Source organism: Ipomoea triloba, chromosome 9, assembly GCF_003576645.1.
Source record: "Ipomoea triloba cultivar NCNSP0323 chromosome 9, ASM357664v1".
Lineage (NCBI taxonomy): Eukaryota > Viridiplantae > Streptophyta > Magnoliopsida > Solanales > Convolvulaceae > Ipomoea > Ipomoea triloba.
In genome coordinates this window covers 26137204-26209292 of record NC_044924.1, presented here as the reverse complement: position 1 = coordinate 26209292, position 72089 = coordinate 26137204, and the positions used below count along the sequence as shown (strand labels likewise).

General features: G+C 33.0%; 2 protein-coding genes across 2 annotated transcripts; both read left to right on the top strand.

Annotated features, from left to right (window-relative positions):
* The first annotated feature begins 31876 nt into the window (after positions 1-31876).
* LOC116029834 (Werner Syndrome-like exonuclease) lies at positions 31877-32641 on the top strand. The gene has a single exon (XM_031271874.1). The coding sequence runs from the start codon at positions 31877-31879 to the stop codon at positions 32531-32533; it is 657 nt and encodes a 218-aa protein (XP_031127734.1). The 3' UTR covers positions 32534-32641.
* A 16547-nt stretch (positions 32642-49188) lies between these two features.
* On the top strand, positions 49189-56102 carry LOC116030537 (putative B3 domain-containing protein At5g66980). Its single transcript, XM_031272815.1, has 4 exons — positions 49189-50390; positions 51431-51526; positions 54842-55157; positions 55818-56102. The coding sequence occupies exons 2-4, from the start codon at positions 51494-51496 to the stop codon at positions 55844-55846; spliced, it is 378 nt and encodes a 125-aa protein (XP_031128675.1). The 5' UTR covers positions 49189-50390; positions 51431-51493; the 3' UTR covers positions 55847-56102.
* The last annotated feature ends 15987 nt before the right edge of the window (positions 56103-72089 follow it).

Below are 72089 nucleotides of genomic sequence, written 5' to 3'. Positions count from 1 at the left end.
TAGAAAATTAACAATCTTCTTTCATAAGATTTTCCTTTTCAGTTGTGGCATATCTTTCCTATTTTCCTACACAGCATAATTAAAATAATGTTATTTATTCAAATGAAACATCAAGAATAAACAAGATTATAATTATAAAATAAATATTTAAAAGTAATAAAATACATATGTACTAAGTAAACTTTTAATAGAGTTTAATAATTTTATTGCTTCATGGGTTAAAATTGTAACTTTTTGAAGAGTTAGGCTAGGGGTGTATATTATAGTGTAACAGTAAAAAAAATTAAGAACTAAAACAACTAATAAGAAACAACCGAGTAATAAATTTGTATTTTTTCCTCTCAGATTATTATTTCAGGCTCAGTTCTATTTCTTCCTTTGAGTGGTAATATTTATGATATAGATTGACACCATGCCTCTTAGCTTTGGAAAGACATTAACTTTGAGGCTATCATTATCCCAGCAAGTGAAACTCTTTCAAGATGATATGGAAGGTAATGTGAATTTTTATTTATTTATTTTTTGTTTTATTTTGTTAGCATATGAGGCTTGCAACCTTGCTATAATAGCAAGTTTGCAATGGCTTTTATTTCTTTTTCATTTTTATTTGTTATTTTATTATTATATCTAAAAACATAATAAGTGTGAATGAAGGTTATACCCTTCATTTATGTCCGTTTTTCCGTTAAGTTTTATGATATAATATGTTATAAAAGTTGTACTATATAATATTTTGGACAAACATACCCCTACCTTATAACTTCCGTTATATTTTCCACTATTGTTACTATGCACATGCATCCACCATATATTTTCTTATCTTTTTAATAATAACAACAACAACAACAACAACAACAACAACAACAATAATAATATACACAATAATATTGGGGTTATATGTTAATTATTTCCTAAAATATAAATATCAAATTTATTAAATATTTTAAATTATTATTATTAATTTTAATACTTTAAATATCTATAATATAAAAAATTTATAATTATAACATAAAGTATTAATATTGGACACCTATTTTTTGCGCATCGCGCATAAAAAATACTAGTCTATCTATATATATATTAAAACAGAAGTGCTAACTTTCCTGTTCATTTTAGTCCAAAAAATTTGAAATCGGTCAACATAATACGTAGTATTATATAATAATTCCTTATAAGAAATTCTAGCCTTCCTTATCATTCCTTATTTATGGTTAAAATTGACAAAATATTAAAAATATGATTCCATTCCTTATTATACATGGAAATTAATGAAATATTTTATTCAATTCCAATTCCTATATGGAAAGTAATAATTATTAAAAAAATTTATTGTTATTATACCATGCAATTCAATTATGGTTCAAAATATTTTAATCTTGCATATTTTTAATATATATATATATATATATATATATATGATGTATATTATAGTGTTCAAAAAAATATATTACTATATTATGTAAATGTACGTAATTGAATTCCACTCATGATAATATTCAAAAAAAATTTCAACAATCAAATTACTATATGATGTATATTATAGTATTCCAAAAAAATATTACTATATTATGTTAATATACGTAATTAAATTCCTCTCATGATAATATTTAAAAAAAAATCCAACAATCAAATTACTATATGATGTATATTATTGTATTCAAAAAAAATATTACTATACTATGTTAATTTACGTAATTAAATTCCTCTCATGATAATATACCATGCAATTCAATTATGGTTTAAAATATTTTAATCTTGCGTATTTTTTTTATTTTATATTCGTAAACAATCAAATTACTATATGATGTATATTATAGTATTCAAAAAAAATTACTATATTATGTTAATGGACGTAATTAAAATCCTCTCATGATAATATTCAAAAAAAAAATCCAACAATGCAATCAAATTACTATATGATGTATATTATAGTATTCAAAAAAAGATATTACTATATTATGTTAATGTACGTTATTAAATTCCTCTCATGATAATATTAAAAAAATAAAAATTCCAACAATCAAATTACTATATGATGTATATTATAGTATTAAAAGATATTACAATATTATGTTAATGTACGTAATTAAATTTCTCTCATGATAATATTCAAAAAAAAAAATAAATTTAAACAATTAAATTACTATATGATGTATATTATAGTATTCCAAAAATTTTTACTATATTATGTTAATGTAAGTAATTAAATTCATCTCATGATAATATTAAAAAAAATAAAAATTCTAACAATCAATTTTTTTTAATTTCTAAATTTAATTATTTTAATTATAATATATCAATATAAATTATAATTATAGAAATTATATTATAGAATTTGCATATATACATATTAATAAATATTATTTGTATATACACTATATTACACAATCATATGAGAAAGTGCGTCTGATTAGAGTTTAAAATCACATATACAGAATTTAAAATTTACATTTTTTAATTTCTAAGTATAATTTTCATAGTTTTTATTCATATTGTTAGAATTATAATATATATGAAATAAGATTAGGAAAAATTCAATTTAATTATGTAAATTTTTCTCTATAAATTTATATAAATATTTACATGAATAGAGATTATATTAATCATACAAAATTTTAATTTTTTATGCTACGATAATAGATACTTGACTAAATATATAAAAATCCAACTATATTATTATATTGTACATTTTAATATATTTGTATGTTTTAAATTGTTTTATTTAAGTTCATAATAAAAAAAATTTTCCGTGCACCGCACGGGTAAAATACTAGTTTATAATATAAAGGACAAGTGGGACTACTTTTGAAAGTGGAGAGTATTGTAGGGATGTAGAGAAAATAGTAGAGAATTTACAAATTTGATGATGTGGAAGTGGGATCCACTTTTGAAAGTGAAAGAATATTTAGTACAAACTTAATGTCTTTACCATTTACTTTGAAATGTTATAAATGAAACTAAATTTATTTTGTTTATTTGTTAAATTATCCACATAAAAATCTATTTAATAAAAAACTATTGTATTATTAACAAATTGTTGTTATTAAATACACACATGTCCTTATCAATCTTTATTCTCTATGTATTAATCGCAAACTTTAAATAGCTAATTTCATCAAACAATTGTCTATAAACAACTATATAATCCGATGATAAAAATCAGTAATGTAATACGTTAACAACTATTCAGTAACTACTAATTGCCAAATATGACATTTCACGTGTTATATACATGTCAAAGTACATGTATGTATTTTCATAAGATTTCGTATAATATAGCATATTAAAAATGGGCGAAAAAGTGTGTTTCCATATATATTAGTATTTTATGCGTGCGATGACAAGGATTGTAACATGTATTTTATAATTGTGTTAATTATAAAATGTATATAATTGAAAATAATTAAGTAAATTATTAAAATATTATATAATATTTTGATAATTGATTATATAAAATAATTATGGAAGCACTTATTTTATTGAGCCACATCAATGAATAATTTCATAATTACGCATGGGATCTAGAATAAAAATGCATGTTTTTGAAATTGTATACCTCTTTATATGAACATGTAAGAATTTAAAATTATAATATTATAGTTGATACGAAAAATATAATAAGTGAAAATAAATATGTTGTTTGTCAAAAAAAAAACAAAAAAAAAAAGCAAAATACATTTAGATGTTTTCTAATTTTAAAAATTGCGCCTAATTTCCATAAATATTAATTTTTATTTTACTAGAATTCATTCGTATAATACCTAGAAAGTATTCATTAGTTCTTTTTATTATACAGAAATTTTCCAATCAAAGAAAAAAAAAAAAGAATAGAACTTGTGTTGTTTTAGGGTGTTTTTGGTTCATGAGTTTACACATTGGGAATGTGATTCAAAATCATAGTTATTGTTTTTTGTTTTTTTTTTTTTTGTGTACTACTGACTCTGTTATAATGTAGTACAACGAGTCAACAACCCACTCCCATCATCCATGTGAGAGTGTTAATTGAGACACCGGGTGCCACTTGACCACAAGGTCTATGGCAAATCATAGTTATTGTTTGGTTGGTAACTTTTTAAAACACAACTATATATAAATTGTGATGATTATCCCTTCAATTAAAAATTTCATTCCCTAATTAAAAATGGGTATCATTCCATCTTATTGGTAATAATCTAATTTCTAAGTTTGGATTAGTACTTTTAGGGTCATACATAACTAAACATTGAGTTATTGATATTGGTAATAATTCCAATTTCACCCTATTACTAAATATGTAAATATTTTCACCAAAATTCATTACCATTATCAAGTATTTGATCCCCATTTCGATTCTAATTTTCATATGCGAATTAAACCAACCTTTAATATAATAGAGGTCTAATGCTATTCGGTTAAACCTTACGTACGGGCCTTAAACCTTACGTACGGGCCATAGTGTAATTAATTATCAAGATCCGTAAGAAAATTTGACTAATGAGATTATTGTACTTTTCCAACTATTCCATGAATTTATTAAAATGTTAGGCATGTATTTAAATGTAGAGTAAGTAGTACTGTATTAGTACTGTATGTGTGTATCCACTCTTTATAATTATAATTACTAATTTATCCACTTGATAAATTAGCTGTTTAAGAGTATGTTTGGTTGTCTTCAAAAAAAAAAAAAAAGTATGTTTGGTTAATGAGTTTACACACTAGAAATGGAAATCAAAATCATAGTTAGTGTTTGGTTGGTAATTTTTTAAAACACAATTATAAGATTTTTTTTAGTACTACTGACGCTGTTACAATGTTCTACTGATCGAACCCACCCCATTCCACATGGGGGTGCAACCGAGTGCCACTAGACCACAAGGTCATTGGCACAACTATAGGATTAAATCTCATTCCCAAATATTAAAAAAGCTATCATCCCATCTTATTGGTAATCTAATTTTTAAGTTTGGATTAATACTTTTAGATTTTTGTTTAGATTTTCTTTTGTTCATATTGATGCTTTGGATGTCATTATATTAGGACCCGGGCAGGGATGACAATTTCAATCCGTCCTGCGGATATTCACCCGAATCTACCCCCGTGTGAATTGGGATTTTTTGGGTGATAGTGGGTGGTGTGTCGGGATGGGTCTTAAAAAAAATAAACCCACAGTGGGTCGGGTTCTATGTACAAAACTTGCCTAGAACCCCACCCGACACACCATGTGTGTGTGTATATATATATATAGAATCCTAATCATAAGAGAATCAGTCCCTAGGTGAGAACGTGTGCCCAAATCGAAACCATTGATCTACAAGATCTGATGGATGGGAAATCAAGTAAAGAATGAGCATGGTCATTTTCACAAATATTACAAATTTTTAAAATAAGCGGGGTCTTTTTCATAAATATTATAAAGTTTTGTTTATTTTGAGCCGTTAGATTTACTAGATCAGTGGTTTGGATTTGTCCATAGGTTCTCACCTTACTAGGGACCTATATATATATAGTAAAATAAGTACTAGTTTTCTAAAACATCGTGCAACTTTTTACTATATTTATATCTAAACTACTAAGGGTGTGTTTGGTTGACAGGTTTAACTATTAATAATGGATATCAAAGTCATTGTTATTATTTAGTTGACAAGTTTTTAGAACACTACTATGGGTTTTGATTACCCCATTAATTGCAAAACTCATTCCCTAATAAAATAAGGGTTTCATTATATTCCTTCCTCCTCAGCCGCTTCCCCAACTATTAATAATCATTCACATTCCACCCTACTACCAAACATGCAAAATACTTTCACCAAAATTCATTACTGTTACCGAGTATTTGATACTCATTCCGATTCCGATTATCATGTGTGAACCAAACACACCCTAAGTTTATTTTAAAAATTTAGCATTTTAGTTATTATATTTAAATATTTCTATTATTTTTGTTTTAGTATACCTAATGAATTTTATTATGTGTAAGTAATTTAAATATTATATTTTGAAGAAAAAATAAGATGATAAGTGGTGGTGGGTACTCGTAGTGGGCACCCGCACCCGTGGAGTGGGGGTGGGTTTTGAAAAAATCCACCTAATGCGGGTTGGGGTGGGGGTTGTGGAAAAAATATAAGGTGGGCGGTGGGTGGGTGATGGATGTAGCCCTCCCCGACCTACCACTGACCCATTGTCATCCCAATGATCAATTTCTTTGATTTTTTATTTTTGTATTTTTATAATATTTATTCCATTATAGGGTCATACACAACTAAACTTTAATATTGATAATTATTTCAATTTCACCCTTCTACCAAACATTCAAAATACTTTACCAAAACCAATTACCATTATAAGTATTTGATTCCAATTCCGATTTTGATTCCCATGTGCAAACCAAACACACCCTAATTGTGATCCCAGTCAATAGATATATCATGACTTTGATTCAACTTGCAATGTAGACCCTTGCAAGATTGACCATGCTCCAAAAAAATTATCTCTTTAATTTATCTTTTCTTTTATTATTCTAAAAGTAAAACTAATGTATAAAAACATCATTAAAAAGGTATAATTAAGATTTTTTTTTCATTTTTTCTCTATTTCAAATAAATTTACAAATATATAAAGTAGGCACATAAATTTGCTTCATAAAAGTCACTACTGTAAATACATAATTAACTATTGTCGGTGCTTTATATATTTCCATTATTATTTTTTATATACTTAATTTTAATGTACTTCAATTATTATTTTTATGTACATGATTCCACTATGCAAGTAGACTCTGGTCCACGATATAATTTATTGTAGTTATATGTGGACTAGGGCCTAGCTTCCAAAGTTGACTTTAGTCTAAAAAATTTACCTCAACTTTTTTTTTTCTCATTTTCTTTATGTGCAAATAAAATTAATTTATAAAACGTATATTTTCCTGCTATAATTAGTATTGTTTATGTTTCTGTCAAAAATAATAATACACAGCTGAAGAAGAACAAAAATGAGGCACATTGTTGACTGATTAGGGGATACAATTGTAACTCCCTGTTAATTAAGAGTTACAATTACACTTATCCTATAACTCGATGACTAAAAGTATAATTTCCCCTTAATTGATTATGTATGCCAAGTTGCCAACTGTATCATTTATCAAACATTTGTTTTATCTTTTTCATTGTTATTTATCTAATTTATTAAGAAAAAAATTATTATTGCCAAATATGACAAATTATAATAAAACTTCTTTTAGTAATAAGTAATTAACTAATAAATATCAACCTATTTGAAATTTCAATTTAATCCAATCATGGAACAAAAGCCTGTCACATAAATATTGGGAATTATTTCACTTTTTAGTCAGTCGATTGTAGTAGCAATATTGCTTTTAATAGTCAATTTTTATTTATTTCTCTTTTAATTCTCAACCTTTAAAGAAATTCTCTTTTAATCATAAATATAAAAAATCTAAAACTAATAATTTTGAATGGGCTTGGGGCGCCTATAGTTGCCTTGGTTCCACCACTATATATCTACACACATCTAAATTAAGAATCCTACAACCACTTTAATTTTTTTTTAATTTTTATTATTGTGGTCTATCTCATAGTGTAAGAGGGAGAAAATGAAAAACCTAACTAAGGATCAAGGGGGAGGTCGATCTTCAAGCAACAAAAAGCTCAAACAAACTTATACTTTTGAAGTTCACAATTTTCATTTTTCTCTAACTATAGGGGATGACAAGGAAAAATAGGTAATTATAATTATATATGTATCATTGACAACATTCTTTTTTAATTTCTTTTTTTTTTTCATAAAAAAGAATTATTGTCATAAAGAAGCTTTATCGAGTTTTCATTTGATTTTGGTGGCTGAGGGTTATATCTATCATGGTAGAGAGTATGGTTTAACTTGGAATATGTGGTGTTTGGATAGGTGATGGATTTTTTTTATAGTTCTTTTAATGAGGTTTGTTTATAGTTATTTTTGTTTATGGATTTTTGTTTATAGATCTTATACATAATGGTTATCCTAGACTAGAGAAACTTTAATTTGTTAGGTTTTCACTTAATTTTTTGTTGTGAAGTGGTAGATCTAGAATGTTAGAGGTTAAGGTTAAAGTTTGAATGAGGATGTGGTGCTGACATATTTGGTTTTGAGTTGAAGATTTAGTGATGGTTAGGAAGGATTAGAGAAGCATTTTTGAGTTTTCACTCAATGTTTTTTGGTGGTACGATAGATCTAGGATGTTAGAGAATAGGGTAAAAGTTTTAGGATGTGGGTTTTGGATTATAGATCTGTTGGTTTTCATGGAGTACTAGTGATGCTTTGTTTGTTAGGAACAACTGTACTTTAGATTTTGATGATACTAAAGTTAGAAAACTTTAGTCTCCAATGTACTTTACTTTTTAGACTTAGAAACTCAATGTTCTCTTATCGAATAGTCCGAGTGGTAACTCTAATAGTTACATATTGGATGATCTGAAGACAAGCTTCAAAGAGTTCATGAGCAGAAGAGTTCAAGTCGAAGAGTAGAAGTCAAACAATTCGAGACCGGAAGGTTGCAAAGGCCAAACTGCCGAAGAGTGGAATGGCCTACCTTACTGAATAGAAAAGACTTACAAAAGATCGAATAGTAAGGTCTACTATTTGAATTTGGAAGGCTAAGTGCTTAAGGTTCGAAACATTAACTCGAATGGTAAGAGTTAACTGTTCAAAGGCACTGTTCGAGACATTCTCTGAGCAAATAATTCGAAACCTTAAAGCAAACAAGCTTTATGTGAAAATGTGACCAAAGCAAAAGTAATCCTAGGTATACATTCCAAGGTAGATTTTCCTTAAAAAGCCTAGACAAAAGGTGTAGAACAAAAAAGTAAAGTTCAACAAATAAAGGAGGTCCAACGGTTGGAAAATCTGACACAAAAAGTAACTTTTTAAATTGTCCACTGGTCATTACCCGATAGTTACGATGTTTGAAATGGGTTTCCCTCCAATGAATTCATTTCAAAAAACCTATAAATACCTTCAACCTCAACAGATGAAGGTGTTGGTCAATCAAGTAAAAATTTATAAGTGTTCAAAAGTTTTCTAAGTGTTTTATCAAGTGACCAGTGTGAGAGTGAAACTAAGTTACAAAGCTACATCCAGTTAAGACTTTGGCTGACGAAAAGTGAAGATTCAAGTCAAGATCCAAGAGCCAAGTCTACATGTTGGAGATTCAACAATCTTTTGTTGAAAATCTTTGTATCTATACTTAGTAGAGGTAGAAAGATACAAAGTAAACTTGTGTGGAGTTAAAAAAAACCTAGACACTTAAAAGTCGGCTTTGTGTTCAAGGCTTGAGGGGTCTTCTTGTTTTAAAGAATTTAGTACACACCTCCTTAGAGAAGAGTGGAGTAGGCTGGGTTTAACCGAACCACTATAAAATCTCTCTCTCGATTTCTCTCTCTATCTTTTATTTTACTCGCATTCATACTCTAACACAAACTAATATTTCAACAAGATTAAACTTACGTGCAAAGATAACTAAAAAGGGGTAATATTTAATTCCACTATGCAAACTCTATGAAAAGTTAATTGAAAAGAATTAACCCTTTAGATCAGTTAACTCAATAGTAAAATTTTTCAAAACCTATACAAATCTATTCACACCCCTCCCCCCCCAAACACTCTAGACTTGTAACCCATTCCACCGAGACCAACATTGTTGAATTTATGGTCTTTTTTTTTTCTTTTTTTTTTTTTTGTTCAAGTGGTAGATCTCTTAGTTTTGGTGTTGAAGTCATTGACCTAAGATAATGGGGATTAGAGTTGAAGTTGGAGGAAGTAATGTCGAGCGATGTTTATTTTGGGTTACAAATCTGAGTAGTAGCCATGGAGGACACAAAAGGTTACTTGAACCATGGAAGGGATCGAAAAGGGTTGTTAGTTTGGGATTAGATCAACATATTGGCGTGATGAGAATTTTATTTTTGAGAGAGGGTTGCATTGGGTGACCTATATTGATGTTGTTCGGAATGGCTTCTAACATTTTGGGCTATTGTTGTTGAAGAAAAGTTTGTATTTTGGCCTAGGGTTGGTTCTTTCTACATCGTATTTGTATTGTTGTTATTTATCCTATGAGATACTTTTATTGTGGGGTTGCATGTTATATCTTTTCTATTTGATTTTATTGAAAAAGTCTTGGTCGAGGGGAAGTCCATTTTTATTGCTAAGAAGGAAGAAATCATGGTGATCCAAAAGGAAGAAATAAAATTAAAATGGACAAACGTAGGCTAAATAGAGCATCATACCTTGTGATACATGATACCTTGAATGGCTTAGGTCGTTGGTGTTTGTGTTTTTATCCCATTGGATGTAGGTTTGAATCATGCTGGTTACACCCCTTTAATTTAGCATATTATTCCTTCTTTTAGGGCCACCATGCTTTCTTCCTTCTAAGCAATGTGTACCACCTATTCACTTTATGTCATTATTTTTTCATTTTGAAGTTGATTCCACCGATGTTTGTCAAGCACTTCGGAAAGTGGTTAGGTGAGATTGCAACCTTGAGGCGATTGTCAGGTCACCAATGGAGGGTTCACATACGTACAGAGAGAGATGACACATTTTTTAGCAACGGTTGGGAAACATTTTATAAAGACAATGGTCTTGTCATTGGTCAAGTTTTATTCTTTACATGTATTGGAGGCATGAACTTTGATGTTCAAATTTTTAACAAAGATGGACGGGAGAAGATGTGGGACCTTGATGTTATTCAAAATTCCAATGAAGAAAGTGATCATGATAATCCTTCAACCAACCCAGGTACACATTTATGAATTTAAAAAGTCAAAATACTTTTTTTGAGAATTTTTTTTTTTTGTTGGCATTTCAAAAGAAAAAGAAGTTACATGCCAAAAACCTATTAATTTTTCATGTACAAGAGAATGTGATGAATTACTATGGGTCTATGTGCACTCCCCCAAGCACAAAAACATGTTCCAAGATTATTTACTTATTGAACAAGTTTATACTACTAAGTTATTAAATATTTGAAAAGTGCAATATCTGAATACGTTTTTTTTTTAATTTTTTTTATGTAGCACATGTTGAAAGAGCTATCACACCTTGAGATGTTTCCCAACAAGGATGGAACAAAAAGTTTGGATAGTGAAAGTTCACAAGGATCCATTTGGAAACCTAGAAAATGATTTCTAGAAAATGACTTATTTTTTGGAAACTAATTTAATTTTCTAATGATTGGCTAAAGGTTAGAAAATTATCATTTTTTGCTTGGCTGAAAGTTAAGAAATTGCATTTTTTCTATTTGGTTCATTTTCCTGAAAATTAACATATTATTTGTTATATAATAATAATAATAATAATAATAATAATAATATTAATATTAATATTAATAACAAATGGTGCTGGTGGTGTGGTGGCGGTGGTTGTGGTGGTGGTAGTGGTGTGGTATGGTGGTGGTGGTGGTTGTGTGGTGGTGGTAGTCGTGTTGGTGCATTGTGGTGATTGTGATGGTGATGTGATAGTAGTGGTGGTAGTGGTGGTGGTGATGGTGATGGTGATGTGGTGGTGTTGCTTGTGATGGTAATGGTGGTAGTGGTTGTGTGGTGGTGGTGATGGTGGTGGTGGTGATGGTGATATGGTGATGGTGTGGTGGCAATGGTGTTGGTGTTCGTGGCGGTGGTTATGGTTGCTTAGTGGGGGATGGGGGGTGGCGGTGATGATGTTGGTGTTAGTGGTGGTGATTGTGGTTGTGTGATGGTGGTTGTGGTGGCGGTAATAATAACTATCCAGAAACTAGCTTGGAAAGAGATGAGTCAGAAAACAAATAAAGGAAAATAAAGAATCCGAAAAATGTCTTCTGACTAAAAATCTAGAAAGACATTTTGCGCCAAACTGGGCATTTTTTCCTTTGACAAAAATTAATATTTTCCTTTCGAATTTATTTTCCTTAAATACCCAAACATGGAGAAATTCATAAAATAATTTTCGAAAGTCATTTTCTGAATTTTTAAACGGACCCTATACATTCGAAGGCGATACGGGACTTGGAGTTATTTCTGGTTTTTGTATTCCTTTGTTTTGTAGTTAGCTGTAGCTGGCCTTACTTTATTTAGCATTTGGCCTTTTGATGTAATTTTTTTCAAAAAAAAAAAAAGAAAAAAGAAAAAAAGAAAAAAGGGACCCTATATGATGAATGGATGCCATTTATTAATGTTTTTACTTTTGTGTTGGCAATTCTTGTATTTTAGAATTTTACTCTGTAATTCTTATCAATTGCTTAGGAAATTAACTTGTTAAGAACTCTAAATAACATAGAAAATTTGAGTACAATTTTGACTTTTGAGGAGTCTAAATGGGAAAGAATGGGATGTCTAATTTCAAGAAGATAAAAATGAAAAGTTACTAATAAAATAAGTCCCTCTACTCTACCTATGATAACCTACTAATAAAGACTCCACTAGGAAAATGATTCCTTATTCAGGGAAAATCTTGATATTAAATGAACTAGTATTTTCGCCCGTGCGTTGCACGAAATGGATTTACTATAATATGTTAAGAATATTTAGATTGATATACAGTTATGTAAATTATAATATCAAATATTATATAGTGCAATTGAAGAATTGAGTTTGATCAATTATGTTTTCTGATGTTATCATTGCTTGAATTTGAGCAAATAATTGCTCAATTAATAGCCAATGTGTATATATATGCATCCGGTGCTGAAACTTTAGACATTTTATATATCAATGTTTATGATTTGTATTAATTGGGCTAATTATCTTGTTGTCCAGCAACTCAGTTATAGAAATTATTTATACGGATGATACATTTTCTACGTAAATATATAGCAATTTTGTCATCTTTGTATAAAAAGAAAACATAATATATAGTATATCAATGTAATTGTTTTGAATTACACATTATTGAAAACCTTTTAATTTACATCACTAATGATCGAAGTATACTATATAAATTTTTTATATTATATATTGTATAAAAAGAAAACATAATAGTATATTATATATATATATATATATATATATTTATTGTTATTGTAAATATTTATACTTATTTTAATTTACATCACTAATGAAGTAAATTATCTAGAATTATAGCTTTTTAGTGCTTTATTACAGAATTACTAGAGTAAATATCCAGAACCTTAGTACTTCATGGATTATAAGATATTTCTAAAGCAGGTATGTATAAATTAGCTTTGTTTTTATTTTAAGTGTATAGATTAACATTATTTCATGAATGTTTGATTTGTGGGCATGATTTATTTGTTGTGTGTTTTTTCCTAATAGTTGGGCTATATAATGTGTTAAGAGCTATAATTCTACCTACACAGTTGAATGATTTGACCCAACTCTATATTGATGAGATTGTTCGATCGCATAGAGTTCTAGTGAGCATTGTGTCGAATAGGGACTTGAGGTTTTTATCAAATTTTTGGAAGAGTTTACAATGTTCCTTGGGTACAGAACTTAAATTCAGTACAGCCTTTCACCCTCAAACTGATAGGCAAACAGAGAGAACAATTCAGACTCTAGAGGATATGCTTAGAGCTTGTGTACTTGACTTTAAGGGCGATTGGAGTAAACATTTACCATTAATTGAGTTTGCTTATAATAATAGTTATCAATCAAGCATTGCAATAGCACCGTATGAAGCCTTATATGGAAGGAGGTGTAGGTCACCTTTGTGTTGGGATGAAGTTGGAGAAAGGAAAATATTGGGTCCTGAATTGGTAGAACTTATAGTTGAGAATATTCAATTAATAAGAGATAGGATTAAAGCTTCTCAAGATAGGCAGAAGAGTTGGGCCAATTTGAAGAGACGAGGCTTAGAATTCAATAGTAGAGATTTTGTGTATGTGAGAGTGTCTCCTACTAAGGGCGTAATGAGATTTGGAAAGCGCGGGAAGTTAAGTCCTCGCTAAGTGGGACCATTTGAAGTTCTTGAAAGAGTTTGTGATTTGGCTTATAGGGTCGCACTTCCACCATGGTTATCTAGTGTCCATAATGTCTTTCATGTATCTATGTTATGAAAATATATTTCAGATCCTAGTCACATTTTGGACAATGAGCCACTGCATGTCAGAGATAACTTGTCCCCCCCCCCCCCCCACACATGTAATCAAAAATTAATAGTAATATCTATGTAATTATTAGCTTAATTACCATAATAATTATTAGTCAATTAGTATAATTATACTAATATATGTGTAATTAATTTCTTAATTATATATGTATATAATTATAAAATAAAAATCCAACGACCCATGTTTAATTATGATTATAATAATATTTGTATAATTATTAGCTTAATTATCATAACAATTATTAGTCAATTTTACTAATATATATATATATATATATATATATATATATATATGTAATAAATTTTTTTAGTTACCATAATAATTATTAAGTAATTATACTAATATTGTACAATTATAATTTTATACTTTAAATATAAAAATATATATAGAAAGATTACCCTTTAAATATAAAAAAATATTTTTTTTATTTAAAAAAAAAGATAGAAGAATAAGAATGATAATTTATTTTGTTCTCATAGTATTATACTTTTAGTATTATCTACTATACTAATAAGAGCCAAAGAGAGTTAGGCCTAAAATGAGTAGAAAAAATGGCGGTCAAATTATTTAATCAAATGGATGGTTCAGATGAATTATTTAATCAAATAGATGGTTAAGATAATTCAGATTAATATTATTAATAGAGATTACCTAATTTAACCTTACTTTTATGATTATCCGTTAAGTTTTCCGTTAAATATTCTCTTCTCCGTTAATATTCCGTTAACTTTTAAATTACCCATTAATTTCTATAAGAAAGGTCTTAGGTTTGAACCCCATCTCAATCAAATTTGACATAATTAAGTTTCTCACTCTATTTTACTGTTATTAAATTAAATAAATTAGTAGCTACAACAAAAAATGATATATATGTATTTCTTTAATTTAGAATTATGTGTCTACAATACCTTTATTTGAAAAAAAATATTCATTATCAAAAAATTAAATTAAATAAGAGAAATAATTTCATTAGTTATATTGTCTTTATTTTCTCTCATGCAAAGATTCTTTACATTCAAATTTATCAATTGATATTCATTACATTGTCCATTATCTTATTTTTACAATATCTTGTAATTAAATATCAAAGTTATAGTACAAAATAATGTTATATATTTATTTACCAAGTATTTTATTAATACTATGAAAAAAAAATTTAAAATAATTTGAAACTAATTATATTAACTACTTGGGGATTGGTTGACAAAGAGAGTACTCAAATAATAACCAACAAATTGAAGTGGAATCACTCTATTTTACTCTTATTGAATTAAATAAATTAGTAGTTGCACCAAAAAAGGATACATATGTATTTCTTTAATACCATGAAAAAAATAAAAAAGAATAGTTTGAAACCAATCAAATTAACTACTTGGGGGATTTGTTGACAATGAAAGTACTCAAATAAACCATTACCCAGCAAATTGAAGCGAGAAACTACATTTTAATATCTTTGGAATATATAATATTTTAAATTTTTATTAATTTATTTAATCTTTTTTCTTAAACTAGGAAAATTTTTATTAATTTATTTAATCTTTTTTCTTAAACTAGGATTTCTTTATCCACAATAACTCATTCAACAATAATGGTTGAACCAAATGAAACCCAAGTAACTCATTCAACAATAATGGTTGAACCAAATGAAACCCAAGCAGAACACCTAATGGAAAGTCCATAGCTCCTATATCATAATCTCGATCATTGCATGACGTTGTCATCTATGCTACCAACAATATCCGAATTGCAAATAACACACTACCAACAAAAAGGAAGAGAACAAATAGTAAAGATGAAGACAATGACAATGTTACTCAAAAGAGAATTAAGAACCACTTAGAAAAATTCAAATTAAAAGTAGTATTTATTTAGACTATCATTTTTAGACCAAATATTTAGACTATCGATTTTACAAGGTTGCAAATATTTATTTTAGTAATAATTATAATGAATTTTCTATATTATCGTGGATTCATATAATTTGAGTTAGATATTTAAATAAAAAAATTCGACATTTAATTACCCATGTATAAACTTCTCTTATATAATCTTGCATTGATATACTGTCAAATATTTATTTAAATATAAACATTGGGCATTAACCCATTCGCGCAATGCGCATATAAAACTAGTATATATAGAAATCTGTTCAAATGTGGTCGTGCCTTCCCATGTGGTCGGTGCGACTCACACCACTCAATGTTAGAAAATGCACCACTCAATGTTAGAAAACGCACCACAATGAAAATACACAAAAACACAAAAAAACACACCACACACCCAAAATAATGCACCATAACTTTCCTGCCCTTAATGGTGCATTTGCTAACACTGCGTGGTATATATTTGCATACTGATAGACGCCAAAAGTACCTAGCTATTTGGAATTAATTAAGGAAGAAATTTTGCCAAACGAAAGCTTTAAAAGATGCAATCTACGTATTTCCATGTTATTATGCTAACGATTGTGAAAGAACTTTGCGTGGTATGTCTTAAAAGATTTTCACAGGGTTAAAGACTTAAATCAACCAAGAAAGGCGTGAGCAAAGAAAGGAAGAACAAACCCGAACTTGGGACACGCAAAGACCAACCCGAAGACAACGAAGGGGTCGCGAAAGTAGAAATTCCCGTCCACGACCCCAACCACGCGTGTGGTCTGCGTGGACTGATTCCAGTACGCATCCACGCATGCCCACACGCGTGTGGGCCGCGTGGACCTGCACCAGAACCCTGCGCGATATTTTAGTATAAAAGGGACATTTCAGCTTGGAGGAAAGGACTTTTGCTAATTTTTCATTTCTCACTTTTAGGTTAGAGTTAGATAGGATTGGTGAGAGGAAGGAGAACTTCTTGGAGAAGAGAATCTTGGATCCATATAGTTTGGAATTCCTCTTGGGTACACTCTTTGATTGTTATTAGATTTCTCTTTGAAATTCTTTCTTGAACCTTCACTTTTCCTAAAGTTATTTGCTTTTTGCTTTGATCTTGTAAATATGTCTTACTTTTTGAATGATATGATGTTATTAAAGCCTATGAAGGGCTAGACTTTAGGATAGGGGCTAGGAAGGATGGAGATTTTGTGTTCATGATCTAAAATTGTTGAATGAGTTTTGATTTCTTTGGGATTATTGAAATTGTGTGTATGTTTTGGATGTTCTTGTTGGATCGAGGGCCCCGATCTCTTCAAGGATCTAGGATCATCCCTTTGGCGAGATATCGCAAAGGGATGAGAGCCCACTACTCACATCTCCCGCCCTCAATCTAAGAAGATAAGGCCCGAAGGGAACTTGTAGGCAAAGTGTTCGATAATATTCCCCAATCGACCGAGGATTGGGAGCTTGAGTGTGACGCTACTCAGGACCGTGTTCCGAGCTCCTTCAATCATATCTCAAGAGAAATCGAATCTCTCCCTTATGCATTGAAACACTCTCTATGATATTCTAGCCCCCATCCGCCTTTATCTCACATTTATTTCTTAAGTTCATCCAACTTTACACTCTCATTATCATGTTTCACTACACTCTATACTCACTACTCTTGCGTTGTCTAAACCATAAAAGATAGGAAACTCGCACTCTGCAATTTACCATCCACGAGAGACACGACACTCGGGGAGTTTACTATTCGTTTTAACACGCCATCCCTACCTTCACCACTTCTCCTCACCATAAATTATACTACCTTCACATACATAGTAGTGTGTTTTTTGGTTATGCGTAACTAATGATGCATATTTTTGTGGTGCATTTTCTAACATTGGGTGGTGTATATTTGTATACATAGTGGTGCGGCCGCACTGACCGCACGTTAAAGGGTGGCTACACCTGATTATGACCCTATATATATATATATATAATTGTAATTATACTATTATTATTGTAATAGATAGGAACATAGTCCAACCAATTCTCAAAAAATATAAATTTGTATAAAATTAGAACTAGTAACTAATCCCAACATGGCAGCACAGAAAAAACTCATATAAGCAAAAAATCTCAAATATCCTTCATCATGAGCCATATAATTATCACTATAAATAAGAACCATAATTCCAACAGTAGTGATTAATATTGACATAATAGAAGTAAGTGGGTCGATCAAGTAACCGAATTCAAAAGAAAAATCATTATTTATTATCCAAGACCATACATATTGATAGATAGAACCCCTATTTATTTGCTGAATAGATAGATAGATTGAAAATGCCATCACTATACTTAACAATAAAACACTCTGAAAAGACCACATACGACGAAGATTTTTTGTTACCGTGGGAAAAATAAGAAGTCCTGCTCCTATTAACATAGGAACTAGAAGGGGAACAAAAGGTATGATCCACGCATATTGATATGTTTGTTCCATAAACAGTTTGAGTCTTAATTAATTATTTCCGATTCACCCGATTTTATTTTATCTCTTTTGAAAAGAGTCAATAAAAAAGAAAAAAATATGTACTAACTTAAACCAAACTGACAACTAAAATAAACTTTATAGAATTTTCTATTGTGAATTATGGTTCTTATGTTAAAACTTTCAATTATTCAAATCAAGAAGTTACAATTGGTCAAATAATCTGAAATAGATTCATTAGCAGTTTCCTTTTATTTTTAAAAGGAAAATTAGGTCTCTTTTCTTTTTATCCAAGGGAAAAGGATTACAGCTTTCAATTTCATTAAGCAAGAGTAGAGTTTTGATCTTAAACCTTTCAATTGCACGTAGAACGATGAAAATAGGACATTTTAGTTTCTTTTTCATTAGAATTATAATTCTAAGATGAAGTTAAACTAATTTGATGATTTCTACAGCACATCGAATTCTATAGATTTTATTTTATGAATAATGCGAAATAGAGATAGCAATCAAAACAAACGAATCGTTTTTACGAATATATTATGAGAATAATAAAAAAAGATAGAATAAAAAAAAGCTAGTATAGTAAATAGTAAAAACGATTCATTTTGCGCAATAGATGTCTTTCACATCCAGTTTTAACCTAAAATTAAGTAATTTCTTCATTTTTAAATGGCAGTTCCAAAAAAACGTATTTCGAAATCAAAAAAGCGTATTCGTAAAAATACTTGGAAAAGAAAGAGCTTTTGGACAGCATTAAAAGCTTTTTCGTTAGGAAAATCCCTTTCGACCGGGAATTTGAAAAGTTTTTTTGTATCACAAACAAATAAAAAAACGTTGGAATAATCTGAGTCGACTTTTTTTTTAGACTAAAATTTCATGACTTCGGCTTTCTATTGATTTATACGATTTATTATTTAGAGTTAATATAGAACTGGGAAATCGAATGCCCTGCTCTTAGCTCTTATGAGACGAGAATACGAAATCCTAGATTTACTCATCTTTTTACTTAACTTAAAAAAATAATACCTTTGAGGGTTCCCAAACATCATTTCGAGGGGGGCGAGTCTTATTTTCCCCATCAACCTATTTGTTTATGACAAGTAACACTTTTATAGAGTAATATAATAAATAGAGTAAAGTAATACAATAAGGCGGATATGAAGATCTTTCGGTTTAGTTAACGAATCGTTGAGACTTATGAATTACTTTTGAAAATTGAAACCATTTTTTATTTTGGGTAACTTTCTGACTTTTTCTTTTTCATGAATTCTTATACGGATTCCCAAGACTATCTTGTCATGTAATAAATATTGACAAAAGCCCCGATTTTTAAAATCAAGTAAAAAATAAGAAAATAAGTATGTTATATCTGCATAATCGGTTAATTATAAGTGCTTTAAAATAGGTATATAGGTATTGCTAAAATTCATTTTTTTGTTTTGATTTCTGAAATCAAGACAAAAAAATGGAAACCAAAATTTTGGTTTTGAATTCGACCCCTGGTTACCGGAGTTTAATTCCAAGCGAGCCAAAAATACACGAAAACCATAATTAATAAGTATAAGTGAAATAAAACAAAGACTCTAAACTGAAATAATAAAAACTTTCAAATTCATATTTGAACAAATTTTTATGTATAAAATTGAACCATACTATACTGAATTTCCCTTTCAAATCTTGACGTTTGCTTACTCATAGCCTATAATGAATTAGACTATTATGGATTTACGACACGCCGCTATGGTGAAATTGGTAGACACGCTGCTCTTAGGAAGCAGTGCTAGCGCATCTCGGTTCGAGTCCGAGTGGCGGCATACCGTCTTCTAAAAAAAGAAAATAGACCTTATAATCTTATAAGGAATTCAATTCCCGATTTCCTTTTTCAAAATTTTCTTAGGTAATTGGGGGGCTAGACTCTTCGTTGTTTAAGCTTTTTTTTATGATATTTTCAACCTTAGAGCATATATTAACTCATATTTCCCTTTCGATCATTTTCATTTTAATGACAATTCATTTGATAATATTTTTAGTCGACGAAATAAGAAAACTATATGATTCATCAGAAAAGGGCATGCTAGTAACTTTTTTCTGTATAACAGGATTATTAGCTACTCATTGGATTTCTTCGGAACATTTCCCACTAAGTGATTTATATGAATCATTCATTTTCCTTTCATGGAGTTTCGCTCTGATTCATATCATTCCGTATTTCACAAAAAATACAAAATTTTTAAGCAAAATAATCAGCCCAAGCGCTATTTTTACCCAAGGTTTTGCTACTTCAGGTCTTTTAACAGAAATACATCAATCTGCTAAAGTAGCTCCTAATAAAACTGTTATGATTCCTATCAAGGAGATGAAATACATTATGGAAGGTATAACTAAGAAAAGAGGAAGAAGCCTAGCTACAAGAAAAATTCCCGCTGCTACTAAGGTAGCAGCATGTATAAGAGCCGAAATCGGAGTAGGTCCCTCCATGGCATCGGGTAACCAGACATGAAGAGGAAATTGCGCGGATTTCGCAATTGCACCGACAAATAACAGCGCAGCGCATAAAGTAACAAATAAAAGATTGACCTCTTTGCTCGAAATCAAATTATTCAATATTTGGAATAACTCCCGAAATTCAAAACTGCCTGTTATCCAATAAAAGCCTAAAATTCCTAATAATAAACCAAAATCCCCTACACGATTAGTTACAAACGCTTTTTCGCAAGCATTTGCCGCACCGGGTCGTGTAAACCAAAACCCTATTAATAGATACGAACATAGTCCAACCAATTCCCAAAAAATATAAATTTGTATAAAATTAGAACTAGTAACTAATCCCAACATGGCAGCACAGAAAAAACTCATATAAGCAAAAAATCTCAAATATCCTTCATCATGAGCCATATAATTATCACTATAAATAAGAACCATAATTCCAACAGTAGTGATTAATATTGACATAATAGAAGTAAGTGAGTCGATCAAGTAACCGAATTCAAAAGAAAAATCATTATTTATTATCCAAGACCATACATATTGATAGATAGAACCCTATTTATTTGCTGAATAGATAGATAGATAGATTGAAAATGCCATAACTATACTTAACAATAAAACACTTTGAAAAGATCACATACGCCGAAGATTTTTTGTTACCATGAGAAAAATAAGAAGTGCTGCTCCTATTAACATAGGAACTAGAAGGGGAACAAAAGGTATGATCCACGCATATTGATATGTTTGTTCCATAAACAGTTTGAGTCTTAATTAATTATTTCCGATTCACCCGATTTTATTTTATCTCTTTTGAAAAGAGTCAATAAAAAAGAAAAAAATATGTACTAACTTAAACCAAATTGACAACTAAAATAAAGTAATTATTACTATAATTACCAGAATAAATATTAGTCAATTAAATTAATATTGTGCAATTATGTTTGCAACAAAATACTGTCTAATTATACTTTTATTATTTAAGTAGAAAAAAATATAGAGAAAAAGTAGGATAAAATTACCATAGTAGTTACACAAAAAAATAGGAATAATAATTTATTTTGTACGTTTTTATAATATTATACCTTAAGTATAAATAAATAAGTAAATAAAAAAAAATTATATATATATATATAACACATTTGACGGGGCACTGCCGGCCCGCCAAGCCCGCTCCGTCTTTATGGTCCACACAGCTGTGTGGACCATACTATCAAATAATGTACATTCAATATAAAAATAATGTATATTCAATATAAAAAATAATGTACATTATATTCAGGGAATATACATTATTTGTGTACCGAATGTACATTATTTTTATAGTATAAAAATAATGTACATTCAGTACAATAATAATGTACATTTAGTACATTAAAAATGTACATTTTATTATGGTCCATACAATAATTTGCCGTCAAAGCCTGTGGGTTAGGCGGGGGCGGGCCGTCCAAAACATTAAAGCCCTCCCCGCCCTTTTCATGGGACGGGACGGACTAACCCGGCGGGCTAAGCCCGTTTTGACGGCTCTATATGAAGATCAACATTTTACATGCTTTTCCATAGTATTTCATTTCAAGGACACTGGTAGCACCTCTATTTGACTATATTTTACCCCTCATCTTATTCCACTGTATGCATATTATGACTTGTAAAGTTGTGAATTGGAACTAATTTGTATTTTTGTATCCATTGTTACACCCATTTCTCACAACAAAGGGAAAAAGGAGAATTGAAAGTAGTTTCGGCCAATTGAGGAGATAAGGAACTCGTTGGATGGGAGCAAGTGGACACATAGGAGCATCACAAGAGGAGATGGCACGGAATTGAGCAAAACATGGGACGTGCCAGCTTTCCTATCGAGTCACGGGTGTCGTCGTGCCCGTGAGAGAACCCGTCTTTGGGCACGGGCGTTGACATGTCCGTGACGTAGCACTTCGCGCAGACGGGCTGCAACACACCCGTGTCGTAGCAGTTTGCGCGTGCATTTGTTCCTGTTGCGCGGTTTAATCTGTCATTTTAGCCCCAGAAAGTAAGTGAGTTGACCTGTCATTGATATTTCAAACTCTTTTTGTATTACGGCTACCAAATCTCTAGTGTACTTCAGACATGTCATACCAAAGACTATATCATTCACATAGATCTGGGCAATTGTAAGATATTTCCCATTATGCTTATAGAATAAGGTCTTGTCATCTCCTCCTCGACTATAGCCATGTCTCAATAGATATTGTGTCAGTCTCTCATACTAGGCTCTAGGTGCCTATTTAAACCATAAAACGCTTCCTTATTTTGTATACATGATTAAGATACTTTGGGTCTTCAAATCCTTTGGGTTGTGAAACGTAGATATCTTTATGTAAATACTCATTTAAGAATGCATTCCATCCATTTGATATAATGTGAAATCCAGTACACAAGCAATGACAAGTAGTATACAGATTGACCCCCGTCTAGTCACAGGTGCAAAGCGTTTCGTCATAGTCTATTTATTTGATTTGAGTATATCACGGTGCGACTAGTCAAGCTTTATTACATGCCATGTTTCCTGATTCATTAGTCTTATTTTTGAAGATCCACTTAGTACCAATAAAATTGACTCCTACATATCTTGGACTCTTGGCACTAAATAGAAAACATGGTTTCTTCCATACTGTCCCAACTCATCTTGCATCGCCTTGATTCACAAATCGTCTTGTAGTGCCTCCCTTTACATTTTTTGGTTCTAACTTTGAAGTATAGCAAGTGTAACTGAAGATGTAGTTTTGCGTAGGGGTGAGGTGTCAAAATATTGTGGATGTGTGTGTAAGAATAAAACGAAGAGTCTAAACTCGCCGAGTGTCGGTCTCGAAGGAGGGACGTAGAGGTGTGTCAAATGCTAATACTTTCAATTAACAGAATCATGTGATGCATTGAGTATGGATAGTGAGTGTGGTGAATGGTAGTTGAGAGGTGTAAATGTTCATGAGGTAGTGGAATGCAAAGTATAAGGAATAAGATATAAGAAAACAAATATAAGAAAATAAGTATAAGAAAACAAGGGGTTGGATCGTGTTCATCTATGTTGTATTCTGGTGTGTCTCAAGTGGTGTATAAACGATGCAATGATGTTGGTTATTCAAGAGTGTGTCTTCTTAGTCCTTTTCCACCTTTGTGTACTAGGGCATCTTAGACTTAGGAGTGCCTTATTTGCCACATCAGGAGTAAAAGAGAAGGAGTAAAATTTGGGAGTACATGTAATAAAACTCTTTATCTTTTGTCTCAACAGTATCTGTGTCAGTTCCATCTGTCTTGTCTTGTTGTCTTGTCTTGTCCTCTGGCTTCTCTGTGTTTGACACTGTAGACCTAGGTATTGAGACTGTCTGATCTTCTAATGTAACAGTATCATACACATCTTACATATGATGATCATCATCAACTACGATATTCACAATGCAAACTCCATGATCATCTAAGTACTCTTATTATGGACTCTGAGAGCACGACTATTCGGGGAATAGCCCAAGTCATTTTTGGGCTCAAACTTTCCTCTTGATTCACGATCATTTAAAATAAACATTTATTAGTGATGTAGGACAAGGGAAACCAAAAGAACATACACATAATATAACTCAAACTCAAAGACTTTTAATAATATTCAACTTGAATTTCTGAATACAAGAGTCTGTTTAAATAGATAATTAGAAAAACTGAAGAGTTGCAAATATTGTTTAAATAGATAATTAGAAAAACTGAAGAGTTGCAAATATTAAAAGCATGCATGGGAAAAGTAAAACAATCATAAAGAGAATTACAAATATTAAGAACATTTAAATAACAATCATAAAGAGAATTACAAATATTAAGAACATTTAAATCTAATCCAAATTTCAAATAAAACTAGCCACCAAACTGCATGTCTCTTAGACTTCAGGCATGTGACCATTTCTCATTTATTTTCCTTCTTGTTCCGCATCAATTAGTTCTAAGAATATGAAAATATTTAAAGTTAGACTTCTTACCTTTTCATATTACATATGGAGTCATTTGTGTACCAGGTCATAGATAGACATGGTTGAGTGAATGACATGTATTAATAGCCTCTGCCCAGAAAAGTTGAGGTAGTCTTTTTACGTTTAGCATGACTCGTGTCATTTCCTGTAGGGTTCTATTCTTTTCTTCTACGAAACCATTTTGTTGTGCAGTCTTCAAAGCAGAGAATTCATGTGCTATAACATGCTTTTCACAAATTTTGGAATATGAACTATTTTAAAAATTCCCTTCCAAGATCACTACTCAATCTTAGAACTTTGATTATGGTCTCATCTTTTTATTTTTGCAGTCTAATGCACAATGTTCTAAAGGCTTCGAATTTTTCTCTTAAAAATGCAACACTACAAAATGGTAAAAAAATCGTCAACACAAATAAATAAATAAAGGGAAAATTGCATATTTAGTCCTTGAGTTATAGGGGTAGTGTAGACTCAGTCCCTGAGTTATGGCCGTATCCGAGTTTAGTCCCTGAGTTATTCGCGAAGTGGCGAGTTTAGTCTCTGGCCATTAATATTATAATATTATACCTTAAGTATAAATAAATAAATAAATAAATAAATAAATAAATAAATATATAAACACCTTCCTGTGAGAAAGTGCGACAACGTGAGTGCACATAGTCTACTTCACGAATGCACACACCCTAAACTGTGTGCACTCATGTAGGCTAAGTGCACACACTTTAGGTTGTGTGCATCCGCGTAGTAAACTGTGTGCACTCACGTTGTCGCATATCTGTCTCACGGGAAGGTGTTGTCTCATATGATTGTAATTCTATATATATATATATATATATATATATATATATATATATATATATATTTTACCTCCAATACCTTCGACTTGTGTGGACTAACGAGATCAACATGAACTAACTCTAGACAATGATAAGTGGTAATTGATTTTATAGATTTGTGAGGTGTTTTTGTCTGCTTTTCAGCTAAACAGGCTCCACAAATGCTAACTATGTCAATCTTCTGTTTTGGAACACCACGAATTGCATCTAAATTGATGATTTTCTGCATATCTCGAAAATTCATCTAATAAAAGATTTTTGCACCCAATGTCCTACATTGCTTAGCATTAAACTACAACATTTGTAGTACAGGAAAATGGAGGATGGGGGGGAGTAGAAGCAGTGTACTAGCAACCCAAGTTTCCCTTAAAAAGCCTCATCCATCTTCAGTACAGTATAGTGGTATATAGAAACTGATTTGAAATAATCTATACTAGCAGACTTACACAAAAATCAAAAGATGATCATTCATCAAGGATAACTACGTCTCTGAATTGGTGAAAAGCACCAAATATACCTGTCACAAAAGCTATTACTACATCTAATAAGACATGTGGCCAAAATGTAGACCTAAGGCAAGAATCGCATTGTGCTGAAAGTGATTTTTTTTTTCTTCTAATTTCACAGCATCTGCAAATAGAAAAAAAAAAAAAGAAAAAAAAGAAGGTAGTTTTAAATGAATATTAACTTCAATTTTTATACTTAAAACACAATATCAATGGATTATAACTTCAATTTTTATACTTAAACACAATATCAATGGATTAATAGCTGGCCTGGTTTCTCGTTTAACCTAATTGACCAGATGGATGAGATTGATTTGCAGATGTCATAACCAGACAATCATCAGGAAGATGCCCTGGCCTTTGACATTTCCAACTACAGAAGTAAAAGCATAATTATGTAAAAAAAAAAAAAAAAAAAAACAAGCACACAACAAAAAAGTTTTGCATGAACTTTTCTCTTCCTAAAACATGAGGTTCTCAGTTGGTCACATGGGGAAATTTAGAAAAAAAGATTAGGTATCAAGTCTCATCAACAATAGTGTAGGAACAACATCTCAAAGTGAAGGGGTTCGTTGTGCGCAGTAAGCAAAGGGTCTAAGTCTAGGTCTAGCTTCTATGTTAAGCTAAGTTATTGTCATGCCCCACTTCGACATGACACGGCCGTATCGTTACGTGAAGACCTATAACAATATGAAGCCTAACCATAGATAACTTATGAAATCTTCATAATAACACTTGAATACACAATAATTCCACAATTCAAAATGTCAAAATATAATCAACTAGTTCTTCCTAAAATTCATCAAATCCACTAAAATTTACCATTTTGTTTAAGCTTTGTTTGTGCTCCCCTTCAATTGTACATCCTTTATCTTCCCTTTTTGTCAAAAATTTACAAAGGAGTGTGATCATTTATAATGTGGAGCTAAAGACCATAGATTACTGAGTCTCAAAATGATTCACATCAAATGTACCCCAACATCATAACAACTCATCTAACCAACATGTTGGGCATCGGCCGAGTTGGCAAAGTTCAATCCATGTTCGATTTGAGATGTGGCAATGTGGCTTAACATAGAGGGATGTAGTTAAATGGTTAATGTCCACCTACTTTTCACCAATTGATTTTAAATAGGATATGACAACTGATGAGCACAAATGATGAGTGTAAAAAGGTGGTGTAATGTCGTTCCGCTGAGGATTGGTGTTATGGCACGTAACTGTGTGAATTACCAGGCACTAGAGTATATGAATTAATAGAATCCAAGCAACAAAGACTGAAGGATGCAAAAGAAAGCAATTGATTAAGGTGTAAACTGTATGATAAAAGTATGGGCCAGATTAGGGGATTGTAATCTTGATGTTCCAAACAACTCAGAATTAGGGAAAGAATAATTAACCAAGGGATATATGGGCAATGCACAAAAGAATTCAATTCAGCTACTTTCGTAATCAATAAGAGAATTAGGCTAAGATTGCCCCACTGTCGTGATGTATCAATCATAACCTTAAGCACCTAAGCATTGTAAGCCCCCAAAATTACCTCTACTTTCATAGCAGGAAAATTAGGTTGAAATTGGTAAGGCTCGAGGTCTTCATCCAACTGTCGTTGTAATGAATCCCTCTCCTAGACTAGCAATTAATTCTGGCCACAAACCAATAACTCGTGCAAAGAAATCCCCAAATCAACATAAACCCTAGGTAAAAGATTCAATCCCTTTATGCAATTAATTACCAATTGAACATCAAGATTAACAATGGATCCCTAATCCAAACCCATAAACGAACTACTCCCGCATGATGGGAGTAAACAAAACAAAGTAATAATTAATAACCATAAACATTGCAAGAAAGTAATAAAGGAATAAGAGAACTTAACTGATAAAGAACAAATCCAATCTTCAATCTTTGATTCCAATCTTGAAATTAACTAATCCAATGTGAAACTGATCTAAACTATGCTAGGGAAATATAAACTAAAAGCTAGGGTTCAGAACTCTGTAAGGGAATCTCCTCAATTGTAGAGAATAGGTAAAATATATAGGAGGTAGATGGGCCTTGGCCCATTAGGCATCTTCCAATTCTTTTCCAACTTGTATTATTTCTTGTAATTTCCTTTTCTTCCAGAACTTGTCCAAAATGTTCCAATATTCTTCCTTTATTGTTCCTTGTAGATAATTCAGCACTTGGACAATATAACACACAAACAATTCCCAATTTCACTAGGATACAGAAAATAACCTTCAAAACAACTAGAATAAGGGGTGAATAATTATACAAAATAGCATATATCAACAACCAGATAACCAAATAACTCTGTGGTTAAGCGTGCTTGATTTACAGTATTCACAAGATGAGTGACTCATTGATAAGTAAGCATAGTGCAGCGCTGAGATCCATTAATTGGTATCAGAGCAGAGGTCACCGGTTCAAATCGATGGCGAAGCGAAAGCCGAGGCTAGTCCTAGATGGAATGTGGGCGTAGGTCGGGCCAAGTCCAGTCCCAAGAGGGGATGATGGGCACGTAGGCTTAAGACCGAGTCAGGCATGCTGCGCAACTAGGCTTAGTGTTCAAAGGTTGTGGCATGTGCTGGGAGGGAAATTGCTAGGCATCAGTCGAGTTGGCTGAGTTCAGCCCCTGCTCGATTCGAGACATGGCATTGTGGCTTAACATAGAAAGATGTGGTTAAATGGTTAATATAATGTCCACGTACTTATTGCCAATTGATTTTAAGTAGGATATAACAACCATATAGCCAAAGAACTCTGTGGTTAAGCGTGCTTGGTGACCCACTAGCTTAGTCTTACTGTAATCACTTGGTTAAGCGTGCTTGACTTACCGTAATCACTTGATGGGTGACCCACTGGCTTAGTCTTACTGTAATCACTTGATGGATGACCCACTTGCTTAGTGCAGCGCTGAGATCCATCACAACATAAATCAACATAAATAATGACTGGTCCATGGTATAATTTGCCAATAAATGTTATTCGTTATTATCAATATGTTATTAGCTTATTTGATGAGTCAATAATAACTTTTCTTTTTTTTAATGATTGGAAGTTTTGTGTGCAATTTAATGATATATTTGATCATTTTCCTAATTACTTTGAAGGTAAAGTTTCCATTTTTTTAAAAGAAGAGTAAATTAAGCCATAGCATAAAATCATTAACAAATATAATCATGTTTAATGAAATTATAACAAAAACTAAAATAATGTACATTATGCTTTCTTTGAGAGAGGTAAATTATATTGTACTTCATACTAAATTAAATATAGAGTTAATACCACAAATGGTCATCTGACTATTAGGCTAGTACTCATTTTAGTCATCGACTTTCAATTCGACCACAAATGGTTCTCTGACTTTCATTTTTGACAATAAATAGTCTTCCGTTAAGATTTCTGTTAAATAGGTGTTAAATCTAGGGATAATATCGTCAAATTGATTAATATTATTATGATTACTTCTTTTTGAGAAAATATGACACCATAATTAATTTCAAACATTAATAAACATTAAGTTAATAAATATAATAACAAAATGGACATGACAAATCACATAAATGAACAAATTTAAAAAAATTTCATGATTAATGTTCGCAATTTGTACTTGATTAATTATATTAATTCAACGGTGGCGACCTTCAGTTATGTCCCAAACAAAATGTTTGATCGATTAATGAAGAGTGAAAACTATTAATCATCCATGTATGAGCAACCATGAAAATTATGGAAACAAGGTTTTAAAAAAATTCTTCCATTTTAATCTGTTGGTTAAATTAAAAACAGATAGCTCTAATATTAAAATTTCATTTTGTACGCATAATTACAAGAGTAATGTGTATTGTCTTTTTATTTAGGAGTATTTATATTTGTTAATTTTTCATTTTATGTTTGTTGGTGAAAAATTGTAAACATTTTTATTTTATGACAATTATATATATATCAATTTAAGATAATACCCCTAGATTTAACACATATTTAACAGAATTTTCAATGGAGGACTATTTGTGGTCAAAAATGAAAGTCAGATGACCATTTGTGGTCGAATTGAAAGTCAAGAACTAAAAGGAGTACTGGCCCAATAGTCAGAGGACCATTTGTGGTATTAACTCTTAAATATAACAAATATTTAAGATTTTATGATCGAATAATACTAACTTAAATAATTATTTTTTATTCTAGAATGACCACATAAATTTTTAGTTTTTAAAATTCCTTTTTATATAAAAACAATGACTTTCATTATTAAACAATACACGAAGGAAAAGTGATAATAAAGAACGTTTATCTATATGAATAGCTCAACTAGTTACAAACTTACAACTATGAAATTTATCACAAAAGACCAGCGATCTGATTTTACTAGTTGAATCATTGAAGTGCCTCTGAATTGAGCGATTCCACCTTTTATTATCTTTCTTGGGATGGAAGAAAGATAATAAAGAATGTTTTTATTCATTAAGCTTAACATTTTGGCTCCTAAAATAATTGTAGACGCTATTTTCTTAATCTTAGGGTGTGTTTGGTAACCCGAAAAATGATTTTCATTTTCCGGACTTTTGATGTTTAGCAACATCCGAAAAATGTGGTCAACGGAAAATGACTTCCGGACAAAAAATCCGGAAGTCATTTTTGGGAAACGGAAAATGGCTTAGTGCGACGTTTTTTTGTAAAAAAAAAAATTCTAATTTCTAATAAATATTATTAGTTTATATATTTTAAATAAAATAATAAAAATATATAATTACACATTTCTACTCATTTTCCAGAAAATGAACCAAACACACAGACAATTTTCTAGAGTACATCCAAACACCGAAAATAAACTCATTTTTCGGAAAATGACTCATTTTCCAAAAAACATTTTCTATAAGTCATTTTCCTACTATCCAAACTCACCCTTAAATTCAAAACAAAAATAATCCTTATCGTTAAATCTAGGAAAGATTGTAATTTTTGCCCCTCCGTAATATGTCAATTATCAATGTCACCTTTGAATTATTAGTGGTTTAAATGTTGCCCCTTAATTTTAAAAAAAAAAACAGTACATATATTGTCCCTCCCTACCGATAGGAGGGTAATATATGTACCGTTTTTTAAAAATTGAGGGACAATATTTAAACCACTAATAATTCAAGGGTGACATTGATAATTAACATATAATGAAAAGACATAAATTACAATTTTTCCTTAAATCTATGTCAGTTTCCTAAATCCAAAACTAAAACATTTCATTGGGATACCGAGTACTCAAAAATAATTGTTGCCGTTATTTTCTTAAATTGAAAACAAAAACAATCCCTACCGTTAAATATAGTTTCCTAAATCCAAAACTAAAAACCATTATTACCGTTTAAAGTTTAAACCCTTTCCCATTCAAATTGGGATACGATCGAGTTATATATATACCCCTACCCCGCGCTCCCTCACTCACTTTCTTCAATCTTCAAACTCAACGCTTTCTCATTGAAATTCCAGTTGAATACTTTCTCACTCACTTTCTTCGATCTTCAAACTCAACGCTTTCTCATTGAAATTCCAGTTGAATACTTTCTCACTCACTTTCTTCAATCTTCAAACTCAACGCTTTCTCATTGAAATTCCAGATTGTTGGGTGATATGACGATTCCACCTAGGCTTCGCCGAGTCCGCCAGTGCCGCCACTCCTTCGGGCTACACCAAGTTCACTTTCACGGCAACAACCTCTTGGTCACCGTCACAAAGAGAGCCGCTAAGGTCGATGAATGGGTTAACGAGATCCTTCACAATTACTGTCATGCCCTTCACAATCTTGTCGTTGGCCTCGACATTGAGTGGCACCCATGCTCTGAAGGGGAACATAACCCGGCTGCCACGCTCCAGCTTTGCGTCGGGGAAAGGTGCTTGATTTTTCTACTTTTGCACAAGGATTTCATCCCCCGTTCTCTCCTTGCCTTTCTAGCTCATCCCCGCTTCACCTTTGTTGGCGTTGGGGTTCAAGACGATGCCGACAAGCTTCTCCAAGATCACGGCTTGGCGGTCACAAATGTTGCTGATTTGCGGCGTCTGGCTGAGATGGTTTACCGTTCGGAAGAGTATAGGAGGATGGGTTTGAAGAAAATGGCATGGCGATTTCTAGGGAGAGTGATGGAGAAACCCCGGGAAGTGACTCTAAGTAATTGGGATTCTAAAAATCTTACTTTTCCCCAAATTGAATATGGATGCATTGATGCTTTTGTTTCCTTTGAATTGGGTTTCAATTTGTTTGCCATGGCTTACACTCATCACATACAGTAGTAGTAGTTTAGTTGTTGATAGAAGAATGATAGGTACAATGATTTTGTAATTCTTGTGTTTACAATTCTTGTTGATAGAAGAAGAATGATAGGTACAATGATTTTGTAATTCTTGAGCTTAGAATTCTTGTTGATAGAAGAATGATAGCAATGAGACAACAGCTGATAAACAGCTTGCATGCATCTGCTAAAAGATTATACCATTTCTTACAAGGATGTGTATGTGCATGTTTTTATTGTTCTCTGCCTTTTAACTCTCTGCAATTTCTTTTATACTATGTCTTTTTTTCGCTATGTTTTAAACTTATCTGCAGCTTAGTATGGTATATACCAAGTCTTTGTCACTATGTTTTACTAAGAAATGCCGAAAATTGACTGCTTATTGACCATGAATATAATGCCTCGGAACTTGTTTTATCTGATCTGTTGTATCTTATAAACCTGGTTATTTAGCTGCAAATTCTCACCGTTTGTTTTCCATATATTGTCCTTGAGTGAGGAAAGAGAAAGACTAGGATAGTTCTTTTATGTCTCATTTGAACTCAATTCTTGAAGTTTCAAGTGCAACTTCATCAGAATGTACTGTGAACTGTGAAGACATAGCTTGGAATTTTTTAACTCCTCTGTTAACTGCTAGCTTCATTTTGGTACTTTTTTTTAATAGCTTGGAATTGTAATAGTATGGGCTGAGTATTGGAACAGGAAGGAAGTTACTTCAAGTCGTCCATGTGAAGTATGGAGTGCAGATGCATTTGTTGGGTGATTGATTGCTTAACAACTTTTATTGATTTTATAGTTGATTCTGCACTTCTTGAATGAGTTTATGGAATTGAGTTGTGGTGCAGGAGACTTTGAGGTCAGCTGTGCCAGTAGGTCAGATGTCAAATAGTATAGAATTCATTTTTAAGCACTTATATTTCTCATATATTGGTCCTGTACAAATTGCAAATTCCCTGGAAAAGTTTCTAGCCATTATCCTTTCCATTATTTAGTTTAAGACCTTAATGAATATTGCAGAATGCTAATATTAGAGGCCCTCTTGAAATCAAGAGAGATATGATAATAATGCTTAAGACGTGTCTCAACTATGTCTTTTATAGCCAAAGATACACATCCCAAGCACAAAATTAGTAAACCCTAACAGCCATGAAATCCATATAAATCAGCTGATGCTAATTCCTAGAAAATCTTCCTGTTAAAAGTGATCATTTACCAGATACTGCAATATCAATAAATCTTGCATGATATGGATAAATAGTTATTTCATTCATTCTATATCTTCAAAATAGAATCCAGTGTGCATCTTGATCTTTTGTTTCACTTATCACAAAGTCTTATTTGTTTTTTGTCGCTTTGTTCCTTGGCATGTCAAGTGGAGAATGCAACACTGTTTATCATTACTTGTTTCTGTTAAGACATGTTTTTTCATCTTCCCCTATTCAAATAGCAAAAGATGTATTGCCCTTTACTTCTTTCTTCATTTGGGGGATAGTACCAAATTGTCTAAACTGTATCTCCTTTTTTATATATATCTCTCTCCCTAGCCCAATTGCATCATTTTGGCTATTTCTCCAGCCAACCAAGACATTGCAACTTCTGATGCTATAAAGCTTGCAAGAGAAGTTGATCCTTCGGGTACAATATCTATCTTTCCATAATATAATAGATTAATATATTAATATATCCTTTTATTCTCACTTATGCCATTCTGAATTGCTTTCTAGTCTAATATTTATTTAGAATTCTAATATTTATGTGCCTTCTTTTCCAGGAGAAAGGACATTTGGAGTGTTAACTAAACTAGATCTGATGGATCAACTTATTGGTAACATGATAGGAAATTCTAGAATGTCAAACTATATTAACATCATATGACTTTTTAAGTTGCTTCAGCTGACCACAAGTAACTAAAATATTTTTTATGTTAATTAGGTCCACTATGGTAGCTCGTTTGGTTATTTGATTTCATTTAATTTTCCAAGTATGTAATGAGGATCAAAATTGTCTCAGGAGGCCAGGTGGTGATAGGATATATGGCGTTTTTGACAATCAGCTTCCAGCTGCAATGAAAAAACTTCCGTTATATCGCCACCTATCATTGAATAACTGAAATAGTTCAAATACAGATCGCTACACAGATCATCATTTAAGGAAAATTGGTGAGACATTAACTTTCAACCCAGAGTTCGTTCATTTTTAGATTACTGAAAATAAATATTTATCACCACTTATGATTGCTGCAATTTGCTATTGTTTAATAATCAATGGTTGTGCTTGGCTTCATGTTTTATATTGAAAGTCATGCACTCATGCAAAACATGTGTTTACTTCTTGTGACTGCAAGTTTGCTACACATGAAAAAAACCAACTTTTGTCTAAATGATTCTATATTGAATATCAAAAGGCGTTCTTTTATGGAGCAAATAAACTGTCTAAAATGATTTTTTTCATATGTCCCAGCCAGGTTCAAACGTCTCCGCATATGTTAACATGGTCTGTGACACCTTAAAAAATACTATTCCAAAGGCTGTTGTATATTGTCAAGTTCGCGAGGCTAAGAGATCACTGTTGAATAAGTTCTATTCTGATGTTGGAAGGAGAGAGGTAAAACTGCCATTTTGTCTAGTTAAACTATATGCGAATAAGATTTTAGTGTTGGTAAAACCACCAAACAAACATGGGTCCATATATAGACCTTATATTCTATTTTGCAGTTCTTATATGTAGTTTTCATTGATGATGATGAGTGAGGAATTTCAGGAAAATGATCATATACTGTCTGTTGTCAGTTATTTCTGGTAAAATGGTCATCTTTCTTTGTCAGCTAACATGGCATCAAACTATGTTTAGTATGCAAGGGGAAGTTTTAATTTAGCAAGGGAAGCAAGCTAGAAAGAATATATTTACAAAAAAAGAAGGAAATTATATGATGAGAGTGTACGTTTTACTTGTGTTTATGTGTGCAGAAGGATCGGAGCAGCTGGGTAAAATGCTTGATGAAGATCCTTCACTTATGGCAAGGAGGGAATCCATAGCCAAGAAGCTGGAGTTATACAAATCTGCCAGAGATGAGATTGACTCTGATCTGTTGCATGGAAATGATGAAAATCTCTTCATTTTCACTTTTTTTGTTATTAAAATCTCCTTATAATTTGTTTGTAGAATACAAAATATTTTGCTATTTGGAGTTACAATCTGTTGCTCACACATACTATAGGACATTAGACAACTGAAGGGGATAACTACTACATATAGGATGACAAACAAGCCCCTACCTGTCAGCCATTCCCCATATGTTTCAGGTGTACTCCGGCCATTAAAGGTGCATTTTCTTTTCCTTGTAACTTTGTAAGTTTGGGTCACACTTGTGTGAGACCGTCTCACGGATCTTTATTCGTGAGACGGGTCGGGTCAAAGCATCATGCAAATATCATACTTATATGCTCAAATATAACACTAATCAAGAATACAATTTTTTGTTACTTATAAGAGAAAAAGTAATACATTTTTCATAATAAGTAATGTTGACAAGTGCCCCTTACTTATAAGGGCAAGTATAATACTTTTAAGGAAAAATGTAATACTTTTAAATCGAAATGTAAAAGTATTGTATTTTCCCTTAAAAGTATTACATTTTTCCTTAAAAGTATTATACTTGCCCTTATAAGTAAGGGGCACTTGTCAACATTACATATTATGAAAAATGTATTACTTTTTCTCTTATAAGTAACAAAAATTTTATTCCTGATTAGTATTACATTTGAGCATATAAGTATGACATTTGTGCATATAAGTGCTACATTTGCATCCTGAACCGACCCGACCCGACCCGTCTCATGGTGAGACAGTCTCACACAAGTTTTTGCCTGTAAGTTGGGTTTTATGCTACTCTTATTTATTATCATTTGACCTCAGAGTTTTATGTTGATTCATCACTATCCCATGCTAGAGTATTTGGTTGATGTGGATGAGTTTCTACCAGTTTCTAAGGAATTCTTCAAAATTTTGAAGATTCTGGTATAGTGAAGTGCTTCATGCATAAAATAGCCCGGATTTTGATCTGGTATAGACGTCTCTGATCATAATATATCTGATACCGACAAGATCTGTATGCAGTTGTTCCTCGATATTCAGGTGACTAACAAGTCCTATAAACAATTAACTCACATTTATTCTTGAGAACACTATTTGTTTATCCTATTTCCACTTCTCCGATTATCAGGAATATGCCCGGAACCTTTCTTCCTTCAAACAAGTCCTATAAATTAAACTTGTAGAATGCTGTGAGTGGTTGGTTGTTCATGAATCACGAGTCACGACTGCCTTTCAGTTGCCCGGAAGAGATCGATGTTTCAAACTGTAATATGCTGACAAGTGTGCATGCTTCTGTGTTTAATTTCAACTGGGAATATAATGTCGACAAAATTTGAAGGGAATAGTTGAGAATGAATCTTTTATTGCTTGTAATTGGCCATACATACACACCTTTTTTCTTTTGTAATATCCGAGGACTTAAATTTTTGACTCTTAACAGCTTGGAGATTAATTAATATTCAAATTTATTCTATACTATTTTTCTCCATACAGAAAGACTCTTGATTGCTATTCTTTTATTAATAGAGTGGGGATTATCAAATAGTTGTAGCTTAAAATAACCCATTCGATCAATAGTTTTGTTGTTAGGCTACTCACAAGTCACAATATTACCTTGTTAGCAACACCACCAATTAAGCTACCTTCCCCTTTCCTCCATAAGGGCTAATATATATATATACTTTCTCGATCTGTTGAAGCACAAAGAGCAGTGTTGAAAAAATCCCGCTTAGGCGTCGACTAATCCCCAATTGGGCACTAGACGCCAGCCTACCGCCTAGCGTATCACCATAATCGGTGGTCTAGGTAGCCAGCCGATTAGGCAACGCCTAGACCGCTTAGGCGGCACTGACCGCCTAGGCCTCCTAGCCGGCGTCGACTAGACCTCCTAGGCACCGACTAGACCGCCTAGTCGGGCGATTAATTAACTACTGTTCTTTTTTTTTTTTTTTAAATGGGTTATTTCTCTCAAAGCAACATCGTTTTGAGCGAAATAATCTTAAATTGTTCAAATTGTAGATATTTTTAAGGTAATATTTAATATTTTAGTATTAACTATTAAAGTATTATATAATTTATAATTATTAGTCTTTACAAAATTCAAATTACTTAAACAATATTTTTAAAAATAAAAAAATACATGGGCGCTTAGGCACCGATTAATCCCGTCTAGGAGCTAAGCGCCTCCCGATCACACGAGGAGCGCCTAGTGATTTTCTCAACCATGACAAAGAGTCAATATCGTTTCCACTGAAGTACAATCTCATGACCTTTCATTTGGGAAAGTTGAAAGGTCACTACATGCCACTTGATCACAAGATCATTGGCAAATCAATGTAGCTAAGGAATAGTTGATTTGACAACTAAATAGTAAACAAGACATGTAAAATGAGTGGTATATAAAGTGTATATCCTTGAAAGTGTTAAGGGGTACCTCTCCCGAGCCTCTTACTAATTCTTGAGGACAATGTCGTGGGCATTCCTCTACCGCAACACATGATTACTAGTGCCTAGCGTCCTTTCATACTGGGTCCCTCCTTGATAATAAAAAAAAAAAAATCATTCCTTTCTTTAAGTCCCAAGTTACCTATGAACACTGCCATTTTAGAAACATTCTGGAGTTAAAAGTAAAAAGTGAGGTGTCCTGGTGTAGTTGGTTATCACGTCAATCTAACACACTGAAGGTCTCCGAGCGACGCTATTTTGATTGTTTTTAACCATATTTTCAGTTTTCCCAGCTTCTCAGGGGATCCAGAAGCTAGGAAAAATTTAGCCTTTGCTCCTTCTCTTATGTCCAAACCAGCCAGGGGGTTCATCTCTTGACAAATCCAAATTAAGAGGATACATTACTTATCTCATTTTCTTCTTTGTTTGCATAGACCGGATAAATATCTTGAAACTCAAAGCAACTTGCACTTTCTTGGGGTTAGTAGCTCAGTTCAATTACCAACCGTAAACACAAGTGAACAAGCAAAGAACAAAACAAAACAAACACTTACTCTAAAATTTTCAAAATCTTATGCTAGAGAAATTTTTAAAGGCTATCCTACATCGTCCATCCCCGACAACGCAGCCAATTTTTTATTCGCTCTGAACAAATATAGTGATGTTCGGAACAAACAAAAATAAAATTTTTTTTATCGTCCTGAACAGTAAATGAACGGAGGTTGTCCACTCCCGTGACGCTAGTAATCCTCTTCAATATAAGTATGAGTAGTCTGGATCTTCAACATTCCTTACTCTCATAAGTGAGCATGGAGGCCGTGAGATGTGGTCTCAAGAATAATGACCGTTGAGGGATGAGTCTAGGGTGTAATTACCTATGGACTACTTGCCCATTTGATTAGTTGCCAAAATTCCATATTAGACAAGCATTGACTAGGTACTGCACAAACCCAACAAAACTACCGCACAAAACATCTCACTAGAATAGGGATTGAATGAAGGATAATTTCACTTCGCTTTCCATCCTAGGGTTTCTACGCACGAGACTTGCACCGGCATGCCACTGCTCGTACAGGTGCATGCATTTAACCTATGTAAAACCTAATTCTCAACTCGTTCACTTTTCTTTCCATCCACCATCACGCCGCCCTTAATTATGATCTCTCTTACTTCAGTGTAGTCGTTATTTTCTCTCTTTCTTTTCGACAATCGGTGTCATTACTTTTTCTCATAAAAAATGGAGCTGTCCAATGAGAATAGTACGATTTTCTCTTCCTCTCTCTCTCCAAATAGCATAGATTGTGCATATGTATATCCTTATTGATCGAAATTCTTTCTTCATTTTTTCACTATTTATAAGTCTTTCTTTTAAAGGATTCTCAACAATTTCTTTAAATGGTTTAAAATGTTATGTGCGAATTAATTTCTTTCTTTCCTTTTCTTCATCCAACTCTAAAAGTTTACTCCTTTTTTAATTATTTTTATAATTAAATACGGGATGAATGAAGGATAATTTCGGGTTTCGACGCACGAGACCTGCACCAACATACTACTGCTCGTGCAGATGTATGTAACCTATGTAAAACCTAATTCTCAACTCTGTCACTCTACTTTCCATCCAGCACCTCGCCGCCCTTAATATAAACCATGCAAATAGTATGTCCAATTAATTAAATAAACAAAGAGTTAATAAAAACAAACACATGCCCCAATTTTTTTTTTTAATGAAATGGGTCAAGCCCATTCTCCTAGCCCGGTCCAGCTTCCCTTTATCCGCTTCTTAATGCTTAACAAAAATGTAATTTCACAAGTGTCTGTCTAAATGAAGGAAAACAATGTAATTTCACAAACATTTACATATTCCTATTTCACCCGGCATTACGAATAAACTACCTTTGTTAAAATCCCCAAATCTATTATCGATTAACTCTAATACGGAAAAAAAAAATCTTCATTCTTGCTTTAAGTGCACTGGTGATCGATTATCGACGATGGGAATGCCGGTGGGTCGCAATCGCACAAACGTTGCAACAAGTAAGTTTTTTTTTGTAGTTCAGTTTTTATGTTTTGTGCATGGATAATGGGTTGTAGTCGTGCATAATGTTGAGTGAATGTCAACGATGGATAATGTGTGTGTTGTTAATGTGTTCCAGTATATAGTGTGTATGTTGTATTGTTGTTGATGGCTTCCAACTATGTTATTGTAAAGTGTGCATTATAAAAAAGAGAGTTCATTCTGACGCAGATGGAACATGAAGCAGACTCCTGGGAAGTAAGTATATTCTTGTACAGTCTGGTGTGCTTTTAATTCACTTCTGTTATGTTCTTTTACATACATATATATGCTACTGTTATAACCAGACACAGGTTGGGGATGATGGTATTGAGCAAAATAATGGTGATGATTCTCATAACTTAGATGATATTTGCAAGGAAATGGCATTTTCCATGGAAATCTCAAAGGTTATGTGCAAAATAATTTCTTTTCTTCTTTTCTTCATCCAAGTCTAAAAATTTACTCCTTCCTTTTTAATTATTTTTATAATTAAATAGGGCAATGAAGGATAATTTCACTTCACTTTCCATCCTAGGGTTTCAACGCACGAGACCTGCACTGACATACTATTGCTCATGCAGGTGCACTTAACCTATGCAAAACCTAATTCTTAACTCTTTCACTTTTCTTTCCATCCAGCACCGCGCCTCCCTTAATATAAACAATGCAAATAGTATGCCCAATTAATTAAATAAACAAAGAATTAATAAAAAAAATCACGGTCCAGCTTCCCTTTATCAGCTTCTTAATGCTTAACAAAAACATTAAACCTAGCAACTACAAATCAAAGCCAAAGGAGAGAGAGATCACCGCATCGGAAGAGAGACCGGTCGAAGCCGACGTTGCTCGCCATCTTGAGACTAAGTGCCGCCATCCCTCTGCCATCCCCAGCTGCATCATCTGCCAGCCTCGCTGTTCACCGGAAAGAGCAGCAATGATGACGCCACTGTCGGTAAACCCTGTTTCGCCGTCGCTGTCACTGGACGAGACTCGATCGACAAATCGGAGCCCAAAAATTGGCAAACAAATTCGGTGGCCAGGTTTTTTGTTTCTTTTTTAATGATTTCACTGTTTCTCTGCGGCCCAACGACGATCGAAGTTGCCGGAAAGAGAAGCGCACCAGCGACCATTCGAATGGTTGCCGGCTAGAACCTCAAAGGAGAAACCCAAATTTCCTTAATCCTTTTTGAGTTAATTACCGATTTGGATTGTTCCCTCGACCATTGGGATTTCACCACTTTGGCCCTCGATAATTTTTATTGCCTAATTAAGTCCTCGACATTGAAAAAATTAACCAATTTTGTCCCCCATTTATTTTGCAGTTTGATATCCCTTAAATCAGGACAAAATTGGTAATTTCGTTATAGTCAAGGGACCATTTCAGTCAAAAATTAATTACCGAAATTGTCTCTTGACTATAGCAAAATTACCAATTACGTCTCAATTTAACGGTTGTTTAACACCAAAATAAACGGAGGACCAAATTGGTTAATTTTTTCAAAGTCGAGTACTTAATTGAGCAAGAAAAATTGTTGAGTACCAAAGTGGTGAAATTCCAATAGTCGAGGGACCAAACCGATAATTAACTCTTCCTTTTTTTTTTTTTTGTACTGAACAATATATAAATATATATTTACACGCATATCCTTATACTAGAAAATTATTCTGGAATTATATATATAAAAAAATACGAATATGCATGTACAACAAACATTTTATATAAAATTTCATATAAATAGGATATTTGCAGTATTTTCAGAATATACTATTGCAAAACATGATCAATTTGAAAAACTAGACAGAGATAAATAGACTCTGATACCACATGTAAGCATATTGTTGCAAATATGACTAACCTCCGAACATAGTTGTTCCTTAGAATTGCCTTTGATCTGCTGTAGTTGTTGTAGTAGTATGCAAAGTGTCTCCCACTTCTTCAAAGGTTTACTATAGATGGTGTATAGTTTGTCAAAAGACAATGACCTGTGCAGTGGGGGCCCTATCCTTTTATAGTCTATATGTAATCAATATAAACTTTGTAACGGTTTCCGTTACAACCGTTACAATACTAATTATGACACCACTTAATGACCATTGAAAGCTATAATAACTTGCACCATAATCATTTTTCTTCGTGAAAAATATTACATTTCTTTTAAAGGATTGTAGTCAATTTCTTAAAATAGTTTAAAATGTTATGTGCAAATTAATTTCTTTCTTTCTTTTCTTCATCCAATTCTAAAAATTTACGAATTCCTTTTTAATTATTTTTATAATTAATACAGATTGAATCAAGAGTAATTTTACTTCGTTTTTCCATCCTAGAGTTTCGGCGCACGAGCCCCGCACATGCGTTTCACTTGCCTTGCAGGTGCACTTAACCTACACAATCTAATTCTCTACACTTTCACTTCGCTTTCCATCCGCTGCCGCACCACCCTTATCTGATCTCTCTTGCTTCACAATCGTTGTTATTTTCTCTCTTTCTTCTCGGCAACCGCTAAAATTACTTTTTCTAATATATTTGAAAAATTAAAGTGAATCCAAGTATTATGAAAAAGTGAACTTAAATGCGTGAATAACCCAAAAGCGAATGAAAGTCTTTCTAACATGCATTAATTTGGTAAATTTTTCATACAGTCACGTTATCACATTTAATGCGCTTTTTGAATAAATATTGTTCACTCACTCCAATTTTTTACTCCAATCTTAATATAATTAATTAATGTAATGTTAGTAAATGGATGGGTAAAGATGGGATGGAATGATTTGAAATTGGGCTTGATTAATTTTCTTTTTAGTTGTCTAATGATTTTTTTTTTAGATTTTGTGACTCTTTATAATTTATAAAGTTCATAATTCTTCCATTGCTAGTTTATATTTGTTGTGTTGTTTCAGTGAATGGTTGAGTAAAACATCATGAAAACCCCCAAAAAAAATATTGCAATAGAGATTGGAGTTACAAGAAAATAGTTGCAATAAACTTATGGTGTTCAATTGAAAATTGAAAATTGAAAATGAAAATTTAGAAAAGGGCATATTAGAATTTAACAAGTTTCCAAAAAAAAGAAAATACATATCAAAAATGTTTTATTATACTTTTGTTATGTATGTGAGTAGTAGCCTGCAAAAATATGCACTCATTTACATAGTGTGTATTTACTTTTAAATTTTTGTTAACAGATTCGTTACCTGAGACAAGAAAAAGAATAACCAATACAACATTGTGTCATTGTACACAAATGGAACATGAAGTAGACTTAGCTCCTGGGTAGTAAGTACATTCCTAAACGGTCTGGTGTGTTTTTAGTTCACTTCTATTCTTTGCTTTTACATAAATGCTACTATTATAACCTAACACAGGTCGGGGATGATGGCAGTGAGCAAAATAATGGTGATGATTCTCATAACTTAGATGATATTTGGAAGGAAATGGCATTTTCCATGGAAATCTCAAAGGTTATGCAAAATAATTTCTTTCTTTCTTTTCTTCATCCAACTCTAAAAATTTACTCCTTCCCTTTTAATTATTTTTATAATTAAATAGGGGATTAATGAAGGATAATTTCAGTTCACTTTCCATCCTCGGGTTTCGACGCACGAGACCTGCACAGAAATACTATTGCTCGTGCAGGTGCACTTAACCTATGTAAAACCTAATTCTCAACTCTTTCACTTTTCTTTCCATCTAGCACCGCGCCGCCCTTAATATAAACAATGCAAATAGTATGCGCAATTAATTAAATAAACAAAGAATTAATAAAAACAATCATGGTCCAGCTTCCCTTTATCAGCTTCTTAATACTTAACAAAAACATTAAACCTAGCAGCTGCAAATCAAAGCTAAAGGAGAGAGAGAGATCACTGAATCGGAAGAGAGACCGGTCGAAGCCGACGTTGCTTGTCATCCGTCAACCGTCCCCAGCCGCATCATCTGCCAGTCTCCCCGTTCGCTGGAACGAGCAGCAATGACGACGCCACCGCCTGGAAACCCTGCTTCGCCGTCACTGTCACTGGACCAGACCCGATCGACAAATCGAAGCCCAAAAATTGGCAAACATATTCCTTTTTGAGTTAATTACCGATTTGGTCCCTCGACTATTGGGATTTCTCGACTTTGGTCCTCGATAATTTTTCTTGCCTAATTAAGTCCTCGACTTTGAAAAAATTAATCAATTTGGTCCTCCGTTTATTTTACCGTTTGATATCCATAAAATCCGGACCAAATTAGTAATTTCATTATAGTCAAGGGACCATTTCAGTCAAAAACTAATTACCGAAATTGTCCCTTGATTACAGAAAAATTACCAATCCAGTCTCGATTTAACGGTTGTTTAACACCAAAATAAACGGAGGACCAAATTGGTTAATTTTTTAAAAGTCAAGGACTTAATTGAGCAAGAAAAATTCTTGAGGACTAAAGTGGTGAAATTCTAATAGTCGAGGGACCAAACCGGTAATTAACTCTTCCTTTTTTTTTTTTGTACTGTACAATATATAAATATATATTTACACGCATATCCTTATATTTATATATACATTTACTAGAAAATTAGTCTGGAATGATATATACAACAGAATACGAATATGCATGTACAACAAACATTTTATATCAAATTGCATATAAATAGGATATTTGCAGTATTTTCAGGACATACTATTGCAAAACATAATCAATTTGAACAACTAGGCAGAGATAAGCAGACTCTATACCAAATGTAAGCATATTGTTTAAAATATGACTAACCTCCGGCCATAGTTGTTCCTTAGAATTGCCTTTGATCTGCTATAGTTGCTATAGTAGTATGCAAAGTGTCTCCCACTTGTTCAAAAGTTTAGTATAGATGGTGTATAGTTTGTTAAAAGACAATGACATGTGCAGTGGGGGACATATCCTTTTATAGTCTATATGCCATCATTATAGACTTTGTAACGGTTTCCGTAACAACCGTTACAATATTAATTATGACACCACTTAATGACTGTTGAAGGCCATAATAACTTGCACCATAATCATTTTTCTTCGTGAAAAATGTTGCATTTCTTTTAAAGGATTCTAGTCAATTTCTTAAAATAGTTTAAAATGTTATGTGCAAATTAATTTCTTTCTTTCTTTTCTTCATCCAATTCTAAAAATTTACGAATTCCTTTTTAATTATTTTTATAATTAATACGGATCGAATCAAGAGTAATTTTACTTCGTTTCCCATCCTAGAGTTTCGGCGCACGAGCCCCGCACATGCATTTCACTTCCCTTGCAGGTGCACTTAACCTACACAATCTTGTTCTCAACTCTTTCACTTCGTTTTCCATCCTAGAGTTTCGGCGCATGAGCCCCGCATATGCATTTCACTTCCCTTGCAGGTGCACTTAACCTACATAATCTTGTTATCAACTCTTTCACTTTGCTTTCCATCCGCTGTCGCACCACCCTTATCCTAGAGTTATTTTCTCTCTTTCTTTTCGGCAACCGCTAACATTACTTTTTCTTATGTATTTGAAAAATTAAAGGGCATCCAAGTATTATGAGAAAGTGACCTTAAATGTGTGAATAACCCAAAAGCGAATGAAAGTCTTTCTAACATGCATTAATTTGGTAAATTTTTCATATAGTCACTTTATCACATTTATTGTGCGTGTTTTGAATAATTATTGTTCACTCACTCCAATTTTTTACTCCAATCTTAATATTAACTAGTACTCCACCCGTGCAGTGCACGGACAATATATATATATATATATATTCTTTGTTCATATATGTGTCAGATTTTATATAAAGAATTCCATCGGAAGCCCAAAACTGATATCAGTAACATATATAATGTAAGGCCCAATAATATATCTAACCCAAAGAAAATACAAAGCCCACAAATGTTATCGTTTTTATATTAATAAAAAAATCAAATATAAAAACAAAACATCCGGGTCCAAACACCACGTAGGCACGTACGTTTCGCGACTCTGTCCTCTCCAACCTCAAACATTTCTGGAAACTTCACCCCCAAATCCAGAGCTCACAACACGACACACAAACTTCATCATCTTTGACCCTATTCAAACCCGTCAATAATGGCTTCTCTAAGCACGAACAACCTGTCTACCATAATATCCACCGAATCAAAGGAAAACCCCCAAAACCCTATCATCCATATGCAAAATATCCGTTCCAATCAAACCTAAAGAACTTCAGATCTACATTTTTCTACAATTCTACACCCTCGCCATTCTCACAAAAACCTTAGATTCCCATTTATTCAAATCCTTAGACTTAATCGGTACGCCATGGACAGAAATCAACAAACCCTAATCGACAAATCTTGCGAGAAAAAAAAAAGACAACAAACGACATTATGGAAAGCCATCGTAGAAGAAAGAATTGCGCACATCAATTACCATTCAGAGTACAATAACCCAAAGGTAAAACCTAATATGTTATTTCTATCTCTTAATGGAATTTTTTTTCATTATTAAGCTATTTTTCTCATTATTTGTTCATATATAACTGCCAAAAACCTTGGAAGTATATAAACTAAATATAGAAACAGAAAAAAATATGGGCAAAAATAATCTGTATGCAAAAAATCATGTTTTGTATGTACTTTGACTTAATTTATACACTTAATATAAACAGTAATTTTCTATAATTTCCAATTTGTAAGTAATCTGAAAATTATGTTATTTTACTGCCTCATCTGTGCATTTTTAAACACCAAAAAATTTACTGAATTACTAATAAGTAAGCATTTTAAAAAAGCAGTGCAACCCTTACATCACAATGAACTGCAAACACGTATTTAAACTCTTAGTGCTAATAAACTGCGAACATCAAAACACGAAAGGATGCCATAAATTAATTTTGCAGTGAATTTAACAAATAACTTTACCTGATCTTAAAATGTAAATGTAATCTTGTTTTTTTTTTCCCTACAGATACCCTCCAAATTGATTATTCAATATTGGAAAGTGCTCTTATTTTCATTTCTGGGTACAACAGGAACTATGACAATATCTATCCAACTGCTCTCACTAATGGTAAGTAGTACCTAAATATATCTTAAATTCTTTAATATACATACACCTACACTTTCTCACGTATAGATTTTTCACATTTAATGTAGCTATATGTCTATAAAAATTGCTAATCTATAGTTTTTTTACAATAGCATGGCAGATAGGAGTCATAAATTCAGAAAGAAGATCTTAAAATTTTGGAAATCAATGAGAAGGTATAATTGCAGTTTATATATATAGCTAAAAAAAAGGTATGTCTCGAGATTACCTTTGTCTTCAAGATGCAGTTTTCTTTTTCCACATATGTTACTTGAAGTTTTCATCTTTTTCATAGTTGTTTATATTGTTTGTTTTGTAGTTGGAGAAAATTGAATTGCCTTTAAATAACAATGCTGATTTGTTGACTTAAATGTTAGCTATATATATATATATACATCAACTTGCATACATGTGTAGAAGTCACTATCAAAATTAATGTATAGGGGTCAACACTTAAAATCAACAATTAATGCTTGATAGGGATAGGAGTATGGGCAAAGTACTCCTACAGTCCTACTTCTTTGTATTGGGAATTCTGAAAGTTGTATTATACCAATAAAACTTTGATGTGTTATTTTTTTTTGATATTTTTTATGCGCACATAATAATACATGGACATGAACTTATACTAATAATAAAAAAAGCCTTGAAGTGATGACAAAGGAGTCTGATGCTTCCCCCCCCCCAGCCACTGTACAAAAAGTGATTTTCTGAGGATGTATTTATGTACCAGCAGCTGCATGTTTTTTTTTGTTTTTTTTTTATTTTTATGCATGACATACTGCTATTGCAATCTATAAAGTCTGATATTCGGTGCAAATTTGTTAGATTCTATATTTACCTGACATTGAAACTGAATAAGGCACTTGATTGTAGTAGTGTTATAAATCTAAAGCCATGCAAATGATGACCATCATTTTCAGAAAATAATACATGAACATGAACTTACACTAATAATCAAGAAAAGAGGCAAATGATGACAAAGGAGTCTGATGTGTTTTTTTTTTTTTTTTTTTTTTTTTTTTTTTTTTTTTTTTTTTTTTTTTTTTTTTTTTTTTTTTTTTTTTTTTTTTTTTTTCTTTAGGTAGCCACAGATCAAAAACGTGATTTTCTGAGAATTTATTTAATATACTACCAATTGCCCTGTTTTTTTTCTGTGTGGCATACTGGTTTTGCAATGTAAAAAGCCTTAAGAGTATATGCAAGTTTGATATATACTATGTTTACCTGACATTGAAGTTTAATAAGCAACTTGATTGCATGGGTATAACATTTCTAAAAGTTTAATAAGCAACTTGATTGCATGGGTATTACATTTTTAAAAATACGCAAATGATGACCATAATTAGTCTGATGCTCTATTTCACTACCTTACAAAAGAAGTAAACATATATATAGAATAATGAAATAATTATTGTCTACATTTAATTTACTTGTAATTTTTAACTGGAGATTTTTTTTAAAATAAAAATTTGTTTATCACCTAGCAAAGCTTAATAAGACACATGTTCTTGTAAAATTTCATTGTACATCTATTTCATCTTAATTTTCTCTCATTTAAATGTTGTCTGCTTTATAGCAAAACTGTACTTAACTGGCTATTGGTTAAGTTGTTACTTTACGTAATTTGAAATTGCATATCCCATCTTAAAAGGTATTAATTTTTTAAAATACGGGCAGATGATGAAAAAGAAATCTGATGCTGTATTTTAATCCTTTATTGGTAGCTTTAATTTCCTTGGCCAAACATTACTTGACTGAAAATAAAATATAAGACAATATAGGATATATTCAAAGTAGATCATTTTAGGCCTTTAAGCAGCCCTTACAGTACAATGGCCAAGATCTTAGAATAAAATGGCCAATTTCAAAACAGTTGCCAAAACCCAAAAGAAAGCCATTTTACAACCTACCATGGCCTTTAAGCAGCCCTTACAATACAATGGCCAAGATCTTAGGGCCTTTAAGCAGCCCTTACAATACAATGGCCAAGATCTTAGAATAAATAAGCAGCCCTTACAATACAATGGCCAAGATCTTAGAATAAAATGGCCAATTTCAAAACAGTTGCCAAAACCCAAAAGAAAGCCATTTTACAACCTAACATGGCCTTTAAGCAGCCCTTACAATACAATGGCCAAAACAGTTTGTAATTTAACTGCTGTAGCTAATAAAAGGAAAAAAGAACACACTGCTTTTGCTGGATAAAACATTGAAAATTCTATGAATAAAACCAAACAGACGGTTGTTCACCTTTTTTTGAAATCACGGAATTCCTTGCATGAGTAGCTGAAAAACAGTTGCGTTGCATCAAAAGAACTACAAATACGAACATCCCCATCTGTTGAAAAAATATGATAAAATAGATGTTATAAAGAGTATTAAGAAATAGGGCTCACTGTCCATAAATTTAGGCCTGCATAGCTGAATAATTAGTATCACTGAACCAGTCCCAACATACTTAAAATAATGAGTTAGCTCATCAACATTGTCATCCCAAAGAGTACACTTAAATTGCCTTTGACTGCATAAACATTATAAAATACAAGTAGGTATTGTAACAAAGCATCTTACAATAAACAGAAAAAAAAAATAGAGAAAGGAATCATATCTATTATCTTCAAGAACAAAGTCAATAAGCTTAGTCTGTTTCCCAGCTTATAACCTTCTCCACTGGAGAATAAATCTCCTTAAGCCAACCAATCACATCTGCATTTTTTATAAAGCAAATAGATCACTTGTAAAAATTAGTTATACTGTGGTATCATACCATTTTTTAAATAATCCAGATTCTACAGTGAAAATACATCTAAAACATCTTACCTATTAGCACTTTTTCTAATTTCATATACCTTTCCTCCAACAAATATGTCCTTATATTTGCTCACAATGTCCTTAGGTATGTGCACGTGAATGAACATACCCTATTTTTATAACACAATGAAAACATCACAATTAGATAAGAAGTTTGATAAAGAAGAATAAAGAAACATAGGATGCTAGTAAATGAAAGGAAAATAACCTGTGGATCATGAAACACACACTCTTGACTTCTTACAATTTTCTCTCCTTTGTTTTCAGTGACAAAGTAATTGCGGACACATGCAACTTTATAGCTCTCAAGGACTGCTGAGGGTGAAGCTCCACACCAACAATAAACTGCCCAGCCATCCCACAAGTTCAACAAAGAGAACAGCAAGCTGTAATATAATTTGTAAGCTAATTTCAGAGAGTATCCAAAGGTGTCCAACTTGTATTCTAATATTGTAAATTCTCAAAGCTTTGTGGTAGAATAGGCGGGCAGTGCAGGTATTTATAAGCAATGACGCAGCTGTGTAGAAGATAAAAAAAATTCAAAATCTTTGTACTTGTAAACAAATACCATACCCTGCGCAGCCCATAATCGCACGCAACCTAAACCTAAACCAATTACACTACCAACTCTATGGAAGAGGCCATCCCCTAAAATTCAGGCTACAATTACAAAAATAATGAGCGGGAAAGTGAGAATTTGACTTTTCAGACTGGTCAACAAAAAATAAAGGGGAACGGCAACGTTTCATCCAAACTGAAAGATGTCAGCCATTCATTGGCTAAAAGCCGGCTCCCTTTATATATATAGAGATAATTAATGTAATGTTAGTAAGTAGATGGGTAAAGATGGGATGGAATGATTTGAAATTGGGCTTGATTAATTTTTTTTTTGTCTAATGATTTGTTTTTAAGATTTTGTGACTCTTTATAATTTATAAAGTTCATAGTTCTTCCATTGCTAGTTTATATTTGTTGTGTTGTTTCAGTGATTGGTTGAGTAAAAGTTCTTGGAAACACCCCCCCCCCTTCCAAAAAAATTATTGCAATAGGGATTGGAGTTACAAGAAAATAGTTGCAATAAACTTTTGGTGTTCAATTGTAAATTTAGGAAAGGGCATATTAGAATTTAACAAGTTTCCCAATAAAGAAAATGCACATAAAAAATGTTTTATTATACTTTTGTTAATGTATGTGAGTAGTAGGCTGCAGAAAATGCACTCATTCACTTAGTGTGTATTTAGTTTTAATTTTTTTTTAACAGATTCGTTACCTAAGACAAGAAAACGAATAACCAATACAACATTGTGTCATTGTACACAAATGGAACATGAAGCATACTCCTGGGCAGTAATTAAGTATATTCCTGTACGGTTTGGTGTGCTTTTAGTTCACTTTTGTTATGTTCTTTTATATATATGCTACTGTTATAACATGACACAGGTCGGGGATGATGGTAGTGAGCAAAATAATGGTGATGATTCTCATAACATAGATGATATTTGGATGGAAATGGCATTTTTCATGGAAATCTCAAAGGTAAATTTGCTTTGTTTTGTTTTGTGCTCATCTAAATTTGACTACTTGACCACTTGAATTTGTGAGTTGTGAGTTGTGAATTTTTAAAATTGTGTTTTAACTTTTAAGTTTTCACTTGTAATTCTTTAACGTTGTATACAATTTACAATTATATTAATCAGTTACAATCTTATAGATGTTTTTTAGGTAATTAGGTATTTAGAATTTTAGTTTAATTTTTTAAAAATAAAAATAAAATTTTATTTATAAAAAAAATCATGTACCTAGGCGCTCCTAATTACTTGGGGGCGCCTAAAAGTTTTTTCAACATTGCTATTTATAAGTCTTTCTTATAATTTGCTTTCAAAAAAAAAAAGTCTTTCTTATAAAGAATTCTTGTTAAATTTTTAAAATAGTTTAAAATGTTATATGCAAAATAATTTCTTTTCTTCATCCAACTCAAAAAATTTACTCCTTTTTAATTATTTTTATAATTGAATAGGGCAATGAAGGATAATTCCACTTCACTTTCCATCCTAGGGTTTCAACGCACGAGACCTGCACTGACATACTATTGCTCATGCAGGTGCACTTAACCTATGAAAAACCTAATTCTCAACTCTTTCACTTTTCTTTCCATCCAGCATCACGCCTCCCTTAATATAAACAATGCAAGTAGTATTCCCAATTAATTAAATAAACAAAGAATTAATAAAAACAATCACAGTCCAGCTTCCCTTTATCAGCTTCTTAATGCTTAACAAAAACATTAAACCTTGCTAGCAACTACAAATCATAGCCAAAGGAGAGAGATCACCGCATCGGAAGAGAGACCGGTCGAAGTCGACGTTGCTCGCCATCTTGAGACTCAGCGCCGCCATCCCTCTGCCGACCCCAGCTGCATCATCTGCTAGTCTCGTTGTTCATCGGAAAGAGCAGCCGTCGGGAAACCCTGCTTCACCGTCGCTGTTACTGGACCAGACTCGATCGACAAATCGGAGCCCAAAAATTGGCAAACAAATCCGGTGGCCAGGTTTTTTGTTTCTTTTTTAATCATTTCGTTCTTTCTCTGCGGCCCAACGATGGTTGAGGTTGCCGGAAAGAGAAGCGCACTAGCGACCATTCGAATGGTTGCCGGCTAGAACCTCAAAGGAGAAACCAAAATTTCCATATTCCTTTTTGAGTTAATTACCGATTTGAATTGGTCCCTCGACTATTGGACTTTCACCACTTTGGCCCTCGATAATTTTTCTTGCCTAATTAAGTTCTCGACTTTGAAAAAATTAACCAATTTTGTCCCCCGTTTATTTTGCAGTTTGATATCCGTTAAATCGGTACCAAATTGGTAATTTCATTATAGTCAAGGGACCATTTCAGTCAAAAATTAATTACCGAAATGGTCCCTTGACTATAGCAAAATTACCAATCAAGTCCCGATTTAACGGTTGTTTAACACCAAAATAAATATAATCGAGGACCAAATTGGTTAATTTTTTCAAAGTCGAGTACTTAATTGAGTAATAAAAATTGTTGAGTACCAAAGTGGTGAAATTCCAATAGTCGAGGGACGAAACCGATAATTAACTCGTCCTTTTTTTTGTACTGAACAATATATAAATATATATTTACACGCATATCCTTATACTAGAAAATTATTTTGGAATTATATATACAACAAAATACGAATATGCATGTACAATAAACATTTTATATCAAATTGCATATAAATAGGATAATTGCAGTATTTTCAGGATATACTATTGCAAAACATGATCAATTTGAACAACTAGACAGAGATAAATAGACTCTGATACCAAATGTAAGCATATTGTTGCAAATATGACTAACCTCCGGCCATAGTTGTTCCTTAGAATTGCCTTTGATCTGCTGTAGTTGTTGTATTAGTGTGCAAAGTGTCTCCCACTTGCTCTACACACACCTAAATTAAGAATCCTAGAAGCATTTTATTATTGTTTATTTTATTTTATTTTATTGTGGTTTATCAGAGCGTGTAAGAGGGAGTAAATGGAAAACCTAATTAAGGATCAAGCGAAAAGTCAATCTTCAAGCAACAGAAAGATCAAAAGCCCTTATGATAGTTTTGTAGTTCATGATTTTCATATCTCTCAAACTATAGGGAATGAAGACAAGGAGAAAAAAGGTAATTATATATGAATCATTCACAACATTCTTCTTTAATTTCATTTTTCATAAAAAAGAACTACTGTTATAAAGAATCTTTATTGAGTTTTCAATTGATTTTGGTAGTTAAGGGGTATATCTATCATGGTATATAGTAGGGTTCAAGTTGGAATACGTTTGTGTTTGAATAGGTGGATTTTTGTTTGTAGATCTTATGGTGGTCATCTTGTACTAGGGAAACTTTGTCAAGTTTTCACTTAGTTTTTTTTTTTGTGAAGCGGTAGATCTAGGATTTTAGAGGGTAGGGTTAATGTTTAAGAATGTGGTGTTGACATATGTGGTTTTGAGTTGAAGATTTAGTGATGGTCAGGAAGGGCTAGAGAAGCATTGCTGAGTTTTCACTTATTTTTTTGGTGGTCTGATACATCTAGGATGTTAGAGAATAGGGTAATAGTTTTAGGATATGATTTTGAAAGATGTGGATTTTGGATTATACATTGATCTATTGGTTGTTATGGACGATTAGTGGTACATTGTTGAATTTATATTCAGTATTGTTGTTCAAGAGGAAGATCTCTTAGTTTTGGTGTTGAAGTCATTGATCTAGGATAATAGGGATTAGCAAGGGATGAAGTCGAAGGAAGTAGTGTATGTCGAACAATAATGTTTGTTTTAGGTTACAAATCTAACTAGTAGCCATGGAGGATGGAAATGTTATTTGAACAATTGAATGGATCATAAAGGGTATGTATTTGTTTTTGGACTGGATTAGCATTTGGACTGCATTGGGTGACATATATTTAAGATGTTCAAAATGGTTTCTAACATTTTGGGCTACTATTGTTGTAGAAAAGTTTGAGTTGTGACCTAGGATTGGTTGTTTCTACATCTATCCTATGTATATTGTTATATATATATATATATATATATATATATATATATATATATATATATTTATTTATTTATTTATTTATTTGTTTATTTATTCTACGAGATATTGTTATTGTTGGGTTGCATGCTATATCATTTCTATTTGGTTATTTTTGGTTTGATATGTATTTGTAATGTGTATCTATTCACTTTAGGTCATTATATAATTTTATCATGACAACAGAAAAATAGAAAAAAGATATATCCAAAAAACAAATTCATTTAATTAGCAGTAACTTTTTCATTGTTTTTGCCATTTTGAAGCTGATTCCACCAATGTGTGTCAAGCACTTGGGAAAATGGTTAGGTGAGATTGCAACCTTGAGGCGACCGTCAGGTCACGAATGGAGTGTTCACATACGTACAGAGAGAGATGGCACATTTTTTAGCGACGGTTGGCAGACATTTTATGAAGACAATGATCTTGACATTGGTGAACTTGTGTTCTATACATATCTTGGAGGCATGCACTTTGATGTTGAAATTTTTATCAAAGATGGACTAGAGAAGGTGTGGGACTGTGGTGTTATTCAAAATTCTAATGAAGAAAGTGATCATGATAATCCTTCAACCACTCCAGGTACACATTTATTAATTATAAAAAGTCAAAATATTTTTTTTGTTCTTTTTTTTGTTGGCACTTCAAATGAAAACAAATAACAGGCCAAAAACTAGTTAATTTTTCACGTACAAGAGAATATGATGAATTACTAAATTAATCAAACGAATCTACATAATAAAAACATGAATAACTTTTATGTAAAATTTTGTGTGCATCTAATATTGCATATTTTCTGCATTGGTCCATGTCCCCTCCCTAGACACGAAGACCTAAGGCTATCCACACTCATTCAATCTTTTCTCACTTTCAAAATGTCACATCACAAAATTTGAAATTATTCACTATTCACTCTTCATCCATTCAATTCTCTTTCATCTTTCAAAACTAAATCTACTATCACATCAACTTATTAAAAAATTATTATATGGCAGTAATGATTAAGAAATTTATTTTTTTAAAAAAAGGATTTGTAGACACATATATGGCAGTTATTAATTTTATTTTCTTTCACATAATTTTGCAATACCCAAAATTTCATGGGTGTGGATGACTTAACATGTGTCAAGATTATTTACTTTGTTGATGAAGTTTATACCATAAGATGTTTCCCAATAAGTTATTAAATATTTGGAAAATTGAATATATGAATAAGTTTTTATTATTTTAAGTTCGATGCAGCACATGCTGAAAGAGCTATCATACCATGAGATGTTTTCCAACATGGAAGCCAATGCAAGACTGTTTTAAGAAATTTGAAACAAAAATCTTGGATAGGGAAAGTTCACTGAATGATGGTATTTATTAATGTTTTTACTTTTATGTTGACAATTATTGTATTCTAGAATTTTACTCCGGAATTCTTATCAATTATCTAGAAAATCTACCTGTTAAGAATTCTGTATGACAAGAGGAAAATTGAGTACAATTTTAAGGAGTCTAAATGAGAAAGAATGTGCTGTCTAATTTCAAGAAGATAATTATGAATAGTTGCTAATTATAGAATAAGTCCTACTCTACCTATGATAAACCATTGATAACGACTCCATTAAGAAAATGATTATTTATTCATGGAAAAATCTTGATATTAAATGAATTGTATCAGTGATCACTCGTTAATAAAGTTTCTTAATGTATAAATGTATTTTGATTGAAAAAAAAAACCCCTTATTTCTCCAATATGTAGATTGAAAATATTTTTAAAAGTGTTTTTTTTTTTTTTTTGTATGAGCTAAACGTAGTTTATTGATGTTAGACAACTTCAGAATGCATGTTGTATATAGCATCAGAGTTAAAATTAATCATTTGCATAAACTAAAAAGGAGATGTTAGCCAATCCATGAGAACGTATAAGAAAATAAGTACCAATCACATATACTATTGTTTAGAAGCATGATATATACATTTTTGCTATATATTATAAATGGAACAAAATTATGTACACACCCTTAACATGGAGCAAATGCAATGGTGATGCAACTTAGTTTAGTATAGGTCTGCACAAGGAGTATTCGATATTGAAACTTGGATGCAATTCTTACAACCTATGAGAACCATTCCTTGAAAGTTTTCATTGAAATATATAAAAAGGCACATTATGAAGTAAGTTTAGTTGAATATAAAGATACAGGTGAGACTACATAAAAGCCAGCTAAGTAATCCTACCACTGAGTGTACAATGCATCTTACGGATTGAGTAACACATATACTATACAGCACGATTAATGAAATAAGGAAAGTAACACATATACTATGTTTTTAATCATCAGGAAATGATATTATATAGCACGATTAAAGTTTGGAAAAAACTGTTAGTATTCCAATGTAAAAAACTTATGGATAAGAAATATAAGAGTTAATAGCACAAATGGTTCTCTGACTATTGGCTAGTACTGCTTTTAGTCCTCGACTTTCAATTCGACCACAAATGGTCCTCTGACTTTCATTTTTTACCACAAATAATCCTCTGTTAAAATTTCTGTTAAATAGGTGTTAAATCTATGGTTAATATCGTCAAATTGATTAATATTATTATGATTACTTCTTTTTGAGAATTATATGACAACATAATTAATTTGAAATATTAATAAACATTAAGTTAATAAATATAAAAAAAATGGACGTGACAAATCACATAAATGAACAAATTAAATAAAAACTCATGATTAATGTTCGTAATTTATGCTTGAATAATTATATTAATTCAACGGTGGCGGCTTTCATTTATGTCCCAAACAAAATGTTTGACTGATTAATGAAAATTGAAAACTATTAATCGGCCATGTTTAAACAACCATGAAAATGATGGAAGCAAGGTTTTTGAAAAAAAATTCTTCCATTTTAATCCGCTTGTTAAATTAAAAACATTTAGCTATAATATTAAATCTTCATTTTGTATGCATAATTACGAGAATAAGGTGTATTGTCTTTCTATTTAGGAGTATTTATATTCATTAATTGTTTAATTATGCTTGTTGGTGAAAAAATTCTAAACATTTTAATTTTATGATCATTATATATATCAATTTGACAATAATACCCCTAGATTTAACACCTATTTAACAGAAATTTTAACGGAGGACTATTTGTGGTCAAAAATGAAAGTCAAAGGATTATTTGTGGTTGAATTGAAAGTCGAGTACTAAAAGGAGTACTAGCCCAATAGTCAGAGGAACATTTGTGGTATTAACTCGAAATATAACTAATGACCATGATAAATATATTCTCACCACTTAATTTGATAAATCAATATTTGCTGGGATCACAACAGCATTTATTAACATGAAAATCTTTTAGTATTCCAAGATGAAACTAGCCTCCAATTATATTAAAAGCCTCCAGGTTTCGAATTTGAAAAAGAAATTGACTGTTAGAGATGCATATAAAAGGAGCAGTCTGTATAAGGATAATGCATAAAAACACCCTCTGCTTTTAAAGATGAAACAACTTACCAGATCAGCTGTCATAGGCAAGAAAAGGAAGCACCCTTCTCCTAAAAAAGTACCAAACTCTTAAACCTTTTAAAAAGTTAGATTATGTTATATAGGGTTTATTACAAAATATGATGATTTGTCTGTACCACACACATATAGTCCTAGGCCAAAGAACATCATAGTTCATACTATTACAATTACTATTTCAGATACGTTGTTAAACAGCATTCTGTAGGTGAAAAAAGCATTGTCGGTGCCAATATAAGCCATAGAAACAACATTAGTAGGATTTGTTAATTGATAATATCTACTGCTATGATGAGCAATTCTAGGTATAGATTTGAACTTAATTGTGACCAATCGTAGTCTACAACGGAGATAGAAGCAAATTAAATATACATCAAATGATCAGTTTTCTTGAGCATCATGGCACAAATAGGTTGACCCAAGTGCTCACACAGTTCTATCTATGTGCACACGCAACACAATCCACGTGCATATTGAAATGTTTAACATATATATTTTCCTATACAAACTAATTCTGCAAATTATGGAACACAATGTAACCTAAGTGCACACAGTCAACCCCACTGTGCACCCTAATCTATCAACTTAAAATGGCACACTCAGGTACACAAATGTGCACACACTAGGTCTCACATCTACCTAGGTTGCAGGCTATCCTCCTACCAGTATTGTTGCACTACATAGCACACATAGATATGCCTATGTGCATACACCCTCATGAACACAGGTGCACTACAACATCTTTCTCCAGCATCACTTATAGAGATCAAGTTTCCCTGTTTGGGCACTCACAGGTTAACTTATATGCATACACTAGGTCTCTCATCAACGTGGCTCGCGCATTTTCCGACTACCAATATTATTGCATTTAATGACACATGCAGTTTGACCTAAGTGCGCACACACTTATTTACCAACTTCTCATCCATCCTATATATCCATAATGTTTGGTTTTGTGGGTTTTATGAATTCTAATGGTTTGTATGTTTTACGCCTTTTTGACAGAAAGACTTTTTGTCTGTGTTTCTTGATGATGTGGTTGATGAATGGTGGGGGGCGGCTGTACGAAAGCTTATTCCTAATGCTACTTGTGCTCATTTCAAGATCATTCATAAAGAAGTTGGATACCATGGTGGTCTTGAATGAAGCTAGTCACGTGTGCTCTTTACTTGATTAGTACTTTAGTTTAGTTCACTAGGGTGAATTAATATTTTTGTGATTTTGATATTTGATAGCTAATCCTTAGTTGTTTTAAACTTTTACGATTTGGCACACACAACTTAACCTGTGACAACACTATATTCTTCAAATAAAATAAATATTCCATGAAATCATTTTTGTAGTGTTCTTGTATGAAACGATGAAGGTGTAATTTTAGTGGTGGTGTAGGTGGAATGGAATGTGGTAAAATGAAGAGTCAAGACTCCCCGAGTGTCGATCTGATCTCTCAAGGATGACAAATTGGAGTGAATTAGTGTTGGCATTTAGGAGGTTAATAGAGGAGAGTTGCAAGGATTACTAAGGGAAGATTGAAACATGGATGGAGGATTATACATGGTGATTTTAATGGAAAAAGGGTTAAAAGAACAAGGGGTTGAATGCCTTAATTAGCCTATGTGACTGACCGCACTATGGGAATTGTAAAAACGAGGTTTGGGAATTGTCACGGGAGCCACGGTATCAATACCGAGTGGTGTCACACTCGGACTTTCAATCCTCATTCGGTTGAGACATTTAATCGAACACCTTGCCTACCACTCCTCCGGACCTCATCCTTTTGGATAGAGAGCGGGGATGTGGATGAGCTGGACTCGTGAAAGGCCGCTATCGCGCACACACTCACTTTCATCAAGTCTACTATCCACTCCGGCCGAAATAGAAGCCTATTATGAAGAACATCATCCACACAAGACTAAAACTCTACTTCATTTTCACAAGCAAATGGAAGAATTCAATCATCAATCTCAATGACCAATGTGGGGCAAACAATCCCCTCTACTAATCTACTCAAACATTATCAACATCAAAGATCAACAAAGAAGAAATAAACAAAACAAATAGATTAGAGTCATAATATAACAAGAACAAGAGTAGAGTAATATACCTAGGAGACCAATAGATCTATTACATCTTCACTCTTATCATTCTCCTTGCATCTATCATGAAGAACTAATCTAATCTAAGGAGAAATGGGGATTTCCCCCAAAAGGGGAGAAACTAAGGAAAATTAGATCTGGAAATTGGGGCTCTCCCCTCTCAAATGTAGAGGTAGGGTTTAAATAGCCAACCGAAATTCGAAATCCCGCGAATGCCCTTGATGGCCCGTTCACGCCACCTTCACGAGTGAAGGGGGGCGTGGACGCGTACTGGAAGCGCTCCACGCCTCCTTCACGCGTGAGGCCCTCGTGGTCAGGTCATGCCCAGTTGCTTCTTCAATTGTTGTTTCCTCTTTGGCCTTGGACCATGTTATATCCTGTGGGAATAACTTAAACACTATTTTTACAGTTGCATTTGCCGATTTGATCTTATTAGAGTCTTTAAGCATGAAAATGATCACGAATGGGTGGTAAAACTACATAATATTGTCCTATAATTGACCCCAAACTTGACTATTCTTGGCGCTTATCAAAGTTTCCACACTTAAACTTTGCTTGTCCTCAAGCAAGCATACTATCTAAACTCTAATCATTTAAGTGCCAAGAATAGTTAAATACTCTTATCGGTTGAACAATCAGGTAGTGTACGGGTATTTAGAGCAGAGTGGGTGAAATTCCCTACACTGTCTACCAAGAATGCTAAGTTTATGCCAACCAAATGTGAGAAATATGCTAAGGAAATAAAGATCTCAAAAGACGAATTTTATAACAAGAAAAACTATTTTCACACCTTTCAAGCATGCAAATCTATAAAGTTTCACCTTCCATTTTGTAGGGGCCTAAAAGTCGATCCCACTAGTGGGAACGATGTGCACACCCTAGTCAATTTTCAACCATACGCCAAAGCCCTTTTACACGAAAGTAAATGAGGGTAGGGATATGGACCGCTCATCGCCATGGGCGATCACTCTTTCTTCTCACCCCCTCGGCTATTCTTTCGGACAACCCGACTTCACATGGATCTCCATGTTTTCTCGAAGACATTGCAATGGGTGCCCAAATCCAAGCAGGGCGGCTCACCTTCTCTCAATTTTCTCATCTCCCAGGATCTCTTTGGGACAACCGACTTCACGTAAAGCTCTACGCTTGTTTAAAGACGGTGCAATGGTTGCCCATATCCTGGCGAGATGGCTTTCCTCGTGTCTTATCTCTATGAGTGGCCATTTTTAAGCCTTTATTCTCAATTAGCCAATTCAACCCCTCATGCATTTTTCTAGGGAGTAAGGGATTTTCACTCTAAGCTAATCGATAGGCTCACCTTTTCCCTCTTGCCCTACCAAATTAGGTTTAATTCCCGGGCTTCGCTAATCTTATCTTTCTAAAACTAGAGGGTACACACTCCCACTTCGAGAGATCCTTGACTGTGGTCCCATCAAAATAAGAGGTGAAAAACATGCAATCACACAAAGATATGAACCATGTTGGTTCCAAAAATTTCAATTTGGTGCAAATTGTAACTTCCAAGGCATATTTCAAAAATTTATTTGGCATAAAATTAGGACTCCTCCTAGATAGTATTGACAATAACACACTATCTAATTCTTATACCCTATTAACTCAATTAATCAACCAATTAAAGTTTTTAGCAATTTGTGTCATTTCCACACTTAAAAGATAACATCGTCCTCGATGTTGCCATAAGGAATGGTGAAAAAGAGTAGGGTCATAAGAATACTTATCAAAAGCACCTTTCCACACTTAAAAGTGTTTCCTGGGCTGGGACAGTTCTGCTAAAAAGAACACCCAATCATAAACAAGATCATTCAACTCATCATTCGTATATCAAATCAGACAAACTTTGGAATGAGAATATTCATATCAATAAACAAGCAGAGCTGTGTAATGGAAAAGGGATAAGAAAGATATACCATATTGGTCACCTCTTCCAAAATGAGATAAGCATCATTTGCTAGCTCTTCCTTCTTAGAAATATCCCACATTAAAGATCAGAAATAGAGAATGAAGAATAAGGGATATACCTCTCATTACTTATTGGTTCCTTGGTTTTTCTCTTCTTAATCGGGCTTGGGGTGCCTCCCAAGAGTGCCACGTTTAACGTCCCTGGCTGGACGAAATGTGGTAGAAAACATCATACTACCAAATAGCATAAGCATGAAATAGAAATAAACAAAGTGAAATAACGTCCACAAACAGATTCTTCAAGTCAATTTCTTTTCATTCACTGTCCGGTACTGGGTCCTCTTTACGCATGTTCCTTTATGAGGAAGTCAATCTGCATGCTCATTTCTTTTAGAAGTTCGTAGTGACGAGCTTCTCTTTCTTCCAGAAACCTTTCTTGCTCTAGGTGCAGTTCGTATTGGAAACCTTGCATAGACTTCCAGTCTGTAACCTTGGTGAATTGTTAGGGAGTTGCAGGGAGTGAAGATGATTGAGCTAGAGTAGGATCCTTTGCAGATGGGGCCACTGACTCGGAGAAAATGGAATTATTCGGAGATAGGATTGGAGGGGAATAAGGTTGAGTTGCTGGAGACACTTGAGTTTGCCCACGAGAAGTGGTGGGGTGGGAAGTTGCGGAGGATGAAGAAGGAGCTGGAGGCTGTGCTGCTACATTGCTTGACCTAGTCACGTTCTTTTTAGTTGCCTTTTGCCTCGTTCCTATTTCTGCGTGTGTGGCCGAGGTTCAGGGTAGATAAATCCTCGTGCAATAGAGGGGTCATAGCTGCCTCCTTCATGATATTCTCAGTCCATTCCGTCTTCGCCTTGTATCCTAGAGCTATGCACAACTGTATGACTAGCGGTCCTAAGAATACTAAAGGGATTTTTTCTCGCTGTTATGCCTTTAGCCAACCTTTACAAACTATTCGCATGTTTACAAGTGTTCCTGTGTCCATGCTCCAAAGTGCAAACAAGTTAGTCCTGTATACTTTTGCATAATTGCATCTGCGTCCTTTCCAAGATTGGGCCAGAATTCGCCTAACTACTCGAATATCATCTCTGCGGATTTGGGAATGAAGTACTCTTGCTCCACTCCATTCAATTCCTGGCTTTGCATTTATTCGCCAGTACCTCTTCGGAGTTTCGAAATCTCCAAAATCCCAAGGAAGACGTCTATACCATGGTCTCTCTTGATCTTCCTTGTTGTAAAATCCAAGCAATATCCCTAGAGTGTCAACCGAGATGTGGTAGGAATCATTGAAAATGGAGAATCGGATAGTTTGGCTCTTTAGATCTCCGCTCTTTCCTGTGACCTCTAGACTGGCTATAAATTCATAGACTACTGGTGCGTAGGTTGGGTGACGCCATCCAAAAATTTTGCTCCAATATGGTTGATGGATGAGACAAGCCACTAAATGCCGGCAATGGAAGGAGTTCAGCGCAGCTAAATCGATGAAGTTCCATCCGGTAATTGGCAGATTGATCAAGTAGTGGAAACGCTATCTCATTTTCTTGGTCATGATAATCTAGCGGTAAAAATTCCTTCGTCACCATCTTCCTTTTTCGGTTTAAGCGAATCGGGTTCCTCTATTGGGGCTTTTCCTTTCCTAGCACTCATTTCCCTTTGATTAGCAGTTGATGATTGCGAAAACATTTCCTAGAAAATGGTCGATAATTTAGGCATATTCCAAGGAAACATCCTTCACACTTTAAGGAACAATCTAGCTTTTGTCATTAAAGCAATACAAAATTCTAGCACATCCTTATTATGACTTTGCATTTCAAGATATTATAATGAGTAAGACAAATGCAATTTCTTTTTTTTTTAAACAATTTTTGAATTCAAATGTCAACATAGAAAGTCAACTTCATCTTCTTCCTCCAAACTAAGTTGAGGTTAAAAATGAAGTGAACACAAAAGCTCACATTTTAACAAATAAGAGGTTGGAATTAACAATGTAGCACTTTAGGAACAATAAAGTTGCAATCTTTTCTACTCATGCTCCTAATTTCATAACTAAATCCAACAAAATAAGAAATGCCCAAATCTTAAAAAGGATTTATCATCTAAGCATCAACAGGTTGCAAAGCATGGATTTTTCATAATACAATAACAATGCAAGCTTAAATATATCCAAGTTATATGAGTGATCTCACAACAAAATAACCATAAAGAAACTTAGAGCAATGTGGATTCATGAGGATATGCTTAAATGAAATAAACTCTAGCATTTGAACTAATGAAGGCAAAGAAATAGGTTACCTCTTGGGTGACTTTGTTAGATGGAATAACCTTGATATTTTGCAAGAAAATTGCTTGAAGAAGAAGTGATTTTTACTGTAGAGATGATGTTGGCTCATGGAAATGAAAGAAGGGCAAGATTTAAACACATTTGCGCCATTTTCACGCAACTTGTCTGGTGACCGTCCATGCAGGGTTCACGCGTGAAGGCCCGCGTAGATGCACACTGGATTCCATCCACGCCTCCTTCACGCGTGAAGGTAGTGTGGACGTGCCCAGTTTGTCCACTTTGAATTTTACTCGCCTCTTTTGCTATAGTCGATGACTTGACGGATGAATTTTTGGTCGGGACACTTTTTCGGATGTTGAATCTGCGTGGTTAGTTCAAGCAAATCTATACAAAAGACAAATATTATTACTAAGCAAAAGAAAATAAGACGAAAACAAGTAAAACAAATTCTATATCCTAAAGGATAACATTGGGAATGCCTCCTAAGCGTGCCACAATTTACGTCACTGGCTAGACGTGGTGTGCTCTATCCTTCAAAGCACAACACTGATTTCGTGACCTTACCAAGCGTCCCATGAACTCTTGCTTCAAGGAATGCCCCAAGGTGTAGGACATCCTTGAATTCCCAACCGACTAAAGGAAGAGCAATATGCACATTTGGAAGAATTTTAATCTCAAACACCATCCTAAACTCCTATAGGATGGTTTGGACTTCCTTTTCTTCTTTCTCTCTTCCACCCCGAAAGGTCTTTTCATTTGTAGCACTCTCTTTATACCATATCTCCTCACTACCCTTTTCAATTTTAAATTCAACAAAGTCTACCCACTCAACTCTCTTAGTTATATTAAACGTGAAAATCCCTTCATTTTCCACCATATCTTTGTCACATTCTACTTTCTTATCTCCCCGCTTAATTGGTCTTAAAGGTTCACCCTCATCCTTATCAGAAAAAAATGAAGTAGTCTCCCCCTCAATCATCAACTTATTACTAAACAATCCTAAGGATTCGTCTTTCAAAAAGTTGAAACAATCATATTCGTTATCAAATAAAAGAGAACCATTATAATCATCAATCAATGCATCACGAATTTCTATGGAATCATCCTCCCGAAAATTAAAGCAAGCATAATCACAAGTATTAGAAATATCATTGCAAAGGGTGTCATCCTCACAAGGAACACAATTATCATTATCAAATGAGTCAACATTTTCACACTTATTAATAGAATCATCTTTAACAAAGCCTATGGAATCATCCTCCTGGAAATAAAAACAAGTAGTATCACAAGCATATAGATCACTATTGCATTTCAGAAGGGAGTCATCCACACAAGTGTCATAAGTGTTTTCAATAAGAGCACACGAATTTTTTAGAATATTAACACAAGAAGGATTAAGAATGTTACCACATGTTGGCTCTTCATCTTCCCACGCTACTTCAATGTCATCGTCTTCACTCTCCATCTTTACCTCTTTTTGATTTTCCAATTCGAAAATTGGAACTTCTTCAAGCACTGGGGCATAACAATCCACTTTCTCTTCAATACTCACTTCTTCTTTATCATTTTGTTCTTTTTCAACCTCTTGTGCAATCCTTGGATTGGCTTCCAAAATTGGGAGATTATCTACAATGGGGTAGTTAACCCGTAATGAGCTTGTCTTCATAAGCTCCTCCATCATAGATAGCATTTTCGTTTCAACCTTTTCCAATGAAAGTCCTTCCTCCCGGAGGGTAGCAAGATAATCTTTCAATTCTCTCCTAATTTCGGTTTTTAAATTAGCCGTGTCCTCCTTGGCCATCTTTGTGAATACTTCTATCTTTTCCTTTAGAATCTCAATTTTGTCCTTGGCCGGTGGAATATAATCACAAGGATTGGTGGGGTTAAAATATTGAATAGAGGGTGGTGTTCCAAAGAAGTGTGTAGCATTGTTTTCTTCATGAATTTGGGATGGAGGTGGGTAGTGATTGTTTAGGTGGGAATTGGGGAATGAATATAGCTCGTGAGTATAGCTTGGATCGATCTTTTTAATCATTTGAACAAGCTTACTCTCAATATTTTGAAATAAAGCGTTGGAGCTCAACGAGTCATTTTCTTGAAAAATGGGGGATTGTGGAGGAAGATTTCCTTGACAAAGTGGGGGTGGTGTTTCATATGGTGGGGGTGGATGATAAGTATGTGTATAAGATGGATACGAATTTGTAAGTGGTAAGTAGTGGTGTGGACTTAGGTAAAGATTTGGAGGTGGGTAGTGATAGGTTAGTTGGTGGAGGGTAAACATATGTAGAATGGGAGTAATAGGGATATGGTTGGGGTAGAGTATAGTTCAAAGGATTTCCCTCATGGTGTGGGTAACCATGGGGATGCATATAAGCTCTTATTGGCAAGCTTTCAAATGATTTTCAACAAAAATTCCTTGTACAAAGCTTAGCCAACAACAAATCTTTTGCAACTAAAATTAGTTGCAAGTGAGCAACGAAATATGCAAGACAAATTAAGCTCACTTCTCCAATTGTAACCAAAAATAAGAAAATAAAACAAACAAAAGAAAACAATTCAAGAACTCATAAAAATCAACTTCCTAAATGTCAAAACACATCAACTCAAAACCGTTTGCCATCCCAAGCAACGACGCCATTTTGAAGGTGTAATTTTAGTGGTGGTGTAGGTGAAATGGAATGTGGTAAAACAAAGAGTCAGGACTCCCTGAGTGTCGGTCTTTCAAGGATGACAAATTAGAGTAAATTAGTGTTGGCATTTAGGAGGTTAATAGATGAGAGTTGCAAGGATTACTAAGGGAAGATTGAAACATGGATGAAGGATTGTAAAGGGTGATTTTAAGGGAAAAAAGGTTAAAAGAACAAGGGGGTTGAATGCATTAATTGGCCTATGTGACTGACCGCACTATGGGAATTGTAAAAACGAGGTTTGGGAATTTTCATGGGAGCCACGGTATCAATATTAGAGTCTTTACGCATGAAAATGATCACAAATGAGTGGTAAAACTACATAATATTGTCCTATAATTGACCCCGAACTTGACTATTCTTGGCGCTTATCAAAAGACACGCACAGAGTAATAAACAAAGTGCACCGTAGCTTGTTTTCCATATGATCCTTCAAACGCTCTTATAGTATGATATGGAACACACATGTTTTACGTAATGGCACAAAAAAATTCACGCAAGTGTACACACTTTTGTGACATCATCTTTGTTTACTTGTATGCATTCTATTTGAATATAAGCACAAAACGGAAAACTCATGTCAGCTTTAGTGCACACCATTACAAGATTAAAAAAAATTGTACACATTATGGCACACATGGTGAAGCCCAACTGCAGGCCACCAGCATGCTGCAAGTAATGGGTCTGTGTGTCCACGTTAAGCATTGTGTGTGTGCACACACACTAACTGTACGCATTATGGCACTCAGAGTTTAACTTAGGTGCACACACACTTGTACGCTATCTTACACTCACATGCTACAAAATTATAATACGCACAATAAATCACACTTTCATAAATAAGCTTGGGGCATATTGGGCGAGCGTAGACTAGTAGTCCAAGTGGACTCCTTTGTGATTTTCTTTTCCTAAAATCTTTTAATCAATCCAAATATAATATTAATTTATAATTGGTTACTGGACAAAATTACACTAATATCCTTTTTAATTATTTAGGTTAATGATCTCCTTATAATTGATTACTTAATCTAGACCATTGATTGAGTTAATTGCCAAGGCTTGGATTAGTTCTTATGTTCTTACCTAACCTAGGGTTCTTACTTGATGTCCGCCTAGGGATGACATCAAGTGAGAACCCTAGTTAGATAGGAACATAAGAACCCATCCAAGCCCTTGAGATTAAATCAAACAGTGGTCTAGATTAATTAATCATTTATTAGGAGATCATTAACATAAATAATAAAATAGGATACTAATGTCGTTTTTTGTCCAGGCTCCAATTATAAACTAATATTATATTTGAATTGATTCCAAGATATTAGGAAAAGAAGATCATGTAGGATTCTTCTTGGACTTAAAGATTGTGATTGTCTACTCTACGCCAAAGGCATCTTTCGACCGTCGTTCGCGAAGCTCTGCGCATTTGGAGGCAAACATCATCGACCAATAATAGAAGTTTGATTTTGAAATATGGCAAGTGAAGACTACGAATGTAAGAGTAATATTTAAATTGAAAAACAAATTTGAATACAGATTTTGAATTCCATTATGCTTTGTGCAAATGCATGAGGAGTTGTTGTTTATGTGAACCAAAGCTTCCAGTTTGATGAACACAGAGAAATTGTGTTCCACGGCACGCACTGCAATAGTGACGTGCACATAGTGGCTTGAGCAACTTTCGTTGTGTGCACAGACCTCTGAACGTGAGTGCACAAGCGGAAACTCTGAATGGGTGATTACCCTGTGTGCACCTACGGGATTCTGAATGTACCACACAACCCTAATACGGCATTAGGGCGTGCACTTCGGCTATAATGATTGTGCCACACCACGATATCATATACTTTGAAAGGAAAAATAACCAATATGGCACACACATGATACCCTAAGTGCACATTCGTTGTCTTTATTATGGATCTTAAACACATTTATACTACTGTGTGCACTTATGCTGATATAGTGATATGCATGTGTTATTAGCAAAACGAAGCACTAAGTTTAACCTGTCATGTACTTTGGTTGTTCTGTGTGTGCCATGCTGAGTTTAATGCTACTACTTTCAATCCAAATAAACCACGATAATATTATACACACATGTGTGCACTTGTGTAATAATGTATGTGCCATTACATTGAGATAGATTGTGTAGTGGGTCTACAACATCACCCACCATTGAAGTTCACCCCATTACCATTCCAAAGAAAAAAGGGTTTGGAAAGCGTCTAAAATCTTCAAAAGATTGCATCAGAACAAGTTGCTAAGGGAAGAAGAATGTGCTGGTCTTGCAAACAACAAGAACACCATGAAATATGCTTCGCAAAAAAAAAAAATTGACCTGAATCTTAGACTTTGGATTTTTTTTATAGTATTATACCTTTGAATGTTGTTGGCCCAAAGCTTTTTGCACAAACTTTAATATTGTATTTGTGATTGGAATAATGTGGACCAACTTGATGAAAACATAGTTATGAATGTAGTGTAACTAAACTGTTTGAACCATAATGTATTGTAGGTAAACTTGATTAAACATGGTTATGTGAGCGTGCACCTGGATTAAATTTAGTGTACCATAACGTGACGTGCACCACTACTGTGTGCACTTGGGTTTAACGACTGTGTCATCTGGTTTGTAATTAGTTTCGGCAGGAGAAGGCGTCCAATTAGTTGGTGTGCACCTGGCGTGTGCCATAATGTGTAGAATATTTACAACACCGAAACGCGAGAGCAATTAGCCTGAATTGTGTGTGTGTTTTTTTTTTGGTAAAAATGTAATCCCAACTCTACGGGGACCAGGAAATTTAAATGCAGTCCTTTGTGCACTCGCGTACCAAATTAAAGTGTGTGTCATTCTATTGAGAATGAGATATGGTTGTATTGCAGTGTGTGTGCCAGCATGCAATGTGTGTGACCAATTGAGCAAATCGACTAGTAGAGTGTATTCACGGGATTCAAATTAATGGTACTAACAGAATGTAGCAACACGATTTAATAATCATGCATTTCGCCACTAGTAGTAGAATGAATTTGCGGAAGTAATAATTTTGCCACTAGCAGAATAAAGCACTAAGTTTAACCATATGTGCACTTAGGTTGATCTGTGTGTGCCATTATGAGTTTAATTCTACTAGTTTCATCCCACATAATAATCCACGATAATATTACACACACCTGTGTGCACTCGCGTAAGAATGTCTATGCTATTACGTTGATATTGAGTGTGTGTCGTATTGCACTATGAGAGCGATTTCACATTAAATTGTATTGGATTAAATCCACACAAACAATGTTGCTATTATACACACTATCCACGTACTTGCAGCAATGGTTAAAGAATTAGTGTTAGCCCTATAGGATTGTTTTTTATTATTGTTGTTGTTATTATTATAATGAATAATATATTCATTTAAAAAAAAAGAACCAAACTGAAAAAAATATAATTTATTAACTTAAAGTAAAAAAAAAAAAAAAAAAAAAAAAAAATTTTTTAAATTAAAAAAAAAAAAAAAAAAAAAAAAAAAAGAGTTTTTTTTTGACATTCAACCAAGCATCAGAAAAGTAAAACATTTCTGGCATTATGATTGCCTATTATGCCGATACACAACTTCACAATTTTGTTAGCAAAAATAAAAGGTTGAAAGAGCTGAGCCAACCTATGGTGCTAAATCTGGATACAGGTCTTTGGCGGTACTCACGCCATCCAAATTACTTTGGCGAGCAGTTATGGTGGTGGGGACTGGCCATATTCGTCTGGTGTTTGGGTCATGTTTGGAGTTTTGTTGGTCCGCTCATAAACAGCTTGTGGTTGGCGTATGTCACCGTGCTTGTAGAGAAGAGAATGCTTAAACAAGTTTACAGAATTGAATCTTATAAACTCTACCAGAAAACAACTTCGGCTTGGATACCATGGTTTAAGTCCTCAACTGGAAAAGATAAGAACACTTGACTCCACATTTCTTTTAATTTTGTGCTTACTTCATCATATCTATGATAAAAAAAAAAAAAAAAAAAAGAATGTTCACTTCAAATCACCATTAATTTTCTTGTATGTGCTTTGCAACTATGTACCTTGAATTTGTCATTTGCTTCAAAAACCTTTATAAATCTCTCTGAAGCTCTGGTTCCCATTATAAAGAAATGAGAAACCTGTTCCTCATATGACATTTTTACTCTAAGGGAAGATTCACAAACATATATATTTAGTGCCACAATAAAGTAAGTATGATTAACAAGGTTCACATGATTAACAAGGTTCACATTATTGTAAAGTGAATCAATGACATAAGTTACATTTTTATTATACTATATAAAGGTACATTTTTAATAGTAATTCATGTAAATTATTTTTTCAAGTAAGATGAATATTCATATCATTACGAAAAAACTAAAGAACTGAAAAAAAAATGTAACAATTGAAACCTAATATGATATTAAGTACACATCTCAATAGGAATTCATTTAAAAGTTTTAAGTATGACAAATACAATAAACATGACATTGAAAATTTGATAATAAATTAGATGAACATCAATATCAACAATCCATAATACATAGCAGATTAGCAGCTTCTCTTTTGCCTTTCATGTTAGAGGAAGAAACTCCCTTCCAACATGGTAAGAGTAATCCACAATTGGAAGCAAAGAGTAATCCACATTAAAGACGATGACAAATACCTTCAACACACACTTCCTCACTGACAATAGCATTGACCTGGAAAATGTGAATAGTCATGTCATTTTTTTTATCTAACTTGTTCCAAAAAAAAAAAAAAAAAAATTGTGTAAGTCCGTCTCACAAATCCTTATCTGTGAGACGTAAAAATGACCACGGCTCGGTTCGAATCGTGCACGGTATAAATTGAACCGGAGCGTAAAGAGTCCATTTTGATAAATTGGGAATCGAAACCGGGGGGTTTGGGGGGGGGGGGGAGAAGTAACCAAAGGAGAAGCAAATGACTCTTAAAAATTAGAAGATAAAAAAGTTAAAGAGAACACCTAGAGCTTTG

Bases quoted from the DNA above. Each gene is read 5' to 3' on its own strand.
- LOC116029834 (XM_031271874.1), top strand. From the start codon at position 31,877: ATGACGATTCCACCTAGGCTTCGCCGAGTCCGCCAGTGCCGCCACTCC.
- LOC116030537 (XM_031272815.1), top strand. From the start codon at position 51,494: ATGGAAATGGCATTTTTCATGGAAATCTCAAAG. The intron at 51,527-54,841 runs GTAAATTTGCTT...GCCATTTTGAAG, and splicing joins TTTTCATGGAAATCTCAAAG to CTGATTCCACCAATGTGTGT. The intron at 55,158-55,817 runs GTACACATTTAT...AGTTCGATGCAG, and splicing joins TAATCCTTCAACCACTCCAG to CACATGCTGAAAGAGCTATC.